Source organism: Oncorhynchus clarkii, chromosome 7 (genome assembly GCF_045791955.1).
Source record: "Oncorhynchus clarkii lewisi isolate Uvic-CL-2024 chromosome 7, UVic_Ocla_1.0, whole genome shotgun sequence".
Classification (NCBI taxonomy): Eukaryota; Metazoa; Chordata; class Actinopteri; order Salmoniformes; family Salmonidae; genus Oncorhynchus; species Oncorhynchus clarkii.
This window is the reverse complement of record NC_092153.1, coordinates 12,720,717-12,792,173: the sequence shown is the minus strand read 5'-3', so window position 1 is coordinate 12,792,173 and position 71,457 is coordinate 12,720,717. Positions and strand designations below refer to the sequence as shown.

The window sequence follows — 71,457 nt, the reverse complement described above, 5'->3', positions numbered from 1 at the left end:
TGACAAAAAATATGTGTCAATTACCTATTTTTCCTGACGAAAACGAATGGTGAAAATAAAAAAATCAAATGAAAAAAACTGTGACAAATTAGTTTTCATTTTGTGATGTGATGACAAGAAATCCATATGAGAGACTAACGGACATTCAATTTGACCAGAAGCTCCTTTTTCATCTCTTTTGTCCAATCATAAGCAAGCATGCAGAATATGTCATGCAATCCTCTCATTGGCAGAATGAACTTATTTCAGTTGGTTGTCTGATTAGGCTGACACAGCTCCCGAGCGGTCACTTCAGTCGCTCGTCAATCTTCTGAACTGAACCGCTAAATTGAAAAAAATAGCTGGTGTGTTTGTTTGTGTGTGTCTGTCTCTGTGTGTGTAGTCATACTGAACCATCAGTTTGTATTGTGAATGTGGGTGAATGTAGGCTTCCTGTGTGTTTGGAATAGGTTTGCATGAATACGTCACAGCTCCCTATACACACAAGCCTTGCTGAAGCGCTTGTGAATTATTTAACAAAAGTATACAGAGCTGAAAGAACACACACACACACACACACTGAATTAACTGAATGGGCAAACAGTGTGAATAGACTAGGCTGTCTGACACATACAGCCATCAATACCCAGGTCCAGTGAGTAATGTCAGTGTTGGGAGGCATGTTAGTATTGCTGCTGCTGCAGATGTTAATGAGACCTGTGGTTTCATCATTTACAAATTAACTTCAAATGCTCAGAGTTTACTGCAATTACAATTCATCAAACAAAATGTTCAGAATCAAAGATTTAACTCTGAAGAGAGAACCTAATCGATATATACCCCTGTGGAAAACAAAGCTAAGCATGAGAGATGTGAAGTTTGTCTGCTGTCCTGGATGGCAGGATACTTGAGAAATTGTTGGGCATTGTTTTGTTTGAGGTAAAATAAGCACCAAATCAGTGAAAATTGTCGTTAAATGTGTTTATAGACCGATTATACAGTAGACTATCTATAGACCAGTGAATTATAGACCAGTGACAAGGCTGGTCACATGAAGGACAGAGAGAGAAATGAAAAGAGAGAGAAAGAGAGTGAAAGGAGAGAGAATTGAAAGGAGAGGCTGAAAAGAGTGAGGAGACTAGCAGAATAAAGGAGAGGAAAATGAATGGGGAGAAGGAGAGAGAGAAAAAAAGAGTAGTGGAAAAGTTTGAGCTCATGAGCAGAAGGGGAGGAGGGAGAGGGCTGGCCTTCTCTGGTCACATGACCTGTCTGTCCTTGAGGAGGTCATTGCTGTCCCTTACAATCACTCTTTTTGTCTTTCTTCCCCCCTTTCCCCCCACCCCTGTCTATCTCTGTTCCTCACCAGAACAAACTGAAAGGGACCTCTGTTCTCCTACCTCTCTCTTTCTCTCTCTCTTGCTCCTCTCTCTTCTCTCTCGCTTTCTCTGGTTGTTGGCAGAACTGAATGGAGGGACTCCGGTGTTACGCAATACTGCTTCCTGTAGTGCCCCCACTCTCCTCTGTCAATGACACTAACTCAATTTCCCAATAGGCAGGTGTATTATAAGCCCCCCCCCCTTCTCTTCCCAAATTCCATTCTTTGCCTCTTCTCTCCTTCCCTCCTCTCTGTGACTGGAGGGATTGTCCTTCCCTTGGGGCCCTGGTGTTCCCTCATGGAAAAATACTAGAAAACAGAATACTCTGAACTAAGACACACACACACACACACACACACACACACACACACACACACACACACACACACACACACACACACACACACACACACACACACACACACACACACACACACACACTGTGACACACACACAGAAGAGAGAGAGATAGATACAGAGAGAGAACAGAGTTTTTTAACCTTTAACCTGAGTCAAACATCTGTAATCACACTGTGACATCTGCTCATGTGTTCACTTCATCACTCTCTGTCACGTGTGTGTTTACAGTATATGCTTTATCCTGTGATGATATGCCATTGAGGGGGGGGGGATCCTTAAGAGGTGTTGTTGATAGACATATACACAGGGCTAAATCCTGCTGTACAGTAGAGTCATTAAGAGGTGTTGTTGATAGGCATACACAGGGCTAAATCCTGCTGTACAGAAGAGTAATTAAGAGGTGTTGTTGATAGACATACACAGGGTATTGCGAATGGCCATGACACACTTGAAAGTCATTTCTCATTCATGTCAAGCTGAAACAACACAAGGACACATCTCTCTCTCTCTCTCTCTCTCTCTCTCTCGCTCTCTGTATATATATATATATGTATCCCTCTTCATCTGTCTCTCTCTCTCTCTCTCTATATATATATATATATATATATATATATATATATATATATCCCTCATCTGTCTCTCTCTCTCTCTGTATATATATATATCCCTCTTCATCTGTCTCTCTCTCTGTGTATATATATATATAGATATATGTATATATATATATCCCTCTTCATCTGTCTCTTCGTCCCTCTGCATGTTTAAGTGTGGAACCGAATGGACACATACTGTATCAGAGCTTTATGTCATTATGGGATCATGTGAGATTTTAATCTGGGCCATAGAATCTATGGTCCCTTTTTGCCTCCTTTATCTCTCTGTACTGTTACCCCTGGAGAATATAAGCTTGGCCAGAAGCAAAGATCAGGCAAGGCACTTTCCTGCAGTCAAATGAACTAGTGGCCTCATGGGTGGAATGTTAATAATATTTTTCAGATTTTCATAGTTAATAAACATGGTTGTTTCCATTACAAACAGTGTTATATTTCAGTCTTCTGTGATGTACATAAAGTGTAATAATGGGATGCTGTTACGGTTTTCTTGTGTCGAAAGAGAGGAGGACCAAACTGCAGCGTGGTTATTCCGATACATCTTTAATAAAGATAATAACGAACGATACAAAACACTAAACGTAACGTGAAAAAACCAAAACAGCCCTATCTGGTGCAAACAAACACAGAGACAGGAACAATCACCCACACTGCCTAAATATGGTTCCCAATCAGAGACAACGATAAACACCTGCCTCTGATTGAGAACCACTCCAGGCAACCATAGACTTTTCTAGACAACTATACTACACCACAATCCCATAATCTACAAAAAAAACCTGAACAAAACACACCACATAAATAACCCATGTCCCACCCAGGCCTGACCAAAATAATAAAGAAAACACAAAATACTAAGAGCAGGGCGTAACAGAACCCCCCTCCCCCCCCCCAAGGTGCGGACTCCCGGCCGCACACCTAAACCCATAGGAGAGGGTACGGGTGGGCGTCTGTCCACGGTGGCGGCTCCGGCGTGGGACGTGGACCCCACTCCAACATAGTCTTAGTCCACTTACATCGCATCCTTAGATTGGCGACCCTCGCCGCCGACCTTGGCCTAGTAACCCTAACCAAGGACCCCACTGGACTGAGGTAGCTCGGGACTGAGGGATAGCTCGGGACTGAGGGGTAGCTCGGGACTGAGGGGTAGCTCGGGACTGAGGGGTAGCTCTGGACTGAGGGGTAGCTCTGGACTGAGGGGAAGCTCTGGACTGAGGGGAAGCTCGGGACTGAGGGGAAGCTCAGGACTAAGAGGAAGCTCAGGCAGGTTGATGGCTCTGGCAGATCCTGGCTGGCTGGTGGTTCTGGCAGATCCTTGCAGACTGGCGGCTCTGGCGGCATCTTGCAGACTGGCAGCTCCTTGCAGACTGACAGCTCTGGCAGCGCTGAACAGGCGGGAGACTCCGGCAGCACTGAACATGCGGGAGACTCCGGCAGCGCTGTAGAGGAGGAAGGCTCTGGCAGCGCTGGACAGGCGGGAGACTCCGGCAGCGCTGGAGAGGAGGAAGGCTCTGGCAGCGCTGGACAGGCGAAGCGCACTGTAGGCCTGGTGCGTGGTGCTGGCCTGGTGGTACTGGGCCGAGGACTCGCACAGGAAGCCTGGTGCGGGGAGCTGCCACCGGAGGGCTGGTGCGTGGAGGTGGTACTGGATAGACCGGACCGTGCAGGCGCACTGGAGCTCTTGAGCACCGAGCCTACCCAACCTTACCTGGTTGAATGCTCCCGGTCGCCCTGCCAGTGCGGCGAGGTGGAATAGCCCGCACTGGGCTATGCAGGCGATCCGGGGACACCGTGGGCAAGGCTGGTGCCATGTAAGCCGGCCCAAGGAGACGCACTGGAGACCAGATGCTTAGAGCCGGCTTCATGACATTTGGCTCGATGCCCACTCTAGCCCAGCCGATACGAGAAGCTGGTATGTACCGCACCGGGCTATGCACCTGCACTGGAGACTGGAGCACTCTCCCTGGGTCGACCGCCCACCTGTCTATTTCCTCCCAAGTCGTATAATCCAGACTTCGTTGCTCCTGCTGCCGCTGCCTGTCACCACGCCGCTTGGTCCTTTTGTGGTGGGTGATTCTGTTACGGTTTTCTTGTGTCGAAAGAGAGGAGGACCAAACTGCAGCGTGGTTATTCCGATACATCTTTAATAAAGATAATAACGAACGATACAAAACACTAAACGTAACGTGAAAAAAACAAAACAGCCCAAACAAACACAGAGACAGGAACCACGAAACACTCAAAGAATATGGCTGCCTAAATATGGTTCCCAAACAGAGACAATGATAAACATCTGCCTCTGATTGAGAACCACTCCAGGCAACCATAGACTTTTCTAGACAACTATACTACACCACAATCCCATAGCCTACAAAAAAAACCTAGACAAAACACACCACATAAATAACCCATGTCACACCCTGGCCTGATCAAAATAATAAAGAAAACAAAAAATACTAAGACCAGGGCGTGACAGATGCAAACTCTAAATTGACCCTGATTTAGCCGACTGCAGTCAATGAACAAGAAGTCACTGGTGTGTGTGTGAGTGTGTTAGGTTATGTTGCCACGGTGCTCTCTCCCCATGAGATAGAGCCCCTGATGATCAATGTGTGATCTAAAGAGGCACGTCTCAAATATCAACAACAAACACATACACATACACACGCACACGCACACACACACACACACACACACACACACACACACACACACACACACACACACACACACACACACACACACACACACAGAGCCAGAACATCCATCACCACCTCTCCATTCTATACATGAACACACACATATACAAGCAAGAATGCACATACATACACTCCACTTACACATGGTAAGATATTTGCTACTGCTGTGCATTCCAGACCATAATCTCTAAAGCAGGGGCTTTGGGCATGGACAGAGGTTGCCTAGCAACAGTTAACAGTTGGTCAGGGTTGGATGGGCTAGCTTAGGTTGGTTTTTGGTGGGGATATAGAAATATACACACGTGTACACACACACACATAATTTTTTTTAAATAAAAAAAGTTACAAATATTTCACCTTTATTTAACCAGGTAGGCAAGTTGAGAACAAGTTCAATTGCGACCTGGCCAAGATAAAGCAAAGCAGTTCGACACATACAACAACACAGAGTTACACATGGAGTAAAACAAACATACAGTCAATAATACAGTAGAAAAATAAGTCTATATACAATGTGAGCAAATGAGGTGAGATAAGGGAGGTAAAGGCAAAAAAAGGCCATGGTGGCAAAGTAAATACAATATAGCAAGTAAAACACTGGAATGGTAGCTTTGCAGTGGAAGAATGTGCAAAGTAGAGATAGAAATAATGGGGTGCAGAGGAGCTAAATAAATAAATAAATACAGTAGGGGGAGAGGTGTGGGCTAAATTATAGATGGGCTATGTGCAGGTGCAGTAATCTGTGAGCTGCTCTGACAGCTGGTGCTTAAAGCTAGTAAGGGAGATAAGTGTTTCCAGTTTCAGAGATGTTTGTAGTTCGATCCAGTCATTGGCAGCAGAGAACTGGAAGGAGAGGCGGCCAAAGGAAGAATAGGTTTTGGGGGTGACTAGAGAGATATACCTGCTGGAGTGCCTGCTACAGGTGGGTGCTGCTATGGTGAGATAAGGACTGCTATGCTGAGATAAGAGGGGAAGGATGCTTTGTTGCTTTGTTGCGAAATAGGAAGCCAATTCTAGATTTAACTTTGGATTGGAGATGTTTGATATGAGTATGGAAGGAGAGTTTACAGTCTAACCAGACACCTAGGTATTTGTAGATGTCCACAAATTCTAAGTCAGAACCGTCCAGACTAGTGATGTTGGACGGGCGGGCAGGTGCAGGCAGCGATCGGTTGAAGAGCATGCATTTAGTTGTACTTGTATTTAAAATCAATCAAATCAATCAAATCAAATGTATTTATATGGCCCTTCGTATATCAGCTGATATCTCAACGTGCTGTACAGAAACCAAGCCTAAAATCACAAACAGCAAGCAATGCAGGTGTAGAAGCACGGTGGCTAGGAAAAACTCCCTAGAAAGGCCAAAACCTAGGAAGAAACCTAAAGAGGAACCAGGCTATGTGGCGTGGCCAGTCCTCTTCTGGCTGTGCCGGGTGGAGATTATAATAGAACATGGCCAAGATGTTCAAATGTTCATAAATGACAAGCATGGTCAAATAATAATAATCACAGGCAGAACAGTTGAAACTGGAACAGCAGCACGGCCAGGTGGACTGGGGACAGCAAGGAGTCATCATGCCAAGTAGTCCTGAGGCATGGTCTTAGGGCTCAGGTCCTCCGAGAGAGAGAAAGAAAGAGATAATTAGAGAGAGCATACTTAAATTCACACAAGACACCAGATAGGACAGGAGAAGTACTCCAGATATAACAAACTGACCCTAGCCCCCCGAGACATAAACTACTGCAGCATAAATACTGGAGGCTGAGACAGGAGGGGTCAGGAGACACTGTAGCCCCATACGATGATACCCCCGGACAGGGCCAAACAGGAAGGATATAACCCCACCCACTTTGCCAAAGCACAGCCCCACACCACTAGAGGGATATCTTCAACCACCAACTTACCACCCTGAGACAAGGCCGAGTATAGCCCACAGAGCTCCGCCACGGCACAACCCAAGGGGGGGCGCCAACCCAGACAGGAAGATCACATCAGTGACTCAACCCACTCAAGTGACGCACCCCTCCTAGAGACGGTATGAAAGAGCCCTAGTAAGCCAGTGACTCAGCCCCTGTAATAGGGTTAGAGGCAGAGAATCCCAGTGGAAAGAGGGGAACAGGCCAGGCAGAGACAGCAAGGGCGGTTCATTGCTCCCGAGCCTTTCCGTTCACCTTCACACTCCTGGGCCAGACTATACTCAATCATATGACCCACTGAAGAGATGAATCTTCAGTAAAGACTTAAAGGTTGAGACCGAGTTTGCATCTCTCACATGGGTAGGCAGACCATTCCATAAAAATGGAGCTCTATAGGAGAAAGCCCTGCCTCCAGCTGTTTGCTTAGCAATTCTAGGGACAATTAGGAGGCCTGCGTCTTGTGACCGTAGCGTACGTGTAGGTATGTACGGCAGGACCAAATCAGAGAGATAGGTAGGAGCAAGCCCATGCTTTGTAGGTTAGCAGTAAAACCTTGAAATCAGCCCTTGCCTTGACAGGAAGCCAGTGTAGGGAGGCTAGCACTGGAGTAATATGATCCATCTTTTTGGTTCTAGTCAGAATTCTAGCAGCCGTATTTAGCACTAACTGAAGTTTATTTAGTGCTTTATCCGGGTAGCCGGAAAGTAGAGCATTGCAGTAGTCTAACCTAGAAGTAACATAAGCATGGAATAATTTTTCTGCATCATTTTTGGACAGAAAGTTTCTGATTTTTGCAATGTTACGTAGATGGAAAAAGCTGTCCTTGAAACAGTCATGATATGTTCTTCAAAAGAGAGATCAGCGTCCAGAGTAACGCCGAGGTCCTTCACAGTTTTATTTGAGACGACTGTACAACCATTAAGATTAATTGTCAGATTCAACAGAAGATCTCTTTGTTTCTTGGGACCTAGAACAAGCATCTCTGTTTTGTCCGAGTTTAAAAGTAGAAAGATTGCAGCCATCCACTTCCTTATGTCTGAAACACATGCTTCTAGCGACGGCAATTTTGGGGCTTCACCATGTTTCATTGAAATGTACAGCTGTGTGTCATCTGCATAGCAGTGAAAGTTAACATTATGTTTTCAAATGACATCCCCAAGAGGTAAAATATATAGTGAAAACAATAGTGGTCCTAAAACGGAACCTTGAGGAACACCGACATTTACAGTTGATTTGTCAGAAGACAAACCATTCACAGAGACAAACGGATATCTTTCCGACAGATAAGATCTAAACCAGGCCAGAACTTGTCCATGTAGACCAATTTGGGTTTCCAATCTTTCCAAAAGAATGTGGTGATCGATGGTATCAAAAGCAGCAAAAGGTCTAGGAGCACAAGGACAGATGCAGAGCCTCTGTCTGATGCCATTAAAAGGTAATTTACCACCTTCACAAGTGCAGTCTCAGTGCTATGATGGGGTCTAAAACCAGACTGAAGCATTTCGTATACATTGTTTGTCTTCAGGAAGGCAGTGAGTTGCTGCGCAACAGCGTTTTCTAACATTTTTGAGAGGAATGGAAGATTCGATATGGGCCGATAGTTTTTTTTATATTTGCTGGGTCAAGGTTTGGCTTTTTCAAGAGAGGCTTTATTACTGCCACTTTTAGTGAGTTTGGTACACATCCGGTGGATAGAGAGCCGTTTATTATGTTCAACATAGGAGGGCCAAGCACAGGAAGCAGCTCTTTCAGTAGTTTAGTTGGAATAGGGTCCAGTTTGCAGCTTGAAGGTTTATTGAAGATTATTTTCATCATTTTGTCAAGAGATATAGTACTAAAACACTTGAGTGTCTCTCTTGATCCTAGGTCCTGGCAGAGTTGTGCAGACTCAGGACAACTGAGTTTTGAAGGAATACGCAGATTTAAAGAGGAGTCCATAATTTGCTTTCTAATAATCATGATCTTTTCCTCAAAGAAGTTCATGAATTTATTACTGCTGAAGTGAAAGCCATCCTCTCTTGGGGAATTCTGCTTTTTAATTAGCTTTGCGACAGTATCAAAAAGGAATTCCGGATTGTTCTTATTTTCCTCAATAAGTTGGAAAAATAGTGTAATGGTAATGGCATTGAAGCTCATCTGGAGGGTTGTTAACACAGTGCCCAAAGAAGGGCCAGAAGTATACAGAATGGTGTCGTCTGCGTAGAGGTGGATCAGAGACTCACCAGCAGCAAGAGCGACATCATTGATGTATACAGAGAAGAGAGTCGGTCCAAGAATTGAACCCTGTGGCACCCCCATAGAGACTGCCAGAGGCCTGGACAACAGCCCTCCGATTTTACACAATGAACTCTATCAGAGAAGTAGTTGACGAACCAGGCGAGGCAATCATTTGAGAAACCAAGGTTATCGAGTCTGCCAATGAGGATGTGGTGATTGACAGAGTCTAAATCCTTGGCCAGGTCAATGAATATGGCTGCACAGTATTGTTTCTTATCGATGGCAGTTAAGATATCGTTTAGGACCTTGAGCGTGGCTGAGGTGCACCCATGACCAGCTCTGAAACCAGATTGCATAGCGGAGAAGGTGTGGTGGGATTCGAAATGGTCGGTAATCTGTTTGTTGACTTGGCTTTCGAAGACCTTAGAAAGGCAGGGTAGGATAGGTCTGTAGCAGTTTGGGTCAAGAGTGTCCCCCCCCTTTGAAGAGGGGGATGACCGCAGCTGCTTTCCAATCTTTGGGAATCTCAGACGTCACGAAAGAGAGGTTGAACAGGCTTGCAATAGGGGTTGCAACAATTTCGGCAGATCATTTTAGAAAGAAAGGGTCCAGATTGTCTAGTCCGGCTGATTTGTAAGGTTCCAGATTTTGCAGCTCTTTCAGAACATCAGCTGACTGGATTTGGGAGATGAGAAATGGGGAAAGCTTGGGCGAGTTGCTGTGGGGAGTGCAGTGCTATTGACCGGGGTAGGGGTAGCCAGGTGGAAAGCATGGCCAGCCGCAGAAAGAAGCATGTTGAAATTCTCAATTATGGTTGATTTATCGGTGGTGACAGTGTTTCCTATCCTCAGTGCAGTGGGCAGCTGGGAGGAGGTGTTCTTATTCTCCATGGACTTTACAGTGTCCCAGAACTTTTTTGATTTTGTGCTGCAGGAAGCTAATTTCTGCTTGAAAAAGCTAGCCTTGGCTTTTCTAACTGCCTATGTATATTGGTTTCTAGCGTCCCTGAACAGTTGCATATCACGGGGGCTGTTCGATGCTAATGCAGAACGCCATAGGATGTTTTTGTGTTGGTTAATTAAGGGCAGTCAGGTCTGGAGAGAACCAAGGGCTACATCTGTTCCTGGTTCTAAATTTCTTGCATGCTTATTTAAGATGGTGTGCAAGGCAGTTAAAAAAAATAACCAGGCATCCTCTACTGACGGGATGAGATCAATATCCTTCCAGGATACCCCGGCCAGGTCGATTAGAAAGGCCTGCTCGCTGAAGTGTTTCAGGGAGCGTTTGACAGTAATGAGTGGGGGTCGTTTGACCGCTGACCCATTACGGATGCAGGCAATGAGGCAGTGATCGCTGAGATCTTGGTTGAAAAGGTGGTGGTATTTAGAGGGCAAGTTGGTTAGGATGATATCTATGAGGGTGCCTGTGTTTACGGCTTTGGGGTGGTACCTGGTAGGTTCATTGATAATTTGTGTGAGATTGAGGGCATCAAGCTTAGATTGTAGGATGGCTGGGGTGTTAAGCATGTTCCAGTTTAGGTCACCTAGCAGCACGAGCTCTGAAGATAGATGGGGGGCAATCAGTTCACAAATGGTGTCCAGAGCACAGCTGGGGACAGAGGGTGGTCTATAACAGGCGGCAACGGTGAGAGACTTGTTTATAGAGAGGTGGATTTTTAAAAGTAGAAGTTCAAATTGTTTGTGTACAGACCTGGATAGTAGGACAGAACTCTGAATGAAGGAATGAATGAAGGAAAGGAGACAAGGCGAGGAGGAATTCATTACTTCAGACCACTGAGATGCTCCCGCAGGGAAGTCATCAGGGAATGGGCATATGAGATTGTAACGTGTTGGAACATGGCTGTACTGTCTAGTCAGGAAGCCCTATAGGGACCAATTTGAGGCAGAAATTAAGGCAATCCAATTTAATGGGAGTTTTCCTGGCGCCTGTTTTAACATTAGTGTGCAGAGATGAGTTGAGAGGATCGGCCTGTCTTCTATATCCCTGGGGGCTGAAGGTTACTGTGTGGGACGCAACACTAGCACTGACACATCTACTGCAGACACTTCTCCTCTCTCCCCCATCTTTTTCTCTCTCCCTCTCTCTCATCTCCATGCTCCTGCTGCCTGTCCCTAGGGTTCTCCTTCTCAAATAAAAATGTATTTGTCACGAGCGCTTACAGTCTAGACCTTACATGCTCATCAGTCTTGCAAAGCCATTTAGTCTCTCTCGCCACCAAGGTCCTCCAATGCCCTCATATACTGTACCCCCTGGCCCACTGTTTCTCATGTGTAGACTCACACACACACGCACGCGCACACGCACACACACACACACACACACACACACACACAGGTCATTTCACTATACACCCTCAGGTACACTTTCTGTTGTGGGGAGAATAGGTTACGAGTCTCATACTTTAATGACTTTGTTTTAAAACTCAAACACGCGCATGTTGTTCTGCTGTTCCACCCCCCCCCCCCCATCTTAACCCTCCATGTCTATGTGGTACCCATAGTAACCAACTACACCACATCCCTTAGGTCCCATTCCATCACTGAAACACCCACCCACCCCACCCACCCTACCCACACACACATACAGACCACACTCAGCAGGCACTACACAGGTCCACTCATCTCTGCATCATTTGGATGTGCTAATCCAGCGACTCACTGAGCTGAGAGGAGATCGAGGTGATTTAAAGATCAGAGGTTTGGCAGAGACACAGGTGAACAAGTTGCAGCACAACACAGCAGTCGGGGTTAGGTTAGGAGGACGCCAGAACAATCAATGTCTTCTTATTCACTGCTGCGACTCACTGGTTCACACACACACACATCCTTGCAGGCACCATGTGAATTGAACATCCTTGCAGGCACCATGTGAATTGAACATCCTTGCAGGCACCATGTGAATTGAACATCCTTGCAGGCACCATGTGAATTGAACATCCTTGCAGGCACCATGTGAATTGAACATCCTTGCAGGCAGCATGTGAATTGAACATCCTTGCAGGCACCATGTGAATTGAACATCCTTGCAGGTACCATATGAATTGAACATCCTTGCAGGCACCATGTAAATTGAACGTTCTTGCAGGCACCATGTGAATTGAACATCCTTGCAGGCACCATGTGAATTGAATGTGTGAGGTGTTGGTTACAAGCAGGGAGGCAACTAACCTTTTCCTAACCGACTGAAAACCAGCAGTCTGACAGGGGTTGTATGACAGGAACAAGGAGTGGTTGGGTGAACTATGAGGAGCCTAACCTGAGATATAAACACTTGTGTTGGCTCCCTGAGCCGTTGGCTCAATGGGATGATAGTCTGGGGTTCAAATCCTCTGGGTCCCAGAACACCTACACTATTCCTTCTCATCTGTAAGAATAGAAGAAGAAGAAGATGAGTGTGTATATTAAGAAGAAGAGTGTGTGGGAGAGACACCTGGTGATAGAGATGAAAGGATCCTCACATTGAGGAGGCTGCTTTTGGTGTTTCCACGGCGATGAGAGAGGAGGGACGACAGATGTTGGGGACGAGTAGAGAGCTCAATCAACTCTCCTCCTCTCTCTTCTCTCCTACTCTCTCTCTCTCACACACTCTTTCTCTCCCTGTCTCCTCTCCTCTCTCCTTTCTTTGTACCTCTTCACTTGTCTCCTCTCTTTCTCCATCCCTATCCTCTCTGCCCTCTGTCAGAAGCTTCTGCCTACTTTAACTAACATCGCTAGTTAGCAAGCAGTCTTCTACCTCAGTTAACTCCAACCAATGACACATCCTTGTCATTATATCACAGCTAATACACTGTGGCGAATGAGAGCTAGCATGTTGTCACACAGCTAACAACGCTACTAACTACTAAGACAACACACAGCATCAACAGCCTTATCTCTCCCACTGGTACTCATTGAGCTATGAGAGATCTAAGCCAGGCACATTAATGATGGAACACAAACAAGCAAGTACGAGGCAGTGTGTTTGTGTGAGCATGTGTGTGTGCATGTGTGTGTTTGTGCGTGTGTGTGAGAGCATCTTTCCTGTGAACAGAAATCCAAAAAGGTTATGAACATCAGTGTCAGAAACATCTGGATTACTGTTCACCTGGAGAGGTTGGAGGTTGTGTTTTCACCTTTGACCTGCTCTTTTAATATCAGAGGCTTCGGTGCCTCAGGGATGGATGTAAATAGCTCAGTGTGTGTGTGTGTGTGTGTGTGTGTGTGTGTGTGTGTGTGTGTGTGTGTGTGTGTGTGTGTGTGTGTGTGTGTGGGTGTGTGTGCGTGCGTGTGTGTGTGTGTGGTTACTATTGACCCAACCAACATACTTGGCTCAAATCCATCAATATCACTGCTTTAGGAGAAAGAATAAGATATATACATATGTACATCCACCCACATGCAGCTACCTACACAAATGCACTCAAGTACATATGTTCATATACAAGGATTCAGACCCCTTCACTTTTTCCACATTTTGTTACGTTACAGCCTTATTCTAGAATGGATGAAATCGTTTCCACCCCCCTTATCAATCTGCACACAATACCCCATAATGACAAAGCAAAAACAGCTTTTAGAAATGTTTGCAAACTTTGAAAAATAAATGAAATATGACATTTACATAAGTATTCAGACCCTTTACTCAGTACTTTGTTGAAACACTTTTGGCAGCGATTACAGCCTTGAGTCTTCTTGTGTATGACGCTACAAGCTTGGCACACCTGTATTTGAGGAGTTGCTCCCATTCTCCTATGCAGATCCTCTCAAGCTTTGTCAGGTTGGATGGGGAGTGTCACTGCACAGCTATTTTCAGGTCTCTCCAGAGATGTTCGATCGGGTTCAAGTCCGGGCTCTGGCCGGACCACTCAAGGACATTCAGAGACTTGTCCCAAAGCCACTCCTGCGTTGTCTTCGCCCCAGTCTGAGGTCCTGAAAGCTCTGGAGCAGGTTTTCATCAAGGAACTCTATGCACTTTGCTCCTTTTATCTTTCTCTCAATCCTGGCTAGTCTCCCAGTCCCTGCCGCTGAAAAACATCCCCACAGCATGATGCTGCCACCACCATGCTTTACTGTAGGGATGGTGCCAGGTTTCCTCTTCAGGGCAAAGAGTTCAATCTTGGTTTCATCAGACCGGAGAATCTTGTTTCTCATGGTCTGAGAGTCCTGTAGGTTCCTTTTGGCAAACTCCAAGCAGGCTGTCATGTGCTTTTTACTAAGGAGTGGCTTCTGTCTTGCCACTCTACCATAAAGGCCTGATTGGTGGAGTGTTGCAGATGATTGTCCTTCTGGAAAGTTCTCCCATCTCTACGGAGGAACTCTGGAGCTCTGTCAGAGTGACCATCGGGTTCTTGGTCACCTCCTCGACCAAGGCCCTTCTCCCCCGATTGCTCACTTTGGTGGCCAGCTCTAGGAAGAGTATTGGTGATTCAAAACTTTTTCCATTTAAGAATGATGGAGGCCACTGTTCTTGGGGACCTGCAAAGCTGCAGAAATGTTTTGGTACTCTTCCCCAGATCTGTGACTCGACACAATCCTATCTCGAAGCTCTATGGTCAATTCCTTCGACCTCATGGCTTGGTTTTAGCTCTGACATGCACTGTCAACTGTGGGACCTTATATAGACTGGTGTGTGTCTTTCCAAATTATGTCCAATCAATTGAATTTACCAGAGGTGGACTCCAAACAAGTTGTAGAAACATCTCGAGGATGATCAATGGAAACAGGATGCACCTGAGCACAATTTTGAGTCTCATAACAAAGGGTCTGAATATTTATTTAAATAAGGTATTTCTGTTTTTATTTTATTTCTAAAAACCTGTTTTCACTTTGTCATTATGGGGTATTGTGTGTAGATTGATGAGGAATCATTTTTATTTCATCCATTTTAGAATAAGGCTGTAACTTAACAAAATGTGGAAAAATTGAAGGGGTCTGAATACTTTCCGAACGCACCATATAAAAAAGACCTCTGAAATGTCTATGGGAAAAGGGCTCCACTGTATCCCCTTGTTCCTGTCCTTCTATGGTAAAATAACCACGTCTCCATGCTTCCTTGTATGAACAACATCCTAACACCCTTAACCAAACACCCCGCAATAGCGTTACCATGGAAACTAGAGCCTCAGGGTCCGACCGTGGATCACAATGAACGTCTCCCCTGTAATTCTCTCTCACTCTCTCCCACTTTTTCTTTCTTTCTGTCTTTCTTTCTTTTTCTCCCTATTTCTTCTCTCTCTCTCTCTCTCTCTCTCACTCCCACTCGCTCTCTCTTGCTCTCTCTCTCTCAAATAGAATGATTCTCCAGAGACTGATAAAACTCAAGTTGTCAAAGTACCAATGTCACACATCCATATCCTGCCCTCCTTTTATTCAAGTCTTTATTCACATATTCTCAGATGTAGCTTGCAGCACTGTCTGAGGCAGATACTGTGATCTATATTCTTAGATGTAGCTTACAGCACTGTCTGAGGCAGATACTGTGGTCCATATTCTCAGATGTAGCTTGCAGCACTGTCTGAGGCAGATACTGTGATCTATATTCTCAGATGTAGCTTGCAGCACTGTCTGAGGCAGATACTGTGATCTATATTCTCAGATGTAGCTTACAGCACTGTCTGAGGCAGATACTGTGGTCCATACAGTATTCTCATCTGCATATATAGACTCCATCCATACAGATGACAAAAACATTGAAAAGTTTGGATGTCAAAGCTCATGTGAAGGACAGGTCAACTTTACATGAAATCTATGCTCAATCATGCGGTGCAGACATTATCAATGGTTTTTCACTTCTCTCCAAATATGATCACTCACCACCATATGCAACCAATGTAGCATACAGCGAACATAAGTACAGTATGTGCTTGTTTTACACTTCATTTCCATGTGACTTCAAGCAAGAAATGTAATTATCTCCGGTCCTATGATGCATTGCATTACTGCCTATTGATACACACGCATACTCGCACACACACACACACGCACGCACGCACGCACGCACGCACACACACACACACACACACACACACACACACACACACACACACAGCTGTTAAACAAGGTGAGTTTGTTATTTAGGTGAGTTAAAGTAGTATTAAAGTAGTAAAAAGTATTTGGCCCTATATTCTGTCATTTTGTAGTAATTTTATTGTAAATAAGAATACAAAATGTTTCTAAAGACCACCATGATTACAGATAATCCTGAATGGATCGTCAAAAATGATGAGTGAGAAAGTTACAGACACACAAATATCATACCCCCCTATAAATGCTAACCTCCCCTGTTATGATTTAATGGTGAGAGGTTAGCACGTCTTGGTTGTATGAAATTTGTGCGTCTGTAACTTTTTCACTCATCATTATTGACGATCCATTCAGGATTATCTGTAATTATGGTGGTCTTTAGAAACATTTTGTATTCTTATTTACAATAAAATGACTCCAAAATGACAGAATACAGGGCCAAATACTTTTTACTACTTTAATACATATATAAGTGAATATGTCTGAAAACTTTTGCTCCCCTAAAATTGGGGGACTCTGTACAAAAAGTGGATTCACCCGATTTGGATGAAAATACCCTCAAATTAAAGCTGACAGTTGACACTTTAACCTCATAGTCAAAGTTTGATTTCAAATCCAAAATTTTTGAGTGTAGAGCCAAAAGATGAAAACATGCTTTACTGTCTCAATAATTACGGGAGGCACTGTAAATCACAGAAGACTAAAATATAACAAAACCATTTGACATAGAAACACCAGATTTTGTGTGTGTGTGTGTGTGTGTGTGTGTGTGTGTGTGTGTGTGTGTGTGTGTGTGTGTGTGTGTGTGTGTGTGTGTGTGTATGTGTGTGTGTGTGAGATTGTGAGCATGTGATTGCCATGGTGCTGTAAAGATAAACGCACACATACACACATCACCATACATGGAGTTGGCTTGACACTGATGGTGGAAATCACACTCCTGTGGTTTAGCTGAAGGTAGGTCAGAGTAAGTAACACTCCTGTGGTTTAGCTGAAGGTAGGTCAGAGTAAATAACACTCCTGTGGTTTAGCTGAAGGTAGGTCAGAGTAAGTAAAACTCCTGTGGTTTAGCTGAAGGTTGGTCAGAGTAAGTAAAAATCCTGTGGTTTAGCTGAAGGTAGGTCAGAGTAAATAACACTCCTGTGGTTTAACTGAAGGTAGGTCAGAGTAAATAACACTCCTGTGGTTTAGCTGAAAGTAGGTCAGAGTAAATAACACTCCTGCGGTTTAACTGAAGGTAGGTTAGAGTAAATAACATTCCTGTGGTTTAGCTGAAGGTAGGTCAGAGTAAATAACACTCCTGTGGTTTAACTGAAGGTAGGTCGGAGTAACTAAAACTCCTGTGGTTTAACTGAAAGTAGGTCAGAGTAAGTAACACTCCTGTGGTTTTACTGAAAGTAGGTCAGAGTAAATAACACTCCTGTGGTTTAACTGAAGGTAGGTCGGAGTAACTAAAACTCCTGTGGTTTAACTGAAAGTAGGTCAGAGTAAATAACACTCCTGTGGTTTAACTGAAGGTAGGTCAGAGTAAATAACACTCCTGTGGTTTAACTGAAGGTAGGTCGGAGTAACTAAAACTCCTGTGGTTTAACTGAAAGTAGGTCAGAGTAAATAACACTCCTGTGGTTTAGCTGAAAGTAGGTCAGAGTAAATAACACTCCTGTGGTTTAACTGAAAGTAGGTCAGAGTAAATAACACTCCTGTGGTTTAGCTGAAAGTAGGTCAGAGTAAATAACACTCCTGTGGTTTAGCTGAAAGTAGGTCAGAGTAAATAACACTCCTGTGGTTTAACTGAAGGTAGGTCAGAGTAAGTAACACTCCTGTGGTTTAGCTGAAAGTAGGTCAGAGTAAGTAACACTCCTGTGGTTTAACTGAAGGTAGGTCAGAGTAAATAACACTCCTGTGGTTTAGCTGAAGGTAGGTCAGAGTAAATAACACTCCTGTGGTTTAACTGAAGGTAGGTCAGAGTAAGTAACACTCCTGTGGTTTAGCTGAAAGTAGGTCAGAGTAAATAACACTCCTGTGGTTTAACTGAAGGTAGGTCAGAGTAAGTAACACTCCTGTGGTTTAGCTGAAAGTAGGTCAGAGTAAGTAACACTCCTGTGGATTAGCTGAAAGTAGGTCAGAGTAAATAACACTCCTGTGGTTTAGCTGAAAGTAGGTCAGAGTAAGTAACACTCCTGTGGTTTAACTGAAGGTAGGTCAGAGTAAATAACACTCCTGTGGTTTAGCTGAAAGTAGGTCAGAGTAAGTAACACTCCTGTGGTTTAGCTGAAAGTAGGTCAGAGTAAATAACACTCCTGTGGTTTAACTGAAGGTAGGTCAAAGTAAGTAACTGGCTGCCAAGTGGGCGTCATATCACTGTTCTGTCCCTGGCATATCATGTTGCCAAGTACATTGCTAGTGAATGACCAGTCCTTTAGAGTACTGGTAGGGAGCGGCATGGAATCCTGGGTAGGGAGCCATGTTTGGCTGAATATCTTTAACATTTACAAGAGCCATGATGATGCTATCTCATGACTGGTGGACCTATTTACCTTTGACCTTACAGCTGAGCACAGGTCATGGGGGATTGCCTGTCAGCATGGAACATACTTGACACCAGGTGTGTGTACACCTGGTTTACTTCTCTGTGTGTGTGTGTGTGTGTGTGTGTGTGTGTGTGTGTGTGTGTGTGTGTGTGTGTGTGTGTGTGTGTCTGTGTGTGTGTGTGTGTGTGTGTGTGTGTGTGTGTGAGGATATCCATCCTCCTCCATCAGCTGTGTGTCCTCAGCAGGGAAGTGTTTCTCTCCAGCACTCTTCAGACGACTAGAAAGCAAACAAACACGTTCAGATCTAACCGCTCAACAAAAAAACATCTTTAAACAAATAAGGCCTCTTTGATACCCAGATATTCTACTGTATAAAGAGAGACACAGGTGGTGTTTTCATTAAGAAGAAAAGACCTCCCTCTGCTTTTCCCAGAATCCTGTGTTGTTTCTCCCAGCAGGCTCTGCGCCCTGTCAGCCCATTGGGTGGCGTGGCCCGGGGAGAGATGGAAGGAGGTGGAGGAAGGGGTTAGAGGTTACAAGACTATTTCCTTTTCTTTCCACCTGTCTAGTTATTTTCAGATCAGTGCAGATGTGGAAAGGGGGTGATACATTGGCCGTGTTCAAGAGCATCAAAACGACTGCAGGTGACTGCTAATTGACTGATCTGCAAATCACCTTACATCAGAAATAACACGTATTATTATTTGTATATCAGTCAGTCACAATTTACGGTTTTGATTCTCTCGAACACAGCCATTACAAATGTACATACACACGTGTGTTCGAGCATTAAGCCTAACGAAGCCGACCGTAGACGAAAGTCGGAGAGTGAAGTTGGGGGTAGGTGCACCTGCGACACCCGAAGGTCATACAGTGTAAGGGTTTTCCAACAGCAAGGCTCATATCAATATGGCAGTGTCAACATAGCTTCTATTGTTTATTTTATTTTTTTAAGAAATATCCAAATAAACTTTTCTAACTCTAACACATATCACACACTCATAAAAGGAAAACATAACATGTTTTCATTGGTTAGAGAGACTTTCATTTGTATCCCCTGTAGCTTTAGAATCCTGGCCATGTTGGTTCCTGTTTCAGTCAGGTCTTTGGCCATGTTCACGTGGGTCAAAAAAAACATTGATTGACAAATAGCGCTTCCCAAAATCCAGGTGAAGGCTGCATGGTGCAGTTGGTGAGAAGCAACTGCAGCGACTTGAAGGGCGACTTCATAAAAAACACATTTTTGTCAAGTTAATTCAGTCGACATGTAGTCAAGTCTTTTTATAACCATAATGTAACACACTTTGAAAGGCCAACTTTGTTAGTCAAACAAGCACTAATTTTCTTTCCATCTAGTTTGCCACAGAATGGCTGATTTATGGCCTCCTGGGTGGCGCAGTGGTTAAGGGCGCTGTACTGCAGCGCCAGCTGTGCCACCAGAGACTCTGAGTTTGCGCCCAGGCTCTGTCGTAACCGGCCGCGACCAGGAGGTCCGTGGGGCGACGCACAATTGGCCTAGCGTCGTCCGGGTTAGGGAGGGTTTGGCCGGTAGGGATATCCTTGCCTCATCACGCACCAGCGACACCTGTGGCGGGCCTGGCGCAGTGCACGCTAACCAAGGTTGCCAGGTGCACGGTGTTTCCTCCGACACATTGGTGCGGCTGGCTTCTGGGTTGTATGCGCGCTGTGTTAAGAAGCTGTGCGGCTTGGTTGGGTTGTGTATCGGAGGACGCATGACCTTCAACCTTAGTCTCTCCCGAGCCTGTATGTGAGTTGTAGCGATGACACAAGATAGTAGCTACTGAACAATTGGATACCACGAAATTGGGGAGAAAAAGGGGTAAAATAAAATTAAACATTTTAAAAAAGAATGGCTGATTTATATTTTATAGATTTGTTCTATAGTGAATTAACCATTACCAACATTCATAAGCCTCTGTAACTTTTTCTTGTAGACCTAAACACACAGCACATAGCCTCATTCTTTCTCTCCCTCCCTCCAGGCGTTGGACAATGTCCCTCTGCTCTTCTCCATCCTGGCATGTAGAAGAAGAAGACACGGGCGCCTTGGTGCGGATCACTTTTGTCAGGGTGGTGACCAACAATGATCACTGCCCTGACAAAAGTGATCCGCTCCAGACACTGATCTAAGGTCAGTTTGGTGATTTGGTCGTAATGGTTAAGGTTTTGATTTTGGATTCATGAGCTGATTTGAGATCTGTGCCTAGGAGTATAAACGCCCTACGCAACAGACTGATGGAGAGGTAATTTATCGCCCTCTAGCGGATACTGAACAATACTGCATTGTCATAGTAGCTTGACCTCAAATAGCAAACATTGTTTTCCATAGAACACAGCATACCTTTAAGCAGTAAGGCCCGAGGGGGTATGGTATTGGCCAATATACCCCCTTAAGCGCTGTTCTTACGCACGACGTGAAGTGGAGTGCCTGGACACAGCCCTTGGCAGTGGTAGTGTATACTGGCCATAGGCCTAAACCATAAACCCCTGAGGTGCCTTATTCATATTATAAACTGGTTACCAACATAATTAACAAGCATTTTGTGTCATACCCATGGTATATTGTCTGGTATACACACAGCTGAAATGCTGTTTCTGTCAATCAGCATCCTGGTCCCAAACTACCTGGTTTATAATAGGCTATAAATATAATTTGAACTGTATGGCGGTGTCTATAGCTAGATGTTGGCTAGAAGTACAACAAAGTGTGTGAAACTCGAACGGTTAAATCCATAATTGGTGATGGAGTAGGTCTACATTTAATCTGATTCAGCAATAATAACATGGCTAATCAGATTAGCAAAACCCGTTACAAGGTATAGTAAGAAGTAAGAATATCTTTGGAGTCACTTCTAGACGGTTCTTTTCCATTCGTCATAACATGTTTCCCGTGAAACTCTCAGTGCCCATTCATTGGCTAACCTACCGGTTTATTCTACGACTCTTAGATGACGATTGTTCGAAATAATGTACATCAAACAAATTGTGCGTTCTTATTGGTAGAATGTTTTAAGCCCCGCCTCTAAAAGTAACACATTATACTTTCCTTCTTCCCGGAGCAGTGCTACATATATCTGTGCTAGGGGAAACTTCACCCAAAGCCACTTTCTTAACACAGTTCCGTCCAACGTCACATTACAGCAGACATGGACCACATGATCAACTGGAAGGTAAGTCAGATATATTAATAAAAGTCTATTCATTAGTAACAATTAACATATGCTGAGCATCCCATATTGTATTGTGTTCTATAAATCGTCCCTTATTTCGCTACGAGGTCGTTGATGTCTGGCAAGCTGCCCATCCTCTCCAATGTTGTTGTGACTTGATAGTGACACTTGCTATTTGCATGGACAGTGCAGTGTTACGTTTTAAGATATTTTTTATTCTCTTGTTGTTGGTTAGCTACATTGTTATGAGTGCTTTGTACAGTGACGCATATGCAACGTTTTTAGGATAGTCTTGCTATAAATGCTGCAGCCTACGCAGCACCGTTTATGTGGTCTAGTTCACGAGGGTCGTCTTGAGCAGGCATTGCGCTGAGAAGCAGATGTAAAATGAGCTGACTTTTAGAAGTAACTGAACTGACAGGTTCTAATTATAGAAAGATCAGCTAATTTGTTTTGAGGTGTGTGTGTGTGTGTGTGTGTGTGTGTGAGAGACAGACAGACGGAAGACAGGCCTAGTATACGGATGGTTGCAGCTGTCCTGACAACTATGGTGACTGTTTGGGTGTCAGCTGACTTCTAGTCTTTTGACTTTTTGGTGCGGGGGTTGAGGGGGGGTCGGTGTAGTATTTTGGTCCCTTGTGGGATTCTAGAGCAGTGGTTCCCAACCAGGGAATCCACAGGGGGTACTTGAGAAGGCTCATGAGACCATAGGTTTACTGGTAAAATGCACGAGGGGGTACTTTAGGGGTACTCCGAGCAGAGCAAAATTCCGATAGTGGTACAGTAACCGAAAAAGGTTGAGAACCGTTGTTCTAGAGTGTTCCTTCCTTGAGGGATGGTAAGAGGGGCTGGTGGAGAGTGACTTGGTCCTCTACTTGGTCCACTGTGCAATTGAGCATGACAGAGGATTATATTAAGTCGGACAACTTTGTTGGTCAAACAAGCACTCATTTTCTTTCCCTCTAGTTTGCCAAAGAATGGCTGATTTATATTTTATAGATTTGTTCTATAGTGAATTAACCTGTACATTACCAACATTCATGAGCTTTCATGACCTAAACACACAGCACATAGCCTCATTCTCTCTCTCTCTCATCACCCTGCTCCTTTCTCTCCCTCCCTCCCTCCAGGCGTTGGACAATGTCCCTCTGCTCTTCTACATCCTGGCATTGAAGACCCTGGTCTTGTGCCTGGGCTTCGCTGGAGTGAAGATCTATCAGGCTAAGAAGGAAGAGGCCAAGCTGAAGATACAGAGGGCAGAGCAGAGGAGGATAGCGGAGCAGGTGCAGGAGCTCCTGGATAACGAGCTCCTGGACAACAAGAAGGATGACTGACCCGGAGGAACAAGGGAGAGTGTGAGGAGATGAAAGGTGAAAGTGAATACAATACAAAATGAGTCCATTTGGAAATCAGTCAGCAACATAGACTGGGAGATAACAATGGGTGTTTCAAAGGGTATGATGCCTTAAAGTACAGTAGTTATTGGTCAGTTTGAGCTAAACATTTCCCCTCTTTCTTCCCAGGAACTACAGTATGTCACCTGACCAGACTGGGGACCTACATGCTCCAAGGATGGGACGGAGCTCTGATTGGCTGGTCTGGGGAGGAAGTGTTGAGAATGTCTAGTTCCTGTTGGACAGTACTCACCCAGAACAGGCCTGGGGTCCTGGGCATTGCTGCGGGTGGCATTCTTTTCTTACACAAACTTTTAACTTCAGAGCCACCAGATGTTTTGTAAATAAAGACTGTTTTTGTACCTCTGTTGAAGCAGCCTTTCTTTGTCACATTTGATGTATAGAGCTGAATGTTGGAGACAGTGGTGTGATGGAGAGGTGGTCAGTCTATTGACTACGCATTAGGGGGCATTTGATTCGTCCTGATAAAGGAGATGAGGAAGACACTATAGCACTAAAGTCTTATGTCGACTTTTTCCCCTGGTTCGTCTGTATGATTAGTGTACTTCTGGTACTTATTTTAATGATTTTATAGCTTTTTTTTTTACTTGCTGATTATCTCCATTAAGTGAAAAGCACTTAATCAAATGTATTATTAGCCTGAGAAGTCTTAGTGGCTGTACATGGCTCAGTTCCCTGCACATTGTAAATTTGGTATTGGCACTGACCCGGTTTATATAGCTTCCTCTTATTTCTGATGTTTTTCTTAATTATTAGTTATGATATTGAGCACTGCACTGTTGGGTAGAGCTTACAAGTTAAGCATTTCACTGTACTTTTGTGCCTGTGACAACTAACTTGTAAAGGTGATAGTTTGAAAGGGTGCACATCCAACTGTCACCATAGGGAGGCAGCGAAGTGCCACCAATTGGCCAGAATGTGAAGTGGCTTCAGACAGTACTTGCCTATGTTGAACATTTGATGAAAATAAACCAACACATAATTAAAACAAACCACACATTCACATGACTTTAGCGGTGAAGTCTTTATTACATGATAACTCAGATTATTATTCAAAGTATAATAATGAATGTCAATAGTTCAGAGTACAAAAGTAGCTAAATGACTAATGCAACTAAACCGCTGGGGTGGATAACTTCATTCTAGATGTGCTGTGATGGCGCATGCATTAAACATTTCACAGTGCATCTACACAAGCCTCCCACTACAACCTATGACCCCCCCCCTCTCTCTCTCTCTCTGACAGCAGCGCACACAACCAACCCTCCTACAGTAACTGCAGTTCAGAGCCCTACTGGCCCCCAGTCAGCCCCAAAATAGCAGTGTAAGTCAAGTGAGACCAGCCATACTGGCCAGGAAGATGTGCAGCAAAAACGTACAGTAAACTATGAAGACTCATGCAGGAGGCCATCCCTGACCCATGTGATCAGCGTGATATGGCAGCCATTTCTGTCAATCAAAGGAGGATAAACTAGGAGGGGAGTTTGTAGTAACATATCTCAATGCTATGGAAGCAGATGAGTCATTATTGGAGACATATTATTGAAGAATAAGTCCATTTCATAGCAAATTAACCTGTCAAGGAGTGAACTCCAAGAAAGTTACTCTGAAGTGTTCTGTTTACAAATGTTAGGCCTGGAGTAAAGACCATTAGGAATTAGAATATTCATGAATAATAATTAGGTTTATTGTGATGTCATCAAATAGAATGTCATTTGTACTCCTCGATGAGTGAAACATTGTAAATCGCTGAGCTAGTGATGGCAGCATTCCACAGGAGGTTGGTGGCACCTTAATTGGGGAGGACGGGCTCGTGGTAATGGCTGGAGCGCAATAGGTGGAATGGTATCAAATACATCAAACACATGGTTTGACGCCATTCCATTCACGCCGTTTCAGCCATTATTACGAGCCGGCCTCCACTGCAGCATGCGCACACATCTTATAGACAAGGAAAGGATGGATCCAGTACACAGTATGAAATGAGTCTATAGACAGGGTTTGTTACGGGGTCCTGAATTACAAGTCACAATGAATCCAAAGAAAGTTGATCCCCCGGTGTCTCTAGAGAGGACTACAACATCTCTCTCTCACTACCATGCCTGACCATATACAACGGTTACAAAGCAAATGAAGTAAAACGTTTTTTTTACAGCAAAAATATTCAAAACATCCCTTGCTCTTTATTCTCTGTCTACTTCTCTTTCTCTCAAGTGTCTAATATTGTTCCAAATGGAGGACGAAAGAGAAATTAAATGTGAAATGATAAGAGATGAATGTCTCTCGCTCTCTTTTCTTTTCTCTCTCTCTCTCTCTCTCTCTCTCTCCATGAAACGGCAGGGCTTTGAGAGGCGACTCCCCCTAGTGTTAGAGAGGATGTATTACATGTCCCAACAGCATCCTCCCAGGGCCAGGTTGTCATTGACTTCTGAGAGGCAGATGTGGGAGACATGCTTTGTGGATGTTAGAGCACCCCCTCTCTCTGCCGCTCACTGCATGACGCCGGGGGTGATGTCCGGACGCCGTGTCTGGATGATTTTGGGGCGAGGGGGGCGGTTGCTGCTGCTGGTGCTTCCTTCTGTGTCGTCTTCGCCCCCCGAGCTGTCCTGCTCGTTCTCACACACGTGGACCACTACGCTGGGGGTGGTGGGGGTGCCGGTGTGCAGCTCGTACTTCTCACCTAATTTAGAGTTGGAGAGAGGACCGTTAACACTGTAGGACTGGCCACAATCAAACTGATGGCAATACAAGGACAGCTACTGTAATTCCATCACATTGAATTAAAATAAATTCTAATTTTAGGTTCCCATCCTCATTGTAGCAAGTGTGTGTGTGTGTTGTACCTGGCCCTAGTTTGGAGATGGCACAGAGAAGGTCGTAGTTGATGACGGGCACGGCGTCCGGGGCCTGCTGCCACCCCACCGGTGGCGAGGCTGGGGGGGAGATCAGGAACTGTTTGTCTGGTTTAGGGGGCTCCAGGCGGGGACTGCCTATGAGGACGGACTGCAGGGCAGACGGGGAGGGGAGGGGAAAAGTGAGACAAGAGGCTCAATGTAGATCAATAAAATCAATCAGTGCCAACACTGTTGCTAGCTAAATAGTGATGAACATGTTTTTTAAATAATTTGTTTACCTTTATTTAACTAGGTAAGTCAGTTAAGAACAAAATCTTATTTACAAAGCCCCCCCGGCCAAACCCTCCTCTAACCCGGACGAAGCTGGGCCAATTGTGCGCCGCCCTATGTGACTCCCGATCACGGCGATACAGCCTGGGATCGAACCCGGGTCTGTAGTGACGCCTCCAGCGCTGTGATGCAGTGCCTTAGACCGCTGCGCCACTTGGGAGCTATTATTTGTAATGCATAGCCTATTTCCACTACCAAAAGATCCAAGTAACTGAAAGTATGGGGGCATTGGGTGATGTACAGAAGTCGTGTTTTTACCTGTGCGAAGTAGAGGCGCATCTCTTTGCCGTTGAAGTCGCTCTTGTGCAGTCGGAGCCGCGCCTCAGCGGCAGCCAGTGCATCGCTGAAGTTGATTCTCACACGCCGGAAGCTCTTAAAGAACTGGAAGTTCACGTCCGGGTCGAAGGAGCGGAACAGAGACTCAAAACTGGCCTATAGGAGGAGAGAGAGAAAAGAGAGGGTGAGAGAGAGAAGAGAGAGAGAGGGTGAGAGAGGGGGGTGTGAGAGAAATAGAGGGGGTGAGAGGGCGAGAGAGAGGGTGAGAGGGCGAGACAGAAAGAGAGAGGGTGAGAGAGAGGGGGGTGAGAGAGGGGGGTGAGAGAGAGGGGGTGAGAGAGAGGGGGGTGAGAGAGAGGGGGGTGAGAGAGAAATAGAGAGGGTGAGAGGGCGAGAGAGAGGTTGAGAGGGCGAGACAGAAAGAGAGAGGGTGAGAGAGAGAGGGTGAGAGAGAAATAGAGAGGGAGAGAGGGGGGTGAGAGAGGGTGAGAGGGCGAGACAGAAAGAGAGAGGGTGAGAGAGAGAGGGTGAGAGAGAGGGGGGGGTGAGAGAGAGGGGGTGAGAGAGAGGGGTGAGAGAGGGGGGTGAGAGAGGGGGGTGAGATAGAAATAGAGAGGGTGAGAGGGCGAGAGAGAGGGTGAGAGGGCGAGACAGAAAGAGAGAGGGCGAGACAGAAAGAGAGAGGGTGAGAGAGAAAGAGAGAGGGTGAGAGAGAAAGAGGGTGAGAGAGAAGGTACAGGGTGAGTTAGATAGTGATGTTGCCACACAGCATTAGTAATGGGATGACGTAATACATTAAATACATAATGGTCTGTTTACCCAGAAATAGGCTATGCTTCTCAAAACTGCTCAGTCACCATGATCCCACAGATAATAATAGTCTAACAAACATTAACTACAGTTATGGGACTGTGGCCTGGGAGAGAACCAGCAGTGGGAGAGAAGCCCAACAAAAAGCCTAAAACCAAGGGGCTCCCGAGTGGCTCAGCAGTCTAGGGCACTGCATCGCAATGCTAGAGGCGTCACAACACACCCGGGTTTGATCCCAGGCTGTGCCGCAGCCGGCCGCGACTGGGAGACCCATGAGGCGGCGCACAATTGGCCCAGCGTCGTCCGGGTTACGGGAGGGCTTGGCCGGCCGAGATGTCCTTGTCCCATAGCGTTTTAGTGACTCCTGTGGCGGGCCGGGCGCATGCACACTGACACGGTCGCCAGGTGTACGGTGTTTCCTCCGACACATCGGTGCGGCTGGCTTCCGGGTTAACCGGGCATTGTGTCAAGAAGCAGTATAGCTTGGTTGGGTCGTGTTTTGGTGGACGCACGGCTCTCGACCTTCGCCTCTCCTGAGTCCATACAGGAGTTGCAGTGATGGGACAATTGGATACCACGAAATTGGGGAGAAAAAGGGGTAAAAAATTTCAATAAAACCCAAGACCAGTCCAGGCACAATGACAATAAAACCAAACCACATAAAGGCCAAATGCATTGTGATTTGAAAGGCACATTTGTCAAGTGTATGAAGACTTGTACTGTAAGTACCTTTCCCAAAAACACTGTCACCAACCTCGTTTCATATCTTCAGTCTTTCAGGCCTAACGTTACCCACCCCCGCCCTTCTAAAAATAGCTGCTGCAAAATGCTTGACTAAACTGTCCCCTTAAAATGAGGAACACTTCCCGGTTGTCATGGCAACCGCGCTCAACTTGTGTGCGTGCCTGGACTTGGTGAGCGTTGGGGTCCGTCGCTAAAGAAAGACCCAGTGTGACAGCGGTCTGATAGGAGCTCAGCTCAGACCATGAGGACCGCTGCATCTCATTGGTCTAAAGCAGTTTGGAACGATTAGTTCAGAGAGAATGGATCACAAGCTGCAGCCAAGCACAGATCTAGGAACAGATTACCTAACCATTACAATCGACCTCAAAGGCTACAGAATCTGACCCTAGATCAGTTTTAGGAGACAGATCAGAGGCGACATATAAAGCCTTCTTACCCGGGACTCAGGCCTGTCAAACACTTCCTGGTTGGTCACCGAGGCAACCAGGCAGAAGGCGTTACACTTGGTGGTCTTGAGGTGCATGATGGGAAGGGCAGGGAGGCAAAGGCCTTTCCACCTGATAATGCGGGAGGTCAGAGTTTGTGAGGAGGGGCCGGGATGAAGATGACAGGTGTGGGGGGGTTGCGCCGCCTTCCCCAGCGTGAGGGTTGAGGGAGATCTCGTTCCCACAAAAAATATATATATTTTCCCGTTTTCCTTACTTCCTCCTCTTCTATTCCCCTCTTCTCTATCTCTCTCTGTTTGTACAGTCCACACCCCTCTAAGAGAGCTGTAAAAGCCTGCAGTCCTGGCCAAATGAAGAGCCAAAATGTCCAGTGACGTTCAAGCCGGAACCAGTTAGCTACTGAGCAGCTAGCCCAGATCCAGAGTTAGCTCTCAGGTTCCACCCTTGGCAGTGATGTCTGTAGGACAGAGACAGGCAGCTACACGACAGCTGAAAACAGTCCTCCGTCTAGGCTGTAGAACATTCCAACGAGACTATGGGCTGCATTTGTAAAAGTCTCATATAATACAGCCTTCTGTCTGGTCTCCAGCTCTCTCTGCAGCCACTTATATGAGAGTCACAACTACTGACGTACACCACAGCCCCTCCCTCTCTCTCTTCTCTTCCTTCGTTCCATGGTTCATTCACTCCCGGCCAACCCGCTGACACAGGGGGTGTGTCCTTCCTTCCTTTCTTCCCTCCCTCCCTACCTCCCTCTCTCCTTTGCTGACAAATTAGAGAGGCAGTGAGACACACAGAGAGAGCGAGACAGACAGACAGAGGACTGGAAAATAACTAAATCAATCTTTAGCAGACTGAAGTGTTAATCTCTTCACTCTTCTCTTGTTCTCTCTCTCTCTCTCACTCACTCACACACAAAACATATGACAAATCTGTTGCTTAGTTGTGAATGGAAAATATGTGCAAATCAGAAACTGGGTCCATGACTCTGACACAATAAAACCACACACACACACACACTGAATCAGCTTATCGGGGAACTTGACTCTGGCCTGCTGAGCGTCAGTCGTGGGTATAAATATGCCCAAGAGCTTCACTACAGAGAAACACAGACGAGAGAGAGAGAGAGAGACTAAAAGAGAGAGGTGGCAGAAGCACAGAGTACATGAGAAAAAGGGAGAGAGACAGCCTGAAAAACAGAATTCTGTGTGGAAGGTAAGGGAAGAAGAGAGAGAGATGAAGGAGAACTGGTTCTTATGGAAAGTATGCAGCTGAGGCTTGATAACACAGAAGCTTTTATGAGAGTGGTATTAATAGCACTGAGGTGCTATGAGAGGAAAAATGTATGAGAGACAGAGAGACTAAAGTAAAGGCTAAGCATGTGTGTCTATAATGTATGTGCTAAATGTAGTATACACTTGTTTGTGTGTTAGTAGTGAAGTGACAATCTCTGTGTGTGTGTGTTTGTGTGTGTGTGTGTGTGAGAAAGCAAATGTTCCAGTGAGGGAATGGAAAATAGGAATATGAAACCAAAACAGAGAGGACGGAAAGAATGGCTGAGAGCCGCCGCCCCCCCCACACACACACACAATGAGTGTTATGCAAAGTGGCTCTGAAAGAGATAGTGTGGGTGTGTATGAGACTAACTAACAGGGTAGGACAAAGGTCTGGAGATGGTTAACACACACGTACACCGTCACACACACGGTGGGACAGAGGTCTGGAGATGGTTAACAACAACAAACACTCACATTGAACCTCAGCTGCTCTGCAGGGAGGAAGAGGGAGGCAGGCACATGTTTCCATACAACACCCACAAACTTTAAAACTAGCCTACACATCCATTTTCTCAAGACTACACCCACAGGCCTACATGCAAATTAACAGTATAGAGGTATTGTGTCTGGACCCTCGACTGACACTTATTAACAACACTACTTGAATTCTGCATGCAGAGATCATCAACTCTTGTCTGAGATGTTGTCTCCAGCTGCTGCTACATGAAAGGTAGTGAGTAACAAATCATACTAGCCATTGGCTGTGATTGACAAGCCAGTCGGCTAGAAGACAGAACCTAGAACAGCAGAGTGTGACCTCAGACAGTGACAGGTGGAACCTCAGAACTGGTTGTATATTCTAGAACACTCCACCATTGTCTGATCTGAGTGGCAGAAACAGCAGGAAAGACCAAAGTGTCACTGATTGTTATGAAGAGCACCAGAAACCAGACAGCAGACGCATGCACACCTTTACATCAAAGACTAGACAACAAAGAGATTCTGTCCCCCCAGCACAGCGTAGAGGGAGACAAGTGCACAGAGGTTGTACTCAGGCAGAGTATTTAAAGGTGCAATATGCAGAAATCTCTACACCATTTCCTTGTTGCTAAAATTCTAAATTGTTCGCCTAATTTCAGTTTGTGACAAAACAAGTGTAGAGAATCATTGTACCATCTAAACCGCTGAGAAATATATTTTCTATAACCAAAACTATTGGATTTTCAGCTGTTTGAAGCTGGTGTGCAAAACTGAAAGTAAAAGACGCAAAAACAAAACTTAATAGAAATAGCACACATAGAACAGATATACCGCTTCTTAGACTTGCATTCAATGTGAATGGCAGATCTATAACTCACATTTATATGTGAATTTGGTCGATTTGCCCAAAAAAGTTACATCATGTAGCTTTAAGTCTACCAGCTGCAGTCTGGCACTAGCGTGCAAGAACACACACTACTTGCTCTGCTCTCTCTCCAGGCCTGAGGCTTTGTGAATGTTTTCTTGCGTTTTTCGATGAAACACACGATCTGTTATAGTCACAGCCGTGATTTAACCAGTTTTAGAAACGTCAGAGTGTTTTCTATCCACACATACTAATCATATGCATATACTATATTCCTGGCATGAGTAGCAGGACGCTGAAAAGTTGCGCGATTTTTAACAGAATGTTCGAAAAAGGAAGGGGTAGACTTAACAGGTTTTAACAAGCGCATTCGCGAAAAAAGCACTATCGTTGCACCAATGTGTACCTAACCATAAACATCAATGCCTTTCTTTAAAATCAATACACAAGTATATATTTAAACCTGCATATTTAGTTAATATTTCCTGCTAACATGACTTTCTTTTAACTAGGGAAATTGTGTCACTTCTCTTGCGTTCTGTGCAAGCAGTCAGGGTATATGCAGCAGTTTGGGCCGCCTGGCTCGTTATGAACTGTGTGAACCATTTATTCCTAACAAAGACTGTAATAAATTTGCCAGAATTGTACATAATTATGACATAACATTGAAGGTTGTACGATGTAACAGCAATATTTAGACTTAGGGATGCCACCCGTTGGATAAAATACGGAACGGTTCCGTATTTCACTGAAAGAATAAACATTTTGTTTTCGAAATTATAGTTTCCGGATTTGACCATATTAATGACCTAAGGCTCATATTTCTGTGTGTTATTATGTTATAATTAAGTCTACGATTTGATAGAGCAGTCTAACTGAGGGGTGGTAGGCAACAGCAGGCTCGTAGGCATTCAATCGAACAGCGTTTGACAGCAGCTCGTTGTGCTTCAAGCATTGAGCCGTTTATGACTTCAAGCCTATCAACTCCCGAGATTAGACTGGTGTAACCGATGTGAAATGGCTAGCTAGTTAGTGGTGGTGCGCGCTAATAGCGTTTCAATCAGTGACGGCACTCGCGCTGAGACCTTGAAGCAGTTGTTCCCCTTGCTCTGCAAGGGCCGCGGCATTTGTGGAGCAATGGATAACGATGCTTCGAGGGTGGCTGTTTTCGATGTGTTCCTGGTTCGAGCCCAGGTAGGGGCGAGGAGAGGAACGGAAGCTATACTTTTACACTGCCAATACTAAACTGCCTATAAGAACATCCAATAGTCAAAGGTATATGAAATGCAAATGGTGTAGAGGGAAATAGTCCTATAATTCCTATAATAACTACAACCTAAAACTTCTTACCTGGGAATATTGAAGACTCATGTTAAAAGGAACCACCAGCTTTCATATGTTCTCATGTTTTGAGCAAGGAACTTAAACGTTAGCTATTTTACATGGCACATATTGCACTTTTACTTTCTTCTCCAAACACTTTGTTTTTATATTACTTAAACTAAATTGAACACGTTTCATTATTTATTTGAGGCTAAATAGATTTTATTGATGTATTATATTGAGTTAAAATAATTGTTCATTCAGTATTGTTGTAATTGTCATATATATATATATATATATATATATATATATATATATATATATATATATATATATATATATATATATATATATTTTTTTTTTTTTCTTCAAATGTATTTATCCATTTATTTAAATCGGCTGATTAATCGGTATAGGCTTTTTTTGGTCCTCCAATAATCGGTATCGGAAACGTCTTTGAAAAATTATAATCGGTCGACCTCTAGTGGGTATACAGAAGATAGCACTATTTGGTAAAAGACCAAGTCCATATTATGGCAAAAACAGTTCAAATAAGCTAAGAGAAACGACAGTCCATCATTACATTAAGACGTAAAGTTCAGTCAATACGGAACATTTCAAGAACTTTTAAAGTTTCTTCAAGTGCAGTCGCAAAAACCATCAGGCGCTATGATGAAACAGGCTCTCATGAGGACCGCCACAGGAATGGAAGACCCACAGTTACCTCTGCTACAGAGGATAAGTTCTTTAGAGTTACCATTCTCAGAAATTGCAGCCCAAATAAATGCTTCATTTTTATTTTACCTTTATTTAACTAGGCAAGTCAGTTAAGAACAAATTCTTATTTTCAATGACGGCTTACGAACACTGCCTTATTCAGGGTAGGAACGACAGATTTTTACCTTGTCAGCTCAGGGATTAGATCTTGCTAACTTTCGGTTACTAGTGCAATGCTGGTCAACTAACAGACACATCTCAACATCAACTGTTCAGAGGAGACCTGTGTGAATCAGGCCTTCATGGTCGAATTGCTGCAAAGAAACCACTACTAAAGGACACCAATAAGAAGATGAGCCTTGTTTGGGCCAAGAAACATGAGGAATAGATATTAGACCAGTGGAAATCTGTCCTTTGGTCTGGAGTCCAATTTGGAGATTTTGGGTTTCAACCGCCGTGTTTTTGTGAGAGGCGTGTGGAGGTGCTTTGCTGGTGACACTGTCTGTGATTTATTTAGGAATTCAAGGCACACTTAACCAGCATGGCTACCACAGCATTCTACAGCGATATGCCATCTCATCTGGTTTGGGCTTAGTGGGACTATCATTTGTTTTTGAACAGGACAATGACTCAACACACCTCCAGGCTGTGTAAGGGCCATTTTACCAAGAAGGAGAGTGATGGAGTGCTGCATCAGATGACCTGGCCTCCATAATCGCCCGACCTCAAATTGAGATGGTTTGAGATGAGCCAGACCGCAGAGTGAAGGAAAAGCAGCCAACAAGTGCTCAGCGTATGTGAGAACTTCAAGACTGTTGGAAAAGCATTCCAGCTGTAACAGGTTGAGAGAATGCCAAAAGTGTGCAAAGCTGTCATCAAGGCAATGGGTGGCTATTTTGATTTGGTTACTACATGATTCCATATGTGTTATTTCATAGTTTTGATGTCTTCACTATTATTCTACAATGTAGAAAATAGTAAAAATAAAGAAAAACCCCTTGAATGAGTAGGTGTTCTAAAACTTTTGACCGGTAGTGTATTTGAAAAATCTTTACAGCTCTCTCCCTTTCGATAACAACTCAGCGTGAAAGGGAAAAATGTCATGCTCTTATCCTGTGGAAACGTCATAAAATAGACCTACCTGATTACTTCTTATCCATTGTGCAAATAGCCTACAGCTGTGTATGTCCTGAGCTCACTGGCACAGGAAACTGATGGCCCAGAATATGTTATACAATGTCGCAAGTTTGCTAGTGTGAGCTGGGCCAGACCCAAGTTAATAGTTGATACAATGTTTCAAGTTCATTGCAGACAGGCCATGCGTAGCCAATGTGATTTATAAGATATTTATTTTATCATGATATTTTCTACCTGCAGGCTGCAATGTTTTTATTTGTTGGCTTAATGTAGGCTGTGTTTACATAGTTTCAATGGCAATAGAATTTGCATTTTAAGTTTGTATAATTTTTATTTTCGATTTGGATAGACTTTTGATTAACCACATGACAATTATTTTGAGATTCGAAGATGTTATTCTAAATTAAATGAAACTGTTCCATGAAAAAGTGCATTTGAAAACCATAACTAGCACGCAAATCGGTAGAAATTGTAAGATAAATTGACATTGCTCATGAGAAAGGTTGTGGACTCCTTGTGTAGCCTATTACCAGCAACTTCAGGAGGATGGTTGGGTCAGGTTAAGGTTTTTTCTTCTGGTTATCTTGATCTCTGGCTCCCTCTTGAGTCATCTGTGTCTTATTTCATCAAACAATGAGCTTAAAGCATCAGACAAGCTCAGCGCATATAATTGATTTTATTCAAACAAATAGAGTGCATCTATATGGAAAAATAAGTTTAAAAAATTCCAATCACTCGATATATATAAACACCCTATTTGTTTTAATAAAATCAACTATATGCAGAACGGACGACTTTCGGTCAACCAATATAAATGTTTTTATCGAGACAGTGTATGGATTTATTCTATTTGCTTTAAACAAATTGCAAGGCATAAGGCCTAGTCTGTGGATGTGGGAATACTACGTAGAACAAAGTCTCTAATTTCTCCCCTTTTCAACCTCATCTCTTCCTGCGTATAACTGCTGTCCTTCCTGTTCCTTCCTTCCTGCCAGCTCCAATGGAAACTCTCTCTGAATCAAAGACTAGCCTACAGAGCGGAAGAATGTTGTGTACACTGAAAAATACATTAGTCAGATATCCAACGCAAAAACTCAGCCCCTGTGACACATTCACCTGACCTCAGGAAGGCTAGATGTTATCAGAGACTGAGATAATGGGAGTGTGTACCAGATATGCATTTTACTAAAGATACCAATCTTTGTTTTATGATTTAGGCTATATCCTCCAAGTCCAGAAACGGTTTGACTGAATAGGGCCCCTGCTTGCCAATTCTCTCCCTGCTGTTGTTCAGGAGGATCTCCTGAATGACATCTGGCCTAGTTAGAGCACACACACTTTTCCATTGTTCCGATTACAGTGTGTTATCACAGTCTACTTCCAGTGGCCTTCATTTGACTGACAAAGAGGTCACAGCCACCTCAGCCAAAACCCCTGACAAGAGATTGGTGAGAGGAGCAGCGATGACTAGACATGTTTGTGCCATATCACTTTCACTTATTGGCTAGCTAAGAGGTCATGAAGGAAAGAAGACAAGGAAAGGAAGCAGTAAAATAAACACTCTTAGGACCTTTGCCTGTGTGCATCTGTCCTTGGCTAAGCTCTGAGATTCTGGCCCAGTTAGGACAGAATCTCAGTCTTTCCAAGCTTCCTGTATTCTGGTCTGGTTATGGGGGAAAATCTAGTAATGTTCTTGCTGATGGAACTGTTCCAACCCCTATGGAATCAGGCAGGGGATGGAAGGGAACCATTTCCATGTGTGTGATGAGGGTGTGAGTGGTGGATTGGAACTACACAACTAGGAGCCTAAGACTCATCTTAAGAAAGACACCAATTTTTTGGAGGAGTGGAATGTAATACTATCTTTGGATTGAACATGAGCCTGAGAGCGCGCGCGGCACGCACGCACGCAGGCACACACACACACGCACACACACACACACAAATAGGTTTAAGTTGTTTAGTAGGGAAACATTGTAATGTAATGCAAGCTTGCTTTGGTTGATTGCTTTGATCCACCATAACACACATCCTTACCTTCAGAGTTTGGTCATTGAAAACATCTTCAGTTACTTTACATGCGATAAGGGCGTTGGGAAGGTCGGTAAACTGCACACCGACCGTTGCCTCAGCACCATCGCTCTTCTCTGATTTCTGCATCTTGCGGACCGTACTTGTTCTAGTCGCGCCAGGTTAGTTGTTTCAACTTGCAGTTCGGACCTAGCAGTCACTGTAGCTAAATATACTATGGTCCTCCGTTAGCTTTCAGCTAGCTAGCTAGCAGAAGCGCTTAGCTACTATCTCATCGCAAGCTCCTTAGATTCGTCATTAATTAATGACCAAAAGTTAAATAACTAATGTAGCTATGTTGTTTTATGACCAAATATTTCTCAGTAAATTACATTCAAAATGCATATTACACTAAAAACTGAAAGTACTGTTATAGAGCTGGTGGCACATCAAATAAAGGAGATGACGTCAAGGGGACGAAAAACAGCTGATGCGATTTTCCGGTTTAGAACTGTCGCAACGCAGCTTCACTGATCACTGCAATTCGGGATTGTCCAAGAGAATACATGATAACGAGTTTGACTCATACAGTCTGTTTTAGATCAGTGATGTCTACGCAGCGCTTTACCCCATTGCAAATTACTGGAACGCCCTGAAGGTGATGGCACATTAGCTGTCCTTGTCAGTGTTGAGTTTTAGTACACTGTCATTTTTCCCTGAATTGTTCGTTGCAAATGCCGTACTTATGTCTACTGAAGTGAAGTCTATTTACTTATATGTAAATGACCTGCTATTTTATCATATTTAATACCATTATAGACAAAGCAATACTGCCCTCTACAGTCAGTAGTAGATTATCTTTTTTATTTGAAGAATATGATGGAAGCATCATCAATATGTTTAGATCGAAGAATGGAATTATAAAGAAAAATAATTACTAATTACTAATTACTAATTACTAATTACTATTCATCCTTTTGTACCAAAATTCTCTTGTGTGAGTAATTACATTTGGTCAACAATGCAATCCTTTACATTCTGATGCCTCTACCTGTAGGTCTACCTCTGACTGTCAGACAGTGGTTTTATAGGTTTACTCTGCCTAAAGCCTGAAAGGGGATAAGGGATTGTACTAGGACAACTGTGGTTTACTGAAAAGCTAACTCAGGGCATCCTCACTGACCTCAGCAGAGGCTCAGCCTATGAGTTATGTTAAAGGAGAACTGAAAACTGCCCAGGGGTCAGGACGGGGGGACGGGGGGATGGGGGGGGTTAAAGATGGTTTGGAGTTGGGGGAAGTGTGGCAGGTTGGATGTGTTTTAGGATTGGGAGGGGGGGGGGGGGGTCCAGGCATGTATGGAGGCAGCCATTGGGAGGAGGAGATTGTTAGGGAAGTGGTTGAATGGATGGGGGTTGGAGTGGAGTGGAGTAGAGGGGCCTGGGGTATGGGGAGGGATGTGGGATGTGGGATACTGGGGCTATGCTGGGCTAGGCATGGTTGTGGGGGTATAGGCTCTGGAGCTGGGCTGAGCTGGGGAGATATGGGCTCTGGAGCTGGGCGGGGGGGATATAGGCTCTGGAGCTGGGCTGGGCTGGGGGGATATAGGCTCTGGAGCTGGGCGGGGGGGGGGGGGGGGCATAGGCTCTGGGCGGATTTAAATTAGGCAGGCTGGTCATGTGGGGATCAACTTCTGAAACTCAGCCTAATCCTTTGGAGAGAGAGAGAGAGAGAAAGAGAGAGAGAGAGAGAGAGAGAGAGAGAGAGAGGGAGTGAGAGAGAGAGAGAGCGATTGAGAGAGAGAGAGAGAGAGAGATGGCAAGAGAGAGGGAGTGAGAGAGAGAGAGAGCGAGAGCGAGAAAGAGAGAGAGAAGGAGGGAGGAAGAGATTGTACTTTGACCAACTGGACACAGGCACTAATTACAGATTGGAGCCCCAGGCAGCGACAACTAGAAGCTGTGCGTGCGTCTGTGGAACCTACAAATACACACTTATCTAACTTTCTCAAACTTGGCTTGAACTCCTGGACACATACTCGTTGGAACCTTGAACACACTCCTTCCCAGTGTGTGTTGGTCTTCCAGTAACCATGGAACAGTCTGAAGCTAATGGCCTCAGCCCGGACCTCTCCAATGGAGCCATCATCCACAGCCCTATAGGAACCTGTACCAACCCGGACAGACAGAGACAACGAGATGAAGAGGAGGAGGAGGAAGAGGAGGATGTAGAACTAGCAGAGGAGGTGTTAGAACTGGGGGAGGAGGTGGGCGAGGACATGGAGGACATTGGGATGGCAGGTGAGGGGGAAGGTGCAGCTGATCATTTCAAAGTGACGATGCAAGCTAGCGGGAGCAGAGGAAAGGAGGGAGAGGAGGGGGAGAGGGGGATTGAAGAAGAGATTGGTTTACAGGAAAAGAGAGAGGAAGATAAAGGGGAGGGGGATCTGACAGTGACAGTTGTTGTAATTGAAGAGGAGCAGGAGAAATCTGTAGAGGCTGTTGAAGAAGAGAAGTTCACTGAGAGAGAGGAGTCAGCAGGGGCGGACAAAAAGAGAGAAATAGAGGAGAGAGAACCTCCTCACCCCCCACCACCCCCTAGTTTACCTGAAACTGAGTCAATTAATGATGAGGTAGAGACAAAAGACGAGGACACATCTCCAGAGGCAGAAAAGGCACAAATCGTTTTGCCTATTGATGAGACAGAGAAGACAGAGGACAATGTTGGTTTGACGACAACAGAACCGCCAGCCCCGTCAACTAATGATGAGGTGGAGAGTAAAGAAGAGCTATGTAATGAGAGTCGAAAGCCAGAAACCACATCCACTACAGATGAGTTAGCGAAGGGAGAGCATAGTGGCGGTCAGGATGCAGAGATGCCCATCAGCCAGGTGACTAATGATGACGGCATAGTAAGAGTGAGTGATGAAAGCGGGAGTCAAGTGACTGAGGACTGTCAAACTGTGTCCACTAGTGATGAGGTCAGAGGGACACGGCAGGAGGAAGGACAGGAAGAGGAGCCTAAACATCAGCCAGCCAATGACAATGAAGGAGAGAGTGAGGAAAGTAACAATAAATTGGCACAAAATCTACAGGTTTCACAAGAAGAAAGGGATGAGAACCAGCAGGGAAGTGAGAAGAGTACAGAGAAAAAAGAGGAGGAGGTTAAAAGCCCTGTTACAGAAGAACAGGGAGAGACAACTAAAGCAGTTTTAGAGAAAAAAGAGGAGGGGCATCAAGCGACAGAGCACCAGCCCCCGTTGTTCGTTACCAAGGAGTTCATAGAGCTTGGAGTCGTCAAGAGTCAGGCAACCACAGCTCAACAGCCACAGGATGTTGTCACTCCACCTGTTGAGGTAGAGGGAGGCAGCAAGAGCAAGGCACAGCTACTGATACAGCCCAATGAGAGTCAGGAGGGTGAGAACGGCTCTAAAGAGGAGGGAGGTTTACAACAGACAAAACAACAGCTACAGGTGGAAGAGGGTGACAGTGATAGGGCAGTGGAGAGAGGTGGTGGGGAGAGGGAAGAACCGCGACAGGTTGGGGATAATGCGGTGTTGGGGATGGACACAGGAGGCAGCAAAGTAGATGAGGAGCAAAAGAAGAAGGATAATGTAGACATAGCAGAGGAAGAGAGAAGAGGTGGCGGCGGTATGGAGGAACAGACGGAAAAGGCTTTGGAGCCTGATTATGCTAACAGAGAAGAGGGGGAAGAGACAGAAGACAAAGTTGTAGCTCAGCCACAGGTACAGATACTCAAGGGTTCAGCAGAAGCTACACAGGAGGACGACGACAAGGATTTAGAGCATGTCGAGGAGGCTTTCGAGCTTGAGGAGGAAGGAGACATGGAGAAAGAACAGCCAGGAGAGGTCATTCTGGATGAGCCCGGAGCTGCAGAGGTGGGAGGGGCTGAAGAGATGGATAATCTGGTCCCAGTCTCAGAGATAGGAACGGGAGGAGCAGAGGGAGGGGGTGAGTTGGAGGAACAGCCAGTGACAAACATTGACGATAATCTAGACTCACAGTCAGAGGGAGCGATTGAGATGGCGGAAGAGCCAGAAGATCTCATTGAGGATGAGTCTAAATCTGCATTAGAGGTATGCAGCGAGAGAGTAGAACAGCCAGGGCCTGCCACTAAGGATGAGCCAGTAAAGTTTGGGAAGGAATACACAGCGAAGGAAAGAAGGAAAGAGAAGAAAGAAGAGGTGGAGCTAGGGGTCAAAGGTCACAAAGCCTGGATAGAGAATGGGTTCCCTGGAACAGAGGAGGTGAAACGACAACTGCTGAATGAGATGCTGCTATCTCCCACAAGGCTGAAACAAGGAGAAATGAAAGAGGAGGTGACAGTAAAAAGAGTTAGGGTGACACCCCGCAGAGGGAGCAACGACTGGAACAAGAAGGCGGCCCCAGAGGAGGTACAGACCCGCAGAGGGAGCAACGACTGGAACAAGAAGGGGGCCCCAGAGGAGGCGCAGACCCGCAGAGGGAGCAACGACTTGAACAAGAAGGAGGCCCCAGAGGAGGCGCAGACCCGCAGAGGGAGCAACGACTGGAACAAAAAGGCGGCCCCAGAGGAGGCACAGACCCCCTGGAGGAGGGAGGACTGGGCCAAAAAGGAGGCTCCAGAGGAGGTGCAGACCCGCAGAAGGAGTGATGACTGGATCAAAAAGGCCCCAGAGGAGGCGCAGACCCCCGGGAGGAGGGAGGATTGGATTAAGAAGTTGTCTCCAGAGGAGGCGCAGACCCGCAGAAGGAGCGACGACTGGATCAAGAAGGAGGCCTCAGAGGAGGCGCAGACCCCTGGGTGGAGGGAGGACTGGATTAAGAAGTTGTCCCCAGAGGAGGTGCAGACCCCTGGGCGGAAGGAGGACGGGATTAAGAAGTTGAAGTCGGTGCTCAAAGAGGAGGTACTTTCCCCGAAGAGGAGAGAGGAGCAGGTGAAGAAAAAGAAGAAGAAGGTGGTGGTCATGGACGAAGTGCCCACGTTCATGCACCAGAGGACAGAGGTGAAGATAGAGGTGAAGAAAGAGAAGGAGGCACAGGGGGAGGAGAAGACGCCAAAGAAGTCTGTGAGGCTGCAGAGCCCAACTCCTCATGGGGAAGACAGCGACAGTTCGGACCCCCAGGAGTACGAGATCTCCCTCTATGTCAAGGTACAGTAGCACCAAGGGTTAACTATGGGTTAGCTATGACGTTAAGAACATTGCAGATAGACCTGTGATGAATAAAGCTGACACAATTGCATTTTATGTTGCATCTTCCTGAACAGACCCCAGTGCTCCCTGGTCCTGTAGAGCTGTATCGATCAGCTGATTACCTGAATCAGGTGTGTTACCTTGCACATCCTGTGGGTGCTCTGGACCAGGACTGAAGAACACTGAGGGGTGTGGTCTAAGATGTACAGATCTCTCCGCCATTGTCTCCGTGTATTGGCATCTCCACTTGTGGCAGGATATAGTTTAGCATGTATTTAAAGTCAAGTGTAGCTTCTATTCAGGTAACGGCTACAAGATGTATCTGTCCACATGTCACAACAATACAAACCCACCCCTTCTCTTAGAAGAGGCTTTAATAAGGGACAATCTCTCTTCCTTCGCTCTCTATCTGTCTCCCTCTCTCATCTGGTAATCAAATCAGTGTTTCGGAATCCTCGAGAATTATCTACTTAGCTCGTAATGGAACTTTCCTGTCATCCTGTTCTATAGATTACAAATGGGGCTACGTGTACCGTGCTAGCTAGCATCATAGGAAAACCCATGCCAGCCACTAGCCCTAGCCCACATTTTAGCTTATCTTAGCTACTTAGTGGCTAATTATTTTAGTGTCTGGTCTATGGTCATGTTCAGTTGGTCATAAAGGCTAGCTCAGACACTGTTCGCTCAAAGCCCCAAACATTGTTCTGTTGTTGTGGTTTATTCTCCTCTGGCTGGTTTAAAGTAATGCGATTTGACAACTTGAAATGGCCACCTGTCGGGAGTCGTTGAGGGAGAGAGGACGTTGTTGTTATCATTAGCCTACATTCTGTGGCCTGTTCTTCTTTACCAACTAGTGTAGCGACATGGCCACATACAATGATGTTGGCCCGGAAAATATACTGTAAGGGAGTAGTTAGCAGGTAACTTAATTTACGTCGTAATAAAGACACTGTTTGGCCCTGCAGGTCAGAGGTGGTGTAGTAAGGAAAGAAGAGGGTCTGTGTGTCTGGCCAGTAAAGTATTAGCCTGCTGGACTTTATTCAAAAACACACCGCCATTTTGAAAATTGGTTGCTAAGGAAACATCAAGCATACTTACGGTTTGGGTGTGAGGCATGTTGTGTAATATTCCCTGTGTTATGATTGCATGTGAGATGTTTTGTTGGGGTTGTGTGTGATTGTGTGTGGGAGTCATGTGGGAGTCATGTCGCTGGGTTGCCTGTGATCCCACTGTGATCTCCTTATCTCATCCCATTAAGAGAGTGATATCCTACTGTAATTCTACCCCTCTTTAGCTGATTGCACACACACACACGCACAGACTCACAGACACACATACGCACACACACACGCACACACATAGTTACACGGAGGCACAAACACACACACACAGTCTTGCCGGCCCCATTGTCCCATGCGTGCGTGTGTGTTAGGGCATTCTAGTAGTGTTGTTGGTGAGTGTTCTGGTGCAAAATGGCTGCCGTAGCATCACCTGTGGCCCACTATCAATGTAAAGTGCTTTGAGGACTAGGTGGAGAGCACTACATTGAGCCACTACATCATTACGCTCCATTCTAGCCGCGACTGTATTGCTTTGAGCCATGCATTTCTGGTCAGAAGTCTATAAAAAGCCTGTATTAAAAAGTTACCTGACATGGTACCTACTTTGGCTCAATTGGTTGGAGTGTGGCTCTCTATAGCAACCCCAGGGTTGTGGATTTGACTCCCACATGTGCTACATAATACTGTATGTGTGCTAACCGTCAGTCGCCTAGATAAAACCTCCTGCTAAAAATGGGCATGTTGTTATGGCGTTGTAAGTCTGGAGGGCTGCATGCCATGGACCCAGGACGTGACCAACACAACAAAGGCACATTCCAGTGTTTGATGAAGGTGCCCTGGCGCCCAGCTGAAGGATTAAGCCTGGTGGAAAATGTCCTAATATCCTGGCCTGTTCTCCTGGGGCGCCTGCTAACATAATACAATTGACGCCTTTGTCTTGCTCTTGGTGTGAGAGCAACTGTAGGTATGCTCCATGGCCAAGGTCAGGGGAGGCAGGAGGCAGGAGCAAGCTCCAACTGTGGCTTTCACCAGAGTTAGAGAGTCAAGGAAAACATGGAGAAAATTATTTTTACATTCTCTCTCTTTCTCCCTCCTCTCTCTCTCTCTCTCTCTCTCTCTCTCTCTCTCTCTCTCTTTCTCTCTCTCCCCTCCACTCTCTCTCTTTCTCTCCCCCCCCTTCTCGCCCCTCTCTCTCTTTCTCTCTCTCTTTCTCTTTCTCTCCCTCTCTCTCTCTCTCTCTCTCCCCTTCTCCCCCCCCCTCTCTCTTTCTCTCTTGACAATAAGCTGATTATCAGGCATCACTATGGTAACAAAGTCACACAGCACACCTGAATGGTCACCTGTTGCCATGAGTTTTGGGGTCGGAGTTGAAGTGTGATGAGTCGGACTTGGTTGTGTTTGTAATGATTTCAGTAGAAATATACATGATCAAACGATCCTCTTTATGTTGTTGACAACTTTCTACCCAATGAGGTACTTCTATGATATGCATGCACAGTATGGTTGGTTGCCTACGAGGAGTACGTTTTCAGTGTGTGTGTGTGTGTGTGTGTGTGTGTGTGTGTGTGTGTGTGTGTGTGGGGGTGCGTGCGTGCGTGCGTGCGTGCGGGCGGGCGGGCGTGCGTGTGTGTGTGAGCGTGTGTGTGTGTGAGAAACACATTGCCCTTTTCCAACAGGGTCAGAACAGGCCTGAGGATTCCATCAACTCCCACACACTGACCCCAAAACAGACCTAACACTGTTCCGCCAGCCTACACTGACACCATACCCACAGACTCTGGGTCAGTCAGTTGGGGCCTATTGTTGCTGTTGTTTGAGGATTGATAAAAACGTATCCTGGTGCACCAAAAGAAGCTGAGTTTCTGTATTGTAGGTTATTAAGGGCAGTGAATGAGATAATTTTACTGGAATCATAAACTGAAGCTTTTGCATCAGGAATAAATTATTTTAGAGGGGCACATGGACCTGATTATGTATCTAAACAAGTTTACATGCTGTTCTCTGTTTGGCATGGGCTATTATTAATTCATTGTGTCAGTACCTGTAGCTGAAATCAACACATCAGAACTACAATCTATCAAAGTAAACGAAAGACACCCACCAGACAGGGAAAACACCCAAACAGTGTGTCTATTATGCTAGCCGTGTATGGCTAACAAAGAGGGATTGTGCTGTGCAAAATGTCTCACTGTCCTGCTCTGCATATCTAAACCCACCTCCCCTCGATCTTACCACCCCAATCATGGACACCCACAGCTACAGAACCCTCAGACCCGGTCTGGTCTCAGTCAGCCCAGACAGAGACAATAACTTTCACGAGTTTCTCTGTCAGAACCTGACTGATTGGAGGCAGATTGATTTACGGATCGGGCTGTGTCTTTGGACCTCTAGGTTATGAGTCCATAAACTGATACCTTGACTTGTGTTGTCACCATGGCCTGGTTTGACATAGCAGCCAAAAAGCTGGGGTTCCCAACTATCGAGCTGTTTGTCAAGGTAAGAGTTGAGCTTGAAGTATGAAGGAATTTGATGCTGCTGGTGCTGTTGTTGTTGCTGGTGGTGGTGCTGTTGTTGTTGCTGGTGTTGGTGCTGTAGTTGTTGCTGGTGGTGGTGGTGCTGTTGCTGGTGCTGCAGGTGGTGGTACTGTTGTTGCTGGTGCTGGTGGTGATACTGTTGTTGTTGCTGCTGCTGGTGGTGGTACTGTTGTTGATGCTGGTGGTGGTGGTTCTGTTGTTGTTGCTGCTGCTGATGGTGCTGCTGGTGGTCCTGTTGTTGCTGCTGCTGCTGGTGGTGCTGATGGTGGTGGTGGTGCTGATGGTGGTGGTGCTATTGTTGTTGCTGGTGCTGCTGCTGGTGCTGATGGTGGTGGTGGTGCTGTTGTTGTTGTTGGTGGTGGTGCTGTTGTTTCTGCTGGTGGTGGTGGTGCTGTTGTTGTTGTTGCTGGTGCTGCTGGTGGTGCTAGTGTTGTTGATGATCTCTCAGGTTTGTTGAGGACCTCTAGTGGCAAGAGATCGTCAGGGCTGATTCAACGTGTTGTGGTAGTGTGTTTTACCAGACAGGGAATAATGACCAGGGCATTTGTGATTGGGGCCTGTTGAATGTACTGTATGTATTTGAACTGTGTGTGTATGAGTTGGACTGAACCTTTTGTGTGTCTCCTACTTAGGCTGGCAGTGATGGTGAGAGCATCGGGAACTGTCCGTTCTCCCAGCGCCTCTTCATGATCCTGTGGCTGAAGGGAGTTATCTTCAACGTCACCACAGTCGACCTCAAAAGGTATGGATAATCCCATCGGCCAATACATCTATCAATCAATCAATTGTGTTCTATATCAAGATCAACAGGGTTTGAAATACTTTCTAAAGACATTCAGCCATCAATGCTGGATGATGTTTATGTGGGTTCCCTGACACAGGAGCCCTGTAAGAACCTTGTAATAATGTGTTACCCAGGAAACCGGCGGACCTGCAGGACCTGGCCCCGGGGACCAACCCTCCATTCGTCACATTTAACGGGGAGGTGAAGGTCGACGTCAACAAGATAGAAGAGTTCCTTGAGGAAAAACTCACGCCACCACGGTACTCACTCACCACTTCCTGTCTATTACCTGTCAATCAAACAACCACTTCCTGGATTCAACTGACCAATCCTGATGTCTGATATATCTTTCTCAGGTACCCCAAGTTGGCGACCAAACACCCAGAGTCAAACACCGCAGGTATAGATGTGTTCTCAAAGTTCTCTGCCTACATCAAGAACCCCCGCAAAGATACCAATGACGGTAAGGCTTGTGTTTGTGTGTGTGTTTGTGTGTCCGTGCGTGCAAGTTTGTTTGTACTGCATGTGTGTACTGTGTGCTTGCGTGTTTACACTGTAGCCTGTGTGTCTCTGACTGTGATTACAATGCCTGTGTGTGTCCATCTCTGTCTGTCTGTGTTCACTCACTGTATACCCTGTGTGTGTGTGTGTGTGTGTGGGGGGGGGGGGGGGGGGTAGGCCTGGAGAAGGCCCTGTTGAAGTCTCTGAGGCGACTGGATGAATTCCTGAGGACCCCCCTGCCGGAGGAGATCGATGCCAACAGCACAGAAGACCCTCAGGAGTCCACACGCTGCTTCCTGGATGGACCTGACCTCACACTGGCAGACTGCAACCTGCTGCCCAAACTACACATTATAAAGGTACTGCTGCCCAGACTACACATTATAAAGGTACTGCTGCCCAGACTACACATTATAAAGATACTGCTGCCTAGACTACACATTATAAAGGTACTGCTGCCTAGACTACACATTAAAAATGTACTGCTGCCTAGACTACACATTATAAAGGTACTGCTCCCCAGACTACACATTATAAAGGTACTGCTGCCCAGACTACACATTATGAAGTTACTGCTCCCCAGACTACACATTATAAAGGTACTGCTGCCCAGACTACACATTAAAAATGTACTGCTGCCCAGACTACGCATTATAAATGTACTGCTGCCCAGACTACACATTATAAAGGTACTGCTGCCCAGACTACACATTATAAAGGTACTGCTGCCCAGACTACACATTATAAAGGTACTAGTACCAATACTACCAGCCTGCTGCCCAGACTACACATTATAAAGGTACTGCTACCCAAACTACACATTATAAAGGTACTGCTGCCTAGACTACACATTATAAAGGTACTGCTGCCTAGACTACACATAATGACTATGTATAATGACTTATATCCTCTAAATTCTCACATCAACACTGACCTCTATCACTGATTCATATGAGTTGTGAATTGTTTCTCTCAAAGTGATTCCCATGTTTAGGCTTCTTCCTGGTCTGTTTCATGACATCACCTGTGTCTCGGTCATGTCCCAGGTGGTGGCCAGGAAGTACCGTGGCTTTGAGATCCCGGTGGAGATGGCGGGGGTGTGGCGCTATCTGAACCACGCCTACAAGAGGGAAGAGTTTACTAACACCTGTCCTGTTGAGTGCGAAATTGAATTTGCCTACATAGATGTGGCCAAACGAATCAAATAGCGAGAGGGGGAGAAGGGAGAGACTGAGAAGGCCCAATCCCAAATTGTGTGTGTGTGTGTGTGTGTGTGTCTTTGTACACTCACCGGTTGGGTTGCACGGCACTCATATGTAGTGTCATGACTGCTGTGATTGTAAGACCACTAGACAGAGAGGTCTGCATCCATTTCACATCCAGTCCTTTTGGCCAAAGCCCTCTGCGGTGCACTATAATACAGCTAGCTGTATGGTGTCATTGAAGACACAGACACTGTTAGAAACCTAGAGGAGGAACTCTAACAGCGTATAGTACTATCTACTATCTGCAACATTGTAAAACTGTCCTAAAGCAGCCATAAGCATTAATTAGAGTGTTATAACCTCTGTGTCTTAGAGGTATAGCAGAGCACAGGTAGACACGCCATACTTATATGAATATGCAACACTTTGGCCTTGACCACAGTATTAACCTATATATAACAATTAACATACATATACTTTATAAATTAACTTTTCATTAGTTTCTCCCCTGTCTTATTTTGGCTATCTATGGTTGAATAATAATCAATAGTAAAAAGCTTTTTGATGTCAAGGTCTGACTTATCTATTTGTACGTTTTGTAAAAGCAAATCTGCTTTAATACCATTTATATCGAATTCTATTGACCATAACAGGATTGTGGGTGGGGCTTCCTGTTGAGAAGCTCACCTGTTTGGGCCTTCCTGAACATGCAGGTTGAATCGGAAGCCATTTTGATTGTGGCGGAAGTGTGTACTGTATCTCTCTATGCACCAAACAAATACTGACACAACCCTGTGTACTCGCCTTATAATCCTCACCAGAGGAGACTTTATTAAACTGATTTCAGAACAGTGATTTGTCTTTGATATTTTTGTTACCTTGCTTTGTGTATCTTTTGATGTACGACAACTTCTGACAGACTTTTGAATATGGGTGAACTTTCCATTTAAACCTCAACCCAGTCACCCACAGTCACCAAGGCAATGGTACAACTGACTCTTCTGTGGAACCCGAAACTTAAAAGCCCTAATATCAACAAACATAGTTTACAGTGCCACCATGGGTTACCATGGGACATCCTCTCCAGGAATTCTAGAGTTTTTCAAGAAGTGTGTAAATCTCTTATGTAAATCTCTACCACCAATGTAAGCAGTCCAGTAACATTACATTATACAACCAATGTGTACATAACCTTGAAGACAATAGTCTCTCAGCTTTGCGATGATGCCTCGAACCCTTTCAAATGATCTTGTGAGCCCCTCAAAAAACAGCAATACATCTGCTCTCAACCTCATCTTTAGCAGCCAACTGCACACAGTTTCAGTCATTTTGGTTATTTTGGACATATTGGTCATTCCATAATGAACAACTGAGAGAGCGAGAGAGAGAGAGAGAGGGGGATCTGTAGAAAAATAAACGTGTCTTTATTGTCCTATAGTTTTATCATGCTCGGGTCATCTTTATTAGAGATCACACACAGTGTTTTCTCTTCTATAAACGGTTAACAGACTTTCGTGCACATAGGCACAAGTACACACGTCGATGATGGGGCAACCTGATTGGTCAGTACTGTTATTCATGAGCCAATGAAAAGGTCAGTGGTGGCGCCAGGCATCCGATGCCTCGCCGCATTGGTTGCCTAGTGCCCGGGTGCAGGGTGGGGGGAATGTTGATTTGGAGGGTACCATGGATGTTTATAGGGGTGTTTGTCAGGGTCTGTGGAGGATCAGTTTTGGGAGCAGTACTTCCAGAAACACACTGTTGGAGAGAAAGAGAAGGAGATTAGGAAGTTGAGCAGTATCTTCAAATATTAGTAAACATGACAAAACATGAAACCAGTGACAAGGACTTCCTAATTGACTTTTGACCCCTTGCTGTCACCTCTCTTGTTGTTGGGCTTCTTGGGTTGCTGTGGGAGGGACTTCTTGAAGTTTCGGCCACTCAGGCTGTCTATGCCGTCAGTGCTGGGCCGGGATGCAGTGACGCTACCTCCAACATCCACAGGAGGCACTGTGGTGGTTTTCACTCTATCCGCCTCAGCTACCTTCAGTACAGGAATAGAAGAAGTCACACTTTAGTTCCAAGCAAACAGGAGGATCCTTTCAAATTATGTATCACAGGTACAGTATTTAACATTTTATAAAGGAGAAGATTAGGTTCACAACTTAATGTAAGATGGTTCCACACCCTGAAAGTAGTCTACGGGCAAAGACAAACTGTATTCCATGGTTACGTTATCTTTAAAGAGCCACTACAAACGTCAGGTAGCTTTAGCCAATCGCTAGCTAGCAATCAATGGAGGTGACAGGGGCAAAAGTGCAATGTAAAAAAAAAAATATGTCCAAATCACATTTAAAGTAACATTAAACCAAATATTGAGTTGATTTGGCCGTAGAATTGAGAAAAGTTGCACTATTGCCCCTATCACTCCATTAGATATATTACTTTCTAAAACACATCCTGGTGTGAAAGTAACTATTCTATCCCAAGGCAGGTAGGAATATCATAAACACAAACAGCATTGATCACCGCTTTCTTCTTCTTTCCTGAATTTCTGCCGTTTGCTGACCCTCTGGGCATCATGGTCATCCGTGTGCTCAGAGTGCTGTTGATCGCCCTGCTGAGTTTCTCCAGCGCTGACAGCATCTTCAGGATCTGGGCTCGTCTATCTGGACTGCTCGTCACCGGATCCATCTTCAATCGTCTATCCAGACTGCTGGTGGGTGTGGATGTCTTTTCTCGACCAACAGGGATGGTGGTCATCAGTGTGGTCTTCAGTGGTTTAGAAGCGTTGACCGTTGACGGTTCCGTTCTCTCTTGCACATTTGAGTCGACTCTAGCTGGACCTGTTAGCTTTATGTCTCCTGAAAGACAACATTACAGACACACATGAACATTCTGTGGTCTCAGAGTCATATTCAACGCCTGGCAGAATCCCATCCTCATTCTATAATGCCTCCCATAATGATTCTGGATGATGACACATTGACCTTTCTCCTCTGTGTGCTCCATGGTGGTTCAGGCCAGGGTTGCTATTCGTAGAAAGTGTCCTACAAATAAAATGTGATTGATTGATTCCACCAAACCCCAACAGCTCAGAGACAGACCAAGTCTCAGCTCTAGACAGTCTGTTGTGTAATGTAGACAAAATTCCCAGCCTTCTGTCTGTCCACGGTCTTCAGAGGGTCACTGTGTCAACTGAGCCGTATTGTTGTGTGGCCACCTTAAAGACCCTCTGAACGTCACAGCGGTCCCATAGCAACGCCATGGAATCCCCCAGTACCAATGTCAGCGAGTGTCGAAGTGGAGAGTGGACACGAGCGGCTTTGAGTGTGTGTGTGTATGCTTGCTTGCATTTGTTTGTGTGTGTGTGTACATAGGACAAACTCAAAGGATAATTCGGCATTGTGTGGGCGAGGAAAGTATTCTAGGAAGAGAGGAGTGTGAGCCACAAATTCTTAATCTATACTCCCTGAATACTTTAATTCAGCCATCTTCATCCTTAACCGTGATCTCTCCATCCTTCTCTTCCTTCACCTTCTCCCTTCAGCCACTCACTCTCTCCATTCCCTTCCATTCTTTCTGTCTATCATATTTTCCCTCCATGTTCCCTTTATACCTCGACTCTCACCCTTCTTCTATCCTCCCTCAATCCCTTAAGTCTCCATCCCTCTCTCCTTACCTCTGTCAGTCAGCAGGGTGGGGGCTGTGTCCACTCCAGCCCACAGAGTCACCAGCACCGTCAGGACTCCCACCAACAGGACCACAGATACTTTCTGCATGACTGCACCTTCTTACCGGAACTTCTGACCGTTTCTGAGCCAATTCTGACCACAGCTTCTGGGCTTCAACCACAAGTACCGGTCTGGTTCTAAAGCTCCGGTCTTTAGTCTCGTTTTAGTCTCAAAGAACTGAGTTAGCTCTGTCGTCTTCTTTAGCTGCACGTTGAGAGAACATGCATGTCTCCTGGGGGTCAGTGTTCAGCCAATCATTTGGGTGTCTGTTAGTCTTCTTGTCCAAAGTCTGTTTCTTAATTTCTGTCTCTGAATTCACTAACTTGTTTGTCGTACACACACTTGTCGTTCAGCAGCGATGCGCCTCTGTGAAGAAGGCTTGTCGAGAGTGTGTTTGTGCAGAGGTGCGTGTGCAAATTTCGCTCTTGTCGCTTCTAACGTAGACCTGTCCCATCCTCTCTTTATAAACCCAACGGTTCCTTCAAGACGGGCCAAACCAACACCTCGCCGTTGCCCAATTAGGGGGCTGCTAATTTCTTGTAATCCCGCCCGCACCTTCTTAGCGGAGTGATGACATTTGGCGTGTTTGGCGTCAGGCTCGCCATTGTGTGAGTGTGTGTGTGTCAGCTCGTCGCTGTATAAGCAGTGATAAGATTCTTCTTAATGTGTTTGCTCAGGGGCCCACAGAGAAAGACTCTCTGACGCAGGAGGGCCAAAAGCCTGTCTCCAACACAAAGTTGGCCCAGACCACGCACACACACACACAATGAAAACGTTGCAGACACAAAAACACACACACTCTGATAATAATAGACATGAATTGATAACAGCACACACACACTACTTCTTTGCAAAAGCAGAGGTTAGCTTGAATCCGGCCAACAGACTGACCCCCACGCACAAATAAATACATATAGCAACAGTCACTCACACACAGCATCACCAAACACACCCACACACAATCATCAGATGCAGACAGACAGTGTTGTGTGACACACGTCAAAGGGAGATGCAGTCAAAGAGAGTCATGTTCAGTCTATAAAAGAGGGGTTTTTCTGCCTGTCACTAAGCTTAATCACACGGGAAGATGACGGTCACACTGATTGTCCTTCGCTGTGATGTCAGAAAGACGTTTTGAAATGACGGGTGAGGAGAGGAGGAGTTGAAAGAGGAGAGGAGGGAGGAGAGGAGGAGTTGAGAGAAGAGAGGAGAAAGGGAGAGAGGATAGGAGAAAGGGAGAGAGGAGAGGGGAAAGGGAGAGAGGAGAGGAGAAAGGGAGAGAGGAGAGGAGAAAGGGAGAGAGGAGAGGGGAAAGGGAGAGAGGAGAGGAGAAAGGGAGAGAGGAGAGGAGAAAGGGAGAGAGGAGAGGGGAAAGGGAGAGAGGAGAGGAGAAAGGGAGAGAGGATAGGAGAAAGGGAGAGAGGAGAGGGGAAAGGGAGAGAGGAGAGGAGAAAGGGAGAGAGGAGAGGAGAAAGGGAGAGAGGAGAGGAGCAGTTGAAAGACATGAGCAATTTTTATTTTATTTTTTATTTATTTTTAACCAGGAAGGGCTCATTGAGATTTAAAATCTCTTTTTCAAGAGCGTCCTGGCCAAGATAGGCAGCACCAAGTCATTACAAAAATGACAGACAAACAACATGAAAAACTACAAGTAATCTAGTAAAAACCATAGAATTTGAGAAAAAAACATAAATACTGAATGTTGTCGAGACGATACTGGTGAGTGTGCTGAGGAGTTTACAGCGCATCCGGAAAGTATTCAGACCCCTTGACCTTTTCCACATTTTGTTATGTTACAGCCTTCTTCTAAAATTGATTAAATTGTTTTATTTCCCTCAATCGACACACAATACCCCATAATGAGAAAGTAAAACCAGTTGTTTATTTACATTTTAGCAGTATTCAGACCCTTTACTCACCTTTGGCAGTGATTACAGCCTCCAGTCTTCTTGGGTATGACGCTACAAGCTTGGCACACCTGTATTTGGGGAGTTTATCCCCTTCTTCTCTGTTGATCCTCTCAAGCTCTGTAAGGTTGGATGGGGAGCGTCGCTGCACAGCTATTTTCAGGTCTCTCCAGAGATGTTAGATCAGGTTCAAGTCCGGGCTCTGACTAGGCCACTCAAGGACAATCAGAGACTTGTTCCGAAGCCACTCCTGCGTTGTCTTGGCTGTGTGCTTAGGGTCGTTGTCCTGTTGGAATGTGAACCTTCGCCCGAGTCTGAGGTCCTGAGCACTTTGGAGCAGGTTTTCACCAAAGATCTACTCTGTATTTGCTCCATTCAACTCTCCCTCGATCCTGACTAGTCTCCCAGTCCCTGCCTCTGAAACACATCCCCACAGCATGATGCTGCCGCCACCATGCTTCACCGTAGGGAGGGTGCCAGGTTTCCTCCAGAAGTGACACTTGGCATTCAGGCCAAACAGTTCAATCCTTGTTTTATCAGACCAGAGAATCTTGTTTCTCATGGTCTGAGAGTCTTTAGGTGCATTTTGGTAAACTCCAAGCGGGCTGTCCTGTGCCTTTTACTGAGGAGTGGCTTCAGTTTGGCCACTCTACCATAAAGGCCTGATTGGTGGAGTGCTGCAGAGATGGTTTTTCTTCTGGAAGGTTCTCACATCTCCACAGAGGAACTCTGGAGCTTTTTAAGAGTGACCATCGTGTTCTTGGTTGCTCTTCTCCCCCTATTGCTCAGTTTGGCCGGGCGGCCAGCTCTAGGAAGAGTCTCGTGGTTCCAAACTTCTTCCATGTAAGAATGATGGAGGCCACTGTGTTCTTGGGAACCTTCAATGCTGCAGACATTTTTTTGTACCCTTCCCCAGATCTGTGCTTCGACCTCATGGCTTGGTTTTTTCTCTGACATGCACTGTCAACTGTGGGACCTTATATAGACAGGTGTGTGCCTTTCCAAATCATGTCCAATCAATTTAATTTACCACAGGTGGACTCCAATCAAGTTGTAGAAACATCTCAAGGATGATCAATTGAAACAGGATCCACCGGAGCTTTTATCTAAAATTTCAAAAAAACAGTTTTTGCCATTTGTCATTATGGGGCATTGACAGTCGTGAAGAGGGCACAACAAAACCTATTCCCCCTCAGGAGACTGAAAATATTTGGCATGGGGCCTCAGATCCTCAAAAGGTTTTACAGCTGCACCATCGAGAGCATCCTGACGGGTTGCATCACAGGCTGGTATGGCAACTGCTCAGCCTCCGACCACAAGGCACTACAGAGGGCCCCAGTACATCACCGGGGCCAAGTTTCCTGCCAACCAGGACCTCTATACCAGGTGTCAGAGGAAGGCCCTAAAAATTGTCAAAGACCACAGCCACCCAAGTCTTAGACTGTTCTCTCTACAACCGCATGGCAAGTGGTACCGGAGCACCAAGTCTAGGTCCAAGAGGCTTCTAAACAGCTTCTACCCCCAAGCCATAAGACTCCTGAACATCTAATCAAATGGCTACCCAGACTATTTGCATTGCCCCCCCCCCTTCTATGCTGCTTCCGCTCTCTGTTATTATCTATGCATAGTCCCTTTAATAACTCTACCTACATGTGTACATATTACCTCAATTACCTTGACACGTTGACTCTGTACCGGTACACCCTGTATAGAGCCCCGCTATTGTTATTTACTACTGCTCTTTAATGATTTGTTATTCTTATGTCTTACTTTTTTTTAAGGTATTTTCTTAAAACTGCATTGTTGGTTAAGGGCTTGTCAGTAAGCATTTCACTGTAAGTTCTACACCTGTTGTATTCAGCGCATGTGACAAATATGATTTGATTTGATTTTGATATTGTATGTCGATTGATGAAGAACATTTATTCAATCCATTTTAGAATAAGACTGTAATGTAACAGAATGTGGAAAAAGTCAAGGGGTCTGAATACTTTCCAAATGCACTGTGTGTGTGTGTGTGTGTGTGTGTGTGTGTGTGTGTGTGTGTGTGTGTGTGTGTGTGTGTGTGTGTGATTTGTGGTTTAGACTTGTTGCTGGGAGGAGAACATTCAAACTTAGAGCATCAAGCTATTCACTACTCTCTCCCTCTGTCTGAACGGAGTCTCTCGGCCGAGACTGTGTGTGTGTGTGTGTGTGTGTGTGTGTGTGTGTGTGTGTGGTGAGTGAGGGACAGTGTGTTCCTTTCCTATCCATTCATCATTCCTGATGGTCCTAAAAATCCAGACTGTCTGCCTCTCTTTGTCTGTGTGTCTCTCTTTCTCTCTTTCTATCTCTGTCCGTCTCTACGTCCGTCTGTGTGTCTTTCTTTCTCTCTCTTTCTCCCTATGTCTGTCTGTCTTCGTCGCTTTCTGTCCCTCTCTGGCTCAGCCTCTGTATTTGTCAGTCTGGGTCAGAGCCTCTGCTAAAGGAATCAAATGTCAAATCTAATCTGTCTCTGGTTGGTCGTCAGAGGCAGTTCTAATTACTAATGACTAATCTACCATGAATAATGCGTTAGCTCAACATTTCCCCACCTCTCTCTCTCTCACTCTGAAGCCTATTTCACCAGAAGACCAATGATTCTTTAAATGCTGATGATATTTAATGTCAAATTGTTCTGTAACCATTATGCACTTACCATTTAATTATATTCCAATTACCATATGAATCATGGGCGCAACTTTTACTGGGGATGGGGTGACATGTCCCCCCTACATTTAGAAATTTCATTTTTGTCCCCCACAGTTTTTCATTTGGAATGAGATACAAACGAGGCAACAGTGTGCTTGAGGACCATGCGGGTGCTTCCGAGCGGTCGGGTAGGCTGTTTGGAGTCTTTATCCTATATATATATATGATAATATATATATGCCCCCACCCCCACTTCTAAAACTAAAGCTGCACCCCTGATATGAATATCGTGCTGTAAGGTAAAGCATAACAAGGGACTTTTATAGTGGGATCTCTCTCTCTGCTGTTACACCCTGTGGCCACTGAGAGGCAGTGTTGCTCCTCCATAGGACAACAGCAGGTGCTTCCACTGTAGGGGGCTCCATCTCCAGCCCTGGAGAGCAACTGGGTGTAGGGTTGTGTTAGCTTCTGAAGATAATGCCTAGGGCTTTAGCTCAGCAGGCCTATAAAAAAGAAAGATACAAATTCATACTCTGTTTTAAGCCCCCAAATAGGGACATTTGGTTTCAAGGTGAGCATAGCTGACAACATTTCTGACATTGTTTTTGCTCACTTTCTTTGTCAAGCTTCCCTTTTAGGTGGTACAGAGATCTGTGTACAGCCTCTCTTTCTGCATTAGTGGTGAATCTAACATGTTCTAAAGTTATATGAGAGGAATGATTCCAACAGGAAAATAGAGAAATAGTGAAACTAAGGGAAAACGAGGGGATGAAGTGAATGACTGAGAGGAAGAAGAGAGGACCCGAGGGAACGAGGTGAGAGGGGAACTAGGGGGTTATAAAGGAGTGTAAGGGAAGAGACAGGATGGACAGATGAGGAGGGGGAGGTAGGGAAGGTCAGGGCTGAGAAGGAGAGGAGAGAAAAAGAAAAGAGCGATTTGTTTTCAGTGAAACGTGAGCGTTCTCCCCCACTTAGCAGCGCCGCAGCCCTACAGCGGAATCTATTACCATGTGTCAGGATGAAACCAGAGACTGAGAAACAGAATAAGGGCAAGACCTGAATGTTTGTGTGTGTGTGTGTGTGTGTGTGTGTGTACACACATGTGCTGTGTGTGTGTTGGCTATGCGCTGTGATTGAATGGAAATTACTCTATGATCATGTGTGTGTGACTGCTTGATGTGTGTGTGTGTGTGTGTGTGTGTGTGTGTGTGTGTGTGTGTGTGTGTGTGTGTGTGTGTGTGTGTGTGTGTGTGTGTGTGTGTGTGTGTGTGTGTGTGTGTGTGTGTGTGTGTGTGTGTGTACTGTATGTTAATAGTGTGTGTGATAGAATCAGCTGTTCATACTGCAGGGATAAAAGCTTTTAGACTGATGGAAAGTGATGGAATGGAAAGCAAAGCAGTTTGGGACGATTTAGTCTGAGGGTGATGTGTGTATCATTATCTGAGCTTGTGTGTGTGTGTGTGTGTGTGTGTGTGTGTGTGTGTGTGTGTGTGTGTGTGTGTGTGTGTGTGTGTTCTGGGGGCAGTTCAGTTGTCACTCTACACCCCGCGGACGCTGTGGCTCACCAGAGGCCAGTGTGGTTCAGAGGGGTTTGGAAACCTCTAACCACAGCGTGTGTGTGTGTCTGTGTGCGTGTGTCTGTGCCTGTGTGTCCAGTGTGGTTTGAATCACAGCCGCAGGCCACCGGCCTTCTCTGTCACGGTGTAGGATGGAGCCAACCGACCAGGAACAGCGGCCTGCCTGCCTGCTCCCCTTGCCTTCAGACAGCCACTGATATAGCTACACGATTTGGGAAACTAGCTTCTAGATACCAGACTCCATGATAATGGAGGAAACGACAGAAGAAATGACAGAAGGAAAATGAGAGCATGTGAAAAGAGGTAGGACAGAGAAAATGTAAAATATTGGAAGATAGGAGAAGAGATAGAGATGAGTGGAGAGAGAAAAGTTGAGAAGCGGAGAAGAGAGGAGAAATAAGAGGACAGATCGAGACGAGAAGAGAGGACATATAGAGAGAGGAGAGAGAGGAAAGATAGAGAGGAGAGATGAAGATAGGAGAGATGAGGAGAAGAGAGGAGAGATAGAGAGGAGAGATGAAGATAGGAGAGATGAGGAGAAGAGAGGAGAGAGAAAGAGGAGAAGAGAGGTGGAGGAGAGATAGATAGATAGATAGATACAATTTTATAACCCATGACTCTTCACAGGGGCGGGCCACTGATTGAGCAGAGCCCTAACCTTATGAAAACCCAATTCTCACATGTTAGAAGCTAAAATCACATTTCATCCCATCACAAATAATTTCATTTTCAAACATTTAAATTGAACAACAATTCCATGTGAATGCGATAACTCTGATGTGTAGACTTTCCACTGTAGAGTTTATGTCATCTGATCATTGATGAGAATATCTCAGATGACAACCGAACTGACATCATATTCATTAAGTACCACTGCATATGTTCAATTGGTCGGATGACCAGAATATAGTTCATTTCCCCCCACCTTCTGATGTTCCCAGAATCTCTATGTTAACCAAGGGGTTTGCAAATGTAACATCAGTAGGGTAGAGAGAGGAAAAAGGGGTGAAGAGGTACAGTGGGGCAAAAAAGTATTTAGTCAGCCACCAATTGTGCAAGTTCTCCCATTTAAAAAGATGAGAGAGGCCTGTAATTTTCATCATATGTACACTTCAACTATGACAGACAAAATGAGAAAAAAATCCAGAAAATCACATTGTAGGATTTTTAATGAATTTATTTACAAATTATGGTGGAAAATAAGTATTTGGTCACCTACATACAAGCAAGATTTCTGGCTCTCACAGACCTGTAACTTCTTCTTTAAGAGGCTCCTCTGTCCTCCACTCGTTACCTGTATTAATGGCACCTGTTTGAACTTGATATCAGTATAAAAGACACCTGTCCACAACCTCAAACAGTCACACTCCAAACTCCACTATGGCCAAGACCAAAGAGCTGTCAAAGGACACCAGAAACTAAATTGTAGACCTGCACCAGGCTGGGAAGACCTATCTGCAATAGGTAAGCAGCTTGGTTTGAAGAAATCAACTGTGGGAGCAAATATTAGGAAATTGAAGACATACAAGACCATATATATAGGTAGGTATATAGATATATAGGTAGGTATATAGATATATAGGTAGGTAGGTGAGGGGAGGGCCCCCTGACATGTAGTTAGCTTGGAGATGTGTCGTGTCCTGAAGGATAAGGAAAGGGACAATCCTGTGATCACTGTCTATTAGCAGACACTAATGGTGGGTCCATCGATGGGTTGGGTAACACAGTCGCCTGCTTTTTAGTGCTAACTGCTGCATTCCCGCTAGCACATCAATCATTCTCGCACTCTCCCTATCGCCCCCCGACGCACAACTCTAAATATTTAATCACCCACCCCCGAAAAAAAGAGAAAAGAAAGGAAAAAGGAGATGGAGAGAGAGAAAAGAGATTGTCTCAGTTCATCCTCTCACACTGAACCACTTCTCTATCTCTCTCTGTATGTCTAGTTGTCTGTTCCTGTTCTCTCACCATCTCATCGATACTGAAAGGGGGAAAACTGTATGACCTTAAATTGGGGAAAACAAATATTAATTTATTATTTGTGTTCCGCTGAAAGTTAGACTGCACAGCAAAATGTTTCACTATATCTGGTTCCATTATGAAACATGAAAGGATATCACACACAGGCTTCAAATCTCCTCAAAAACAGTTGACTTTGACAAGCTCCCACCTACTTCACCCATCCTCCTCTTCCCCTCTCCCCTCCTCCCTTCTTCTCCCCTCCCCTCCTCTCCCCTCCTCATCTCCTCTCGAGGTCAGTGGCTACCTGAGCTCTGGGCTCCAGTTGCAGCTGTAATTAAAGGGTATGTAACATCACATGGAGGGGTGTCGAATGTAAGGAAGGTGAAACCCAACTCCCCTCCTCCCTCCCTCCTGCTCCCCAGCAGAACCCTGCTCCCCATTAACGCAGATAAATTATACATACACACCCTCACTGGAACTCCAAAAGAGTTCCATGTGGAACCAAAAAGGGTTCTCCTATGGGGACAGCCAAAGAACTTTTGAAACCCTTTTATCTAAGATTGTAGAGGGAGAAAATAAAAGTTGTGTGAGTGAAACAGTCTATGGTGATGTGTAATGTACTCAAGCAGGGTGACAGGAGGTAGGGAAAGAGAAATTGAGGGAGACAGAGGGGGGAAGAGAACCCCTCTTTTCCTTTGCTCCATCCCATAATTATCTGGCTAAATTCCCAATCTGACCCTCAAACCATCACGGTCACCTAATAATCCCCAGTTTACAATTGGCTCATTCATCTCCCTCCTCTCCCCTGTAACTATTCCCCAGGTCGTTGCTACAAATGAGAACGTGTTCTCAGTCAATTTCCCTGGTAAAATAACGGATAAATAAAAATAAAAATCTACAGGGTCAGAGGTCACAGCAAGATGGGTTACTATGACAATGACAGGCGATGTCTCGGGTGATGATGTCACAGTGGGACAGATCTGGTGTATTGATCGCCTCAGAGTCCTACTGCAAAAATGACAGTACTCTATTTCTCAATTTCTCTCACTCTCTCTCTCTCTCTCTCATTTTCTCTATCTCTCTGTCCCACACACTTTACCTCTCTCTCCATTCTCTTTACCATTCTCTAAATAACTCTCCCCTTCTCTCCATCTTTTCCCCCTCTAGCAGAACTCTTTCTCTCCCTCCTCTCTCTCTCTCTCTCTCTCTCTCTCTCTCTTTCTCCATCTATTCTCCTCTTTCCTTCTTTCCTTCTCCCCACAGTATGAGTGATGCTGTGGGTGGGACAGTAATACCACTGATTGACTCTATGGTTGATTGATGGGTGCTTTAGTGGACTGAGGTCTGGCTCATACAGAGCAATAGAGGACAACAGTCACAGGGAAGAGACAAAGGCACAACGGCCTTCTACAATCTCTGTAAATGCTATCGGTTATGCTTCAATTTACAGACCGCTATACCTGGTATTTTCCTAAAGACATATTAAAATGACAATTCATTGATGAACATGTACAATCTGGCAACAGATACATTAGTTACCAATTGATATGAATAACCCAGGAATTTACAATAAATGCCTAATGTTTTTTAATAACTGCACTCACTATCATAAATATCTGCTATGTCGAACTTAAATGACCTTAGTGGATCAGGTCTTAGACTTGCTTCCTCCCAGCTATCTATTAATAGTGTATCTCCATGGTGATATGAGAGGAGCAGTAATACCCAGGAAGTATGAGGTTACCTCCAGGCTCAGAACAGAGATGACCCACCTGACAGTACCTATAGACATCACACTGGCCAATGATATATTCCCTTACAATACCTGTACACATCACACTGGCCAATGATATATTCCCCTACAATACCTGTACACATCACACTGGCCAATTATATATTCCCCAACAATACCTGTACACATCATACTGGCCAATGATATATTCCCCTACAATACCTGTAGACATCACACTGGCCAATGATATATTCCCCTACAATACCTGTACACATCACACTGGCCAATGATATATTCCCCTACAATACCTGTAGACATCATACTGGCCAATGATATATTCCCCTACAATACCTGTAGACATCACACTGGCCAATGATATATTCCCCTACAATACCTGTAGACATCACACTGGCCAATGATATATTCCCCTACAATACCTGTAGACATCATACTGGCCAATGATATATTCCCCTACAATACCTGTAGACATCATACTGGCCAATGATATATTCCCCTACAATACCTGTAGACATCATACTGGCCAATGATATATTCCCCTACAATACCTGTACACATCACACTGGCCAATGATATATTCCCCTACAATACCTGTACACATCACACTGGCCAATGATATATTCCCCTACAATACCTGTAGACATCATACTGGCCAATGATATATTCCCCTACAATACCTGTAGACATCACACTGGCCAATGATATATTCCCCTACAATACCTGTACACATCACACTGGCCAATGATATATTCCCCTACAATACCTGTAGACATCATACTGGCCAATGATATATTCCCCTACAATACCTGTAGACATCACACTGGCCAATGATATATTCCCCTACAATACCTGTAGACATCATACTGGCCAATGATATATTCCCCTACAATACCTGTAGACATCATACTGGCCAATTATATATTCCCCTACAATACCTGTAGACATCATACTGGCCAATGATATATTCCCCTACAATACCTGTACACATCACACTGGCCAATGATATATTCCCCTACAATACCTGTAGACATCATACTGGCCAATTATATATTCCCCTACAATACCTGTAGACATCATACTGGCCAATGATATATTCCCCTACAATACCTGTACACATCACACTGGCCAATGATATATTCCCCTACAATACCTGTAGACATCATACTGGCCAATGATATATTCCCCTACAATACCTGTAGACATCATACTGGCCAATGATATATTCCCCTACAATACCTGTACACATCATACTGGCCAATGATATATTCCCCTACAATACCTGTACACATCACACTGGCCAATGATATATTTCCCTACAATACCTGTACACATCACACTGGCCAATGATATATTCCCCTACAATACCTGTAGACATCACACTGGCCAATGATATATTCCCCTACAATACCTGTAGACATCACACTGGCCAATGATATATTCCCCTACAATACCTGTAGACATCATACTGGCCAATGATATATTTCCCTACAATACCTGTAGACATCATACTGGCCAATGATATATTCCCCTACAATACAGCGCCCTGCTCGGCACTAGACGGCCATGCTAGAGAGGACAATGGTGGTGATATTGTTAGAGCTGTTGACAAGGTAAAGGTGTGTTCTGATTAGGGTTAAGGGTCATATGTAAGGTTAGGGTTGGTGATTGAAATAGGATTAGTGGTTAGACAGCGCTATACTTCTGTCCTTGACGACCATAAAGTCACAGTGAACTTCATCCCTCTCTCTATCTCTCCATCCCATCCCTCTCTTTCTGTCTCTCTCCGTCCCCTGTCTCTCTGATTGGATATCAGGAAGAAATCTGTTTAGGGATGTCCATGTTTCCATGGTGATGGATGGCTGTATAGGACGGTGTGTGTGTTGTGTGTGTGCGATCAATCAAGTGTGTGCGTGCGCTCATGAGGGTTAACTTTAGCGACCCTGAGTCTGAACAGAAAACATTTCCAGAAAATAATACACTTTAGCCGGCCAGGTCTGAGAGAGAGACTGAGTGAGGAGACACAGCGCTGGCTTAATTCAACCACAAAGGAATCCAAATCGGGCTGCTAGAGATAACTTTCTCTCTCATGTTTGTATTTACAGTAAGTTATGTTCTTGTGTCTCCAAATCTTCTTCTTTACACAATTAGAACTTACTGTAAGCTTCATTGAAGACCAATCCTGGGACGATTATATGATTATTTTCTTCTATTATTAAAACGTTCTCTCTCTATGTCTCTCTTCATCATCTCCCCCCTCTCTCTCTCTCCCTCTATCTGTCTTTCTCTCCTCCTATAAGTGATTTCAGATTCCCAGTGACTTTCCAGATACCTGACCAGGCAGATCTGTAGTAGGCATCAGTAATATTGAATGTGCAGGTGTAGTTTTGGGAAGCAGGGCTGTGTTCAGCTCATGCAGTGCTTGAAGTTTACTGCTATCCAGGTCATTTAAGGGAAAGGGCTCTGGAGGGACTTAAAAAACACACCAGATGACTACATAATATCATATTATCCCATCCAGTAATAAGAGCTGGAATCATTAACAGACCTACAGGGTCCACATACATCTCTCTGGAGCATTTCTCAACTCCTCTCATATTCATATCAGCACTTTGTTTTGTTTACTTAACCTTTAAGTGTGTGTGTGTGTGTGTGTGTGTGTGTGTGTGTGTGTGTGTGTGTGTGTGTGTGTGTGTGTGTGTGTGTGTGTGTGTGTGTGTGTGTGTGTGTGTGTGTGTGTGCGTGCGCATGCGTGTGTGTGTATTCCTCTGCTCCGTTTGATTACCCCTCACCAGCCCATCGTTTTGGCATGTTTGTTTTTCCGGTCGTTCCGCCGCATCGCACCCTTGCCGGTGTGTCATGGCCAAACGTCGACCGGCGAGTTAACGTGAGGTCTCACAGGACTGCTCCCGGGATCTGAGTGTGTTTGTGTGAGTGTGTGTGTTGGGTGGGTGAGGGGGTAGTTTAGGACCGTTACCACAGGAACTGAACCGTGTGCCATGTGTGTGCATTTGTGTAGAGGTTCCCGGGGGTTCATAGTGTGCTGGATGAAAGTGTCAGATAAGTAAATACCCACCCACATAAGGATTATTCCTTCCACCCTCCCCATACTCTGGCCCTGTCCTGAAACCAACAGGGTGAGACCAACAAAGGGCTGTGGGGGTGGGGGTCAGTGGTGATTCAGTGTTGGATAAACACAATATCTATTTATTTCAGAGGAGGGAAATGTAAATATACACACAGGAAAATTGCAATACTGTCTCCCTGCAAAACATCTTAACTGAGTCAATACTGTCTCCCTGCAAAACATCTTAACTGAGTCAATACTGTCTCCCTGCAAAACATCTTAACTGTGTCAATACTGTCTCCCTGCAAAACCTCTACACTGAGTCAATACTGTCTCCCTGCAAAACCTCTACACTGAGTCAATACTGTCTCCATGCAAAACATCTTAACTGAGTCAATACTGTCTCCCTGCAAAACATCTTAACTGAGTCAATACTGTCTCCCTGCAAAACATCTTAACTGTGTCAATACTGTCTCCCTGCAAAACCTCTACACTGAGTCAATACTGTCTCCCTGCAAAACCTCTACACTGAGTCAATACTGTCTCCCTGCAAAACCTCTACACTGAGTCAATACTGTCTCCCTGCAAAACATCTTAACTGAGTCAATACTGTCTCCCTGCAAAACATCTTAACTGAGTCAATACTGTCTCCCTGCAAAACCTCTACACTGAGTCAATACTTTCTCCCTTCAAAACCTCTACACTGAGTCAATACTGTCTCCCTGCAAAACCTCTACACTGAGTCAATACTGTCTCCCATAAAAACCTTAACACTGAGTCAATACTGTCTCCCTGCAAAACCTCTACACTGAGTCAATACTGTCTCCCTTCAAAACCTTAACACTGAGTCAAGCAATTCCTCACACAATCATAGTCTAGTTAGTAATACAGACCCCAGAAGTCAAGAACATCTTCTCACATCTTTAATCAAATTAGATACAGTACATACATAGCACAGTACAGGAGAAGTGTAAGCAGTAAAATAACAAACATGTGTGTCTGTGTGTGCGTCTTCGTGTGTGTGACGGAATGTGTTTGTGTGAGCTCTCTGTACCCTCACCCCCAGTAACAGAGATTCCCTGCTAGTTCAGAATACAACAACAGGATGAATCCTTGTTACTGAAGGCGGGAGGTCAGAATCTCTTTGTCCAATCAGAAGCTCTCTTTCTCTAATCCCTCCAATCACCTTTATGTCTCCGTCTTGTCCATCCAAGCAACTCCTCTGGAGAGAACGGTCCCTTCCCTCATCCATTAAAGAAAAATCTCCTCCAGGCTTTCTAGAAATACAGACAGACAGGCAGACAGGCAAACAGACATGTCAGTGGGTGAGTCTTGACTCAACAGAACTTCAAGTACAACTCACAGATAAAAGATAAAGCTTCAAGTGCAAAGTCCGAACTGAGTGCAGTGACATCATGATTTGGGCTAGGGAACAGCTATCCATATGAAAAGGTTGCAGTTTTCATTGATTGGTTTTTACAATAAGCATTTCCTAGTGTCCTTGAATCGTGTCATAGTACCACACACAGATATCTGTTAGTGCCAGCTCACGCCCACCCATTACCAGGTTCATTTCGACACTATCAAGTTTATTGATCAACGTTAAGTACATGAGCTAATCTGTCATGGATTCTTGGGTATAGGCTTTTAACTCATCATATCCCCAACAGCCTTAACCTTGAACCCTACCACCTTCATCTAGCCCTAACCCTGAACCCTACCACCTTCATCTAACCCTAACCCTGAACCCTACCACCTTCATCTAGCCCTAACCCTACCACCTTCATCTAACCCTAACCCTGAACCCTACCACCTTCATCTAACCCTAACCCTGAACCCTACCACCTTCATCTAGCCCTAACCCTACCACCTTCATCTAACCCTAACCCTGAACCCTACCACCTTCATCTAACCCTGAACCCTACCACCTTCATCTAACCCTAACCCTGAACCCTACCACCTTCATCTAGCCCTAACCCTACCACCTTCATCTAACCCTAACCCTGAACCCTACCACCTTCATCTAACCCTAACCCTGAACCCTACCACCTTCATCTAGCCCTAACCCTACCACCTTCATCTAGCCCTAACCCTGAACCCTACCAGCTTCATCTAACCCTAACCCTGTACCCTACCACCTTCATCTAATCCTAACCCTGAACCCTACCACCTTCATCTAGCCCTAACCCTGAAACCTACCACTGCCACCTTCATCTAACCCTAACCCTGAACCCTACCACTGTCACCTTCATCTAACCCTGAACCCTACCACCTTCATCTGGCCCTAACCCTGAACCCTACCACCTTCATCTAGCCCTAACCCTAAACCCTACCACCTTCATCTAACCCTAACCCTAACCCTGAACCCTACCACCTTCATCTAGCCCTAACCCTGAACCCTACCAGCTTCATCTAGCCCTAACCCTGAACCCTACCAGCTTCATCTAACCCTAACCCTGAACCCTACCAGCTTCATCTAACCCTAACCCTGAACCCTACCACCTTCATCTAGCCCTAACCCTGAACCCTACCACCTTCATCTAACCCTGAACCCTACCACCTTCATCTAACCCTAACCCTGAACCCTACCACCTTCATCTAACCCTGAACCTTACCACCTTCATCTAGCCCTAACCCTGAACCCTACCACCTTCATCTAGCCCTAACCCTACCACATTCATCTAACCCTAACCATGAACCCTACCACCTTCATCTAACCCTGAACCCTACCACCTTCATCTAGCCCTAACCCTGAACCCTACCACCTTCATCTAACCCTAACCCTAACCCTGAACCCTACCACCTTCATCTAGCCCTAACCCTGAACCCTACCAGCTTCATCTAGCCCTAACCCTGAACCCTACCAGCTTCATCTAACCCTAACCCTGAACCCTACCAGCTTCATCTAACCCTAACCCTGAACCCTACCACCTTCATCTAGCCCTAACCCTGAACCCTACCACCTTCATCTAACCCTGAACCCTACCACCTTCATCTAACCCTAACCCTGAACCCTACCACCTTCATCTAACCCTGAACCTTACCACCTTCATCTAGCCCTAACCCTGAACCCTACCACCTTCATCTAGCCCTAACCCTACCACATTCATCTAACCCTAACCATGAACCCTACCACCTTCATCTAACCCTGAACCCTACCACCTTCATCTAGCCCTAACCCTGAACCCTACCACCTTCATCTAGCCCTAACCCTGAACTCTACCACCTTCATCTAACCCTAACCCTGAACCCTACCACCTTCATCTAGCCCTAACCATGAACTCTACCACCTTCATCTAACCCTAACCCTGAACCCTACCACCTTCATCTAGCCCTAACCCTGAACCCTACCACCTTCATCTAACCCTGAACCCTACCACCTTCATCTAACCCTAACCCTGAACCCTACCACCTTCATCTAACCCTGAACCCTACCACCTTCATCTAGCCCTAACCCTGAACCCTACCACTTTTATCTAACCCTGAACCCTACCAGCTTCATCTAACCCTAACCCTGAACCCTACCACCTTCATCTAGCCCTAACCCTGAACCCTACCACCTTCATCTAACCCTAACCCTGAATTCTACCAGCTTCATCTAACCCTAACCCTGAACCCTACCACCTTCATCTAGCCCTAACCCTGAACCCTACCACCTTCCTCTAGCCCTAACCATGAACTCTACCACCTTCATCTAACCCTAACCCTGAACCCTACCACCTTCATCTATCTCTAACCCTGAACCCTACCACCTTCATCTAGCCCTAACCCTGAACCCTACCACCTTCATCTAGCCCTAACCCTGAACCCTACCACCTTCATCTAACCCTAACCCTGAACCCTACCACCTTCATCTAACCCTAACCCTGAATCCTATCACCTTCATCTAGCCCTAACCCTGAACCCTACCACTGCCACCTTCATCTAACCCTAACCCTGAACCCTACCATTGTCACCTTCATCTAACCCTAACCCTGAACCCTACCACCTTCATCTAACCCTAACCCTGAACCCTACCACCTTCATCTAACCCTGAACCCTACCACCTTCATCTAGCCCTAACCCTGAACCCTACCACCTTCATCTAACCCTAACCCTGAACCCTACCACCTTCATCTAACCCTAACCCTGAATCCTATCACCTTCATCTAGCCCTAACCCTGAACCCTACCACTGCCACCTTCATCTAACCCTAACCCTGAACCCTACCATTGTCACCTTCATCTAACCCTAACCCTGAACCCTACCACCTTCATCTAACCCTGAACCCTACCACCTTCATCTAGCCCTAACCCTGAACCCTACCACCTTCATCTAACCCTAACCCTGAACCCTACCACCTTCATCTAACCCTAACCCTGAACTCTACCACTGTCACCTTCATCTAACCCTCTGTGTGTGTGTGTGTGTGTGTGTGTGTGTGTGTGTGTGTGTGTGTGTGTGTGTGTGTGTGTGTGTGTGTGAGAGCGAGACTCTTTGACCTTAGAGTTGTTGGCATTCTCCCCTCCCTTGTGTCTTTTTGTGTTGAAGGAAACCTAAATCAGCAATTAACATTAATAATTAATGAGCCTATCAGATTAATTATTTATTAGGTCGACGGGTAATTGCCTCCGCTTAAGAGAGAGAGATAACACCTGCAAGAGTTAAGGAGAGGGAGGAGAGGAGGAGAGGGGAGGTGATAGAGGAGATGAATAGAAAGGAGAGAGTGGAGGAGAGTGGGAAATAGAGGGGAAAGAGAGGACAGGGGGAGAGAGGAGGATGAGAGGACAGGGGAGAGAGGAGGAGGAGAGGACAGGGGGAGAGAGGAGGATGAGAGGACAGGGGGAGAGAGGAGGAGGAGAGGACAGGGGGAGAGAGGAGGAGGAGAGGACAGGGGGAGAGAGGAGGAGGAGAGGACAGGGGGAGAGAGGAGGATGAGAGGACAGGGGGCGAGAGGAGGAGGAGAAGACAGGGGGAGAGAGGAGGATGAGAGGACAGGGGGAGAGAGGAGGATGAGAGGACAGGGGGAGAGAGGAGGATGAGAGGACAGGGGGAGAGAGGAGGATGAGAGGACAGGGGAAGAGAGGAGGAGGAGAGGACAGGGGGAGAGAGGAGGATGAGAGGACAGGGGGAGAGAGGAGGAGGAGAGGACAGGGGGAGAGAGGAGGATGAGAGGACAGGGGAAGAGAGGAGGATGAGAGGAGAGAGGACAGGAGGGGAGAAAGGAAGATGAGAGGACAAGTAAAAAGAGAAAGTGAGAGGAGGAGAGGATAGAGGAACCAGGTTACCCAGGTAACCAACCCTTCTTCCCCATTTCTCTCCCTTTACCACTCACTCTCTACCCTACCTCTCTTGTCCCCTCTTCTCTTCTCTTCCTCACTTTCTTTCACTCCCTCCTCCCTCTGTACTTAGTCAGTGTGTATCGGGTTGCCCAGACACAGCTTGTTAATTGCAGGGTAACTACAGTGTGTGTGTGTGTGTGTGTGATGTTGATTTCACAACCCTTTTAGTCTGTCAGCTCGCAGCATCAGACACTATTGGATTCAGATCAAGTACCTCAATTAACACCCAGCAACTCTCTAAACTTACTCACTCTCTCTCTCTGTCTGTGTGTCTGGACTGTATGTCTGACACACGCCCTGCAATAATGCACTACTACAACAATATACTGTACTCTAATCATAGTGTCTGAAGTCGGTCTGTGAGGAGTTTACGCCTGTTCTTTTCAGAGGGGAGTCAAAGGCATAAAACAAAGCCCCCCCCCCCAAAAAACTACTGTCTCTAAGACCTAGAACCCTTCTCTGACTTGTCCTTGTACCTTTCTTTTTTCCCAACATATCTTGTGTGTATCGCCTAATGTGATCCCTGTTGAAAACACAGTAACAGTTGCAATAGTAATTGAGTAATTGAGCCTGTCTATTGGTTGAAGGATGGCCCTCGCTCTAAAAGGAAGAAGTCAAGTGAACTCTGTTGAATCGGGTCATATGAGACAGCTTACCTGGCCTCCTATTGGTCGGCTATGTCGGCTGGGCAGCAGCAGACCGTTGGGTCCCGGACCGGACCGATGCTGTCTTCAGCTCTGCCAGAACCACAATGGTTGAACCCGCTCCCTATGCCAGCTAGGTCTTACCCTGCTATCACTAACCTCTGGACTGCAGAGGAACCTCTGGACCGCTGCTTATCTTCAGGAACGCTTTACGACCCATCACACAGCCCTGGCCTGCACAGAACACACTGATAGGAGAGGAGTGAGAGTTCAGAGTTATTCACCCCTCCACTCCCAGTTTGAACCCTTCTCACTTCTAAGACCTGATCAGTAGAGAATGCTCTTAAAACATTTATGTGCGAAATTACTGGGGAAATAATCACTTTCTCTATCTAGGTGATTTAAATATTATTGCATCTTGTGAGTAGATACTCTGAGCATTGAGCGTAACTTCCTCTATGGCCTGGGGTTTTATACTAGCTGATGATGCTTTGACCTGCTGCTACAGATTAGGCTCATACAATGATACATTAGAATAGCCCGTTTTAAAAGAACCCGTTGACTGTCTTTTAGCTAGGTCTTTTTCATGTGTCTAACTGTGCGCTAAGAATCGTAACAGTATGGTCAACAGCGTTATGTTGTGCTGAGTGTTGATAGTCACATTCACAGACCTCTCAGATCATTCGTAACAGGCGCATTAGCCATGGAACTGAAGCCCGACCGTACTGTGGTCCGTGGGTGTTTCTGGATGTACTGTCTCGCGGTCTCTCTTTCTCCCTCTCTCCCTGTGAATCTCTCTCTCTCTGTGAATCTCTCTCTCTCTCTGTGATATCCTCTTGGCAGTGCGGAGGGATTTGTGGTTAGTTTGTTTCACACAGACGCACACAGAAAGGAATATAACTGGAAATAGACGCTGTATTACAACGAGGCCACTGTCCTCTCTCTGTAGACTCATGTCATCATCTT

At 45.4% G+C, this 71,457-nt stretch overlaps 4 protein-coding genes across 5 annotated transcripts; 3 read left to right on the top strand and 1 right to left on the bottom strand.

The window, feature by feature from the left end:
- Positions 1-21,778: 21,778 nt before the first annotated feature.
- On the top strand, positions 21,779-23,664 carry LOC139412900 (small integral membrane protein 11-like). Its single transcript, XM_071159738.1, has 3 exons — positions 21,779-21,903; positions 23,034-23,273; positions 23,427-23,664. Exons 1-2 carry the CDS (start codon positions 21,880-21,882, stop codon positions 23,235-23,237), a joined length of 228 nt encoding a protein of 75 aa, XP_071015839.1. The 5' UTR covers positions 21,779-21,879; the 3' UTR covers positions 23,238-23,273; positions 23,427-23,664.
- Positions 23,665-24,327: 663 nt separating this feature from the next.
- Positions 24,328-37,073, bottom strand: LOC139412899 (calcipressin-1-like). Of its 2 annotated transcripts, none has more exons than XM_071159735.1 (4): positions 36,616-37,073; positions 26,762-26,935; positions 26,162-26,321; positions 24,328-25,998 (listed from the first exon to the last, which is right to left on the bottom strand). In XM_071159735.1, the coding sequence occupies exons 1-4, from the start codon at positions 36,736-36,738 to the stop codon at positions 25,808-25,810; spliced, it is 648 nt and encodes a 215-aa protein (XP_071015836.1). In that variant the 5' UTR covers positions 36,739-37,073; the 3' UTR covers positions 24,328-25,807. The 2 variants fall into 2 exon arrangements, with proteins under 2 accessions (XP_071015836.1, XP_071015837.1); XM_071159736.1 differs by lacking the exon at positions 36,616-37,073 and adding an exon at positions 28,770-29,615.
- A 1,455-nt stretch (positions 37,074-38,528) lies between these two features.
- LOC139414005 (uncharacterized) lies at positions 38,529-41,953 on the top strand. The gene is made up of 2 exons (XM_071161889.1): positions 38,529-41,735; positions 41,852-41,953. The coding sequence occupies exons 1-2, from the start codon at positions 38,676-38,678 to the stop codon at positions 41,951-41,953; spliced, it is 3,162 nt and encodes a 1,053-aa protein (XP_071017990.1). The 5' UTR covers positions 38,529-38,675.
- Positions 41,954-44,799: 2,846 nt separating this feature from the next.
- Positions 44,800-48,717, top strand: LOC139412898 (chloride intracellular channel protein 4-like). The gene is made up of 6 exons (XM_071159734.1): positions 44,800-45,334; positions 46,005-46,114; positions 46,291-46,416; positions 46,513-46,619; positions 46,835-47,016; positions 47,704-48,717. The coding sequence occupies exons 1-6, from the start codon at positions 45,272-45,274 to the stop codon at positions 47,863-47,865; spliced, it is 750 nt and encodes a 249-aa protein (XP_071015835.1). The 5' UTR covers positions 44,800-45,271; the 3' UTR covers positions 47,866-48,717.
- The last annotated feature ends 22,740 nt before the right edge of the window (positions 48,718-71,457 follow it).

Coding starts and splice junctions, on each gene's coding strand:
- LOC139412900 (XM_071159738.1), top strand. CDS start 21,880: ATGGACCACATGATCAACTGGAAG. Junction 21,904..23,033: donor ACCACATGATCAACTGGAAG/GTAAGTCAGATA, acceptor CCCTCCCTCCAG/GCGTTGGACAATGTCCCTCT.
- LOC139412899 (XM_071159735.1), bottom strand. CDS start 36,738: ATGCAGAAATCAGAGAAGAGCGATGGTGCTGAGGCAACGGTCGGTGTG. Junction 26,936..36,615: donor TCAATGACCAAACTCTGAAG/GTAAGGATGTGT, acceptor CTCCTCCTATAG/GCCAGTTTTGAGTCTCTGTT. Junction 25,999..26,161: donor CATCTCCAAACTAGGGCCAG/GTACAACACACA, acceptor ACTCTAAATTAG/GTGAGAAGTACGAGCTGCAC.
- LOC139414005 (XM_071161889.1), top strand. CDS start 38,676: ATGGAACAGTCTGAAGCTAATGGCCTCAGCCCGGACCTCTCCAATGGA. Junction 41,736..41,851: donor AGATCTCCCTCTATGTCAAG/GTACAGTAGCAC, acceptor CTTCCTGAACAG/ACCCCAGTGCTCCCTGGTCC.
- LOC139412898 (XM_071159734.1), top strand. CDS start 45,272: ATGGCCTGGTTTGACATAGCAGCCAAAAAGCTGGGGTTCCCAACTATC. Junction 46,417..46,512: donor GAAAAACTCACGCCACCACG/GTACTCACTCAC, acceptor TATCTTTCTCAG/GTACCCCAAGTTGGCGACCA. Junction 46,620..46,834: donor CCGCAAAGATACCAATGACG/GTAAGGCTTGTG, acceptor GGGGGGGGGTAG/GCCTGGAGAAGGCCCTGTTG.